This window comes from Fundulus heteroclitus, chromosome 3 (genome assembly GCF_011125445.2).
Source record: "Fundulus heteroclitus isolate FHET01 chromosome 3, MU-UCD_Fhet_4.1, whole genome shotgun sequence".
Classification (NCBI taxonomy): domain Eukaryota; kingdom Metazoa; phylum Chordata; class Actinopteri; order Cyprinodontiformes; family Fundulidae; genus Fundulus; species Fundulus heteroclitus.
Window position 1 is genome coordinate 8,769,024 of NC_046363.1, and position 71,933 is coordinate 8,840,956.

A 71,933-nucleotide genomic window follows, 5' to 3' on the forward strand; every position below is an offset into this window, starting at 1 on the left:
TTCCTGTTCAAGTAGAGCACCAGCAGGAAGATGACGCCGATCAGGGCCAGCACCAGTCCCAGGAACACGTACGACGTCTCCAGCACCCCCTCCATGTCGTCCGAGCACTTCAGCTGGGACGGCGGCACCTCCAGCAGGGGCCGGTTCCTCATGGCCTCGGGGTCGGCGCAGGTCAGGTTGTCCGAGTCCACCACCTGGGCGGAGCTCTTCAGCCACATCACCAGGTCGTCGATGAAGCAGCTGCAGCGCCAGGGGTTCCCCGTCAGCTGGACGCGGAGGCCGGGGTTGAGGCTGAACTCGGCGATGGTGGCGTGGGGCAGGTCCTTCAGGTCGTTGTCCCTCAGGTCGAGGTCACGCAGCGGTGGCAAGGTCCCGTTCTGGATGGTGATCAGGGAGCTGTTACCGAGGTTCAGGGTGGCCAGGCTGGAGAGGGCCGTGAAGACGCCGTCGGGGAGAATGAGCAGGTCGTTGTGGGACAGATCCAGGGTAGTGAGCTGGAGGAGGTTTTCCCGGAAAAAGAAACGAAGGACTTTGTCTGTGAGGGAATGGTTATGAAGAGAGCCGCTCAGGTTTAGGAGCTTCAGTTTGCTGTCGTCGGGCAAAGCTCTGTCACTAAAATCCAGGATCCTGTTGTCACTCAGGTCCAGCCGTGCCAGGTTCGGCAAGTTTCTAAAGGTCCCTGCCTCCACGCGCTCCATCTCGTTGCCGCTCAGGTAAAGATCCGTCAGCTTATCCAGGCGGGCCGGGAACGAGGCCTCGTCTATGTGGGAGATGCGGTTCCCCGTGACGAACAGAGACGTGGTGTTGGCCGGCAGGGAGCGCGGAACCGCGTCCAGGTCCAGGTCTTGGCACCTCACCGTTCCCGAGGAGCACAGGCATCTGTCCGGACAGCAGCGGCAGGACGAGGCGAGCGTCAGCAGGAGGAGAAGCAGGCGCGTCATAGCGGGCTTCCTGTGAGGTCTCCCCTGGTCCTGGAGCGGGCGCATTTTACGGAGAGGCGCACAAATCACTGCGCGCCAGGAGGGGAAGGAATCCAAGAAAGACTGCTTCTCAACAAGTCACCGCCCGGAACAAAGTTTGTTTCTCAGCAGAGACTCCCTCCTTAATCCGATTAAAAAAGCCTCCTGCAAAAACCTCCATGCAACTGGCAACTGGGGGGGAAAAAAACCTGGCACAAGAAGAGTCTACATTTTGAAGAGGCACGCAGAACTTCTGCTCTCCTCCGCGACTGTTCTCTGAAACATCTGCTTCTCTTGTTTAAAGCTGCGTGAGGCTCATCCAGGCCCAGGAGGAGGCAAATCAAGCGCAGAATGAACAACGGCCCCAGAACTCACCCTGGCAGCAGGTTTCCAGACAAAGCCACCCTTCTCCCAGACAGAGGTGCCACATATAACTCTCCCTCCCTCCTTCCCTCTCTCTGTTTCTCTCTCTCTTTCTCTGAAGCGTACTTGCAGCCTTCTGGCCGCCCAGCAGCAGGAGCGAGCGCTACATCACAAGGATGGAGCGTACCATTCCTCAGCAACAGGAGGGGGGGAGAGCCGCACTTCATCTCAACTCTGACAGCAAAATGAGATCTTCTTCATCCAGCCTGCACCTTTACGCGCTCCCTGCCTGTATAAACGCATCCAGGTTGAGAAGGGACGGAGACAGTTTGTGGAGCGCGACAGAAACCCCCTATAAATAAAACCCAAAGCTCCCCTTCCAAGGAACCAAAAAGCCGAAAGGCTATTAAGAAAACATTAATCATCTGATTCACTGATATTATCGCTTTTGAGTATTCATAGACGCTGCTATTTATTTGAATCGGTTCAGCTTGGATTTCCTCTCAGGCTCTGGGCTGTATACAAAGACAAAAAATAAAAATAAAAACGCTGTTAAGCTGCCTGGGTTAAAACAACTGAGTTTTGATCATTTTATCCACTCAGTCCTGACATGGATTGATTTAATGGGATGTGGGTTTGAATTGGCAACCTGAGTTCCGTTTTCAGCTTGACAACTGCATTAAAAAAAAAAAAAAAAAAAAAAACATCGTCTGATGATTTGTAGCCATCATTGTTAAATCCTTCACATACACAGCGCTGTGTACAGTCTAATTTAGTCAACGTATTGCTACAGTGCTGAAAGTAGAAACTGCAAATGAAAAATGTTTTAATTACTTTGTTTAACTAACAGTAATAAGCCTTATTGCTAACCATATCAACTTCCAAATCCCACTGGTTTTTAAACTTGCTCCAAGAATACAGTTAAATTAGAAATGAAGTTGTCCCAAATCCAAGCTCTGATGTCTGAGGTAAATTGATCACAGCATAAGCAGCCAGCAGCTCTTGTTCCTGGGTCACTGTGAGTGACTCTGTAGGGGGGGAAATTGCTCACCTGCCTTGACTCGCATATGGACTTAAGTGATATATGAATCTTAATCCATAGGGTTCAATGTAACATTGGTCCACCCTTTGATGCTAAAACAGCGTCAGCTCTTCAAGGATGGTGGCCCACAAGGTTCTGGAGTGTGTTTATGGGACTTTTTATTTTTTTTACCATTCTTCCACAAGCTCATTTGTGAGGTCAGACACTGATGTTGGACGAGAAGGGATGGGTTCTCTGTCTCTGCTCTAATTGATCCTAAAGGTGTCCAATCAGGTTGAGGCTAGGACTCGTTGCAGGTCCCTCAAGGTCATCCACACCAAACTCTCTCATCCATGTCTTTATGGACTTTGTGTTATTGTTTAAATATTTAGCAAGATATTCAGATATTAATTTGTTCCTTCTCCCTTTTACCACACTTGAAGGGACAGTGTGTAACTAATTTGGCTTTTTGTTAGCAAAATTCAAGTATTGCTTTCATAAATACATATTCTGCCAAAGTCTAATAACAATTGCATTAAAAATTAATTGATAGTTTACAAATATATAGATAGCAGTGTGCCCAATGGAACATGCCATGTTGTGTCACCATTTTTGATTACAGTAGCCGAAAAAGGGACAAACATATTAGCCTTTTGCGTTTTACCTATCTGTCTAGTATATGAAGACGTGTTGTCAGTGGTGGAGGAGAATAAAACAAGCAAAGACGATCGTAGATCATTCTATTTGCCGTTTTCTGTTGACGTGGACGACAATCCATACTCTTTGACCAGCATGAGGGAAGAGAAAGTGATCAAGAAAAGAAGAAGAAGTAATAGCCGAGAAAAACGAGATTCTATACCAACGTAGCTTTTACTAAGTAGAGTGGAGACAATTCATGAGGGAGGGATTCAGATTTTATTTTCTTAATATAGCCCAAAATTCGTGGAGGTGCCCCTGCTCACCATCATCCACTTCAGTCTGTGAGTACTTGGTTTTTCCAGTGTTTTGCTTTAAGGATATTCTACTTGAAGCAAAGATTACTGCATTTAAACTACTCAACTTTTAGCTGTTGGTGCTCATTAATCATACATGACAAATAATTCAATTCATTTACAAATAGTTGATGCCAAAAAAACTCTTTAGCACAATAATAAACACAGTTTAAGTGCCACCCCTTTGCAAAAACTAGTTTCTTCAAGTGTACCAGTATTCTTATTTCATACTTAAAATGAGGCAGTGTACTTGAAATGAACTTTTTATAAACAATATTTCATATACTTAACAACAGTATAGTGATGTATACTTGACTTATCGTGAAAAATATATACAGAGGTCTTAGACTAAGTACACTAATACTACGACTTAAGTTTATACTTATACTTAATTATACTTAATAAATTTAACTTCAAGACACATCACCCGAATTGCCTGCTGGAGGTGGTCAGAGGGCCCTGTGGTGCCAATGTATGGCAGTCTCGCCTCTCTCAGTCTGCCACAAGGCAGCTGTGGCTACTGCATGTGCATGTGGATGGGTGAATGACTGATTATGGTGTAAAGAGCTTTGGGGTTGGCGAACTAATTAAAGTACTATACAAGTACAAGCCATTTGCCATTTACCATATGTCATGGGTTTTTGTTTATTTTGCCTTTGGACATTTCTGGACTTTTCTTATTAGCCTGTCACTTCTCAGCCACCAGCCACTTTCCAATCTGCTCAATCTCCCTCCAGCCACCACCCTACTCCAGATCAGCTCCACCAGTTGCCACTATTTAGTCTACTCAGCTCACCTCTTCACCAGCCTACATACACCTGCCTCAGCCAACTCATCGCTGCCAGATCATCTCTCCTCTTAACGTCCCGTCTTGTCCGGTGTGATGTGCCCTGCCATTACCAGATCCTGTGTGTTCAGCCAGCTGGACTCTTCAGTTAAAGTTGCCTGTGTCTGCATGCTGCAGTTTTGCCTGTTTTCTCCATGAGTCCCAGCCGCATGCTCTGCCTGTTCTGATGATTCCTCGGTCTACATCGCCTGTTCTGGTTTTCACTACCTGCATCCTCTGGTCTCCTGCTCATCCCTGCCTGCCTGCACCTTCAGCCAAAATTAATTTGCCTAGTCTGGTTCTGTTTGCCAGCCTCACCTGCCATTATTCATCATCTTCACAATATACCTTTTAAACGTAACTCTGTCCAGCTTAATATCGGGTTCACCAGCAGCAATCATTGCACCATATACTATTTTTTGCTAAGGAACCAGTGCTATTTGTCTCAGGAGGGTGATTTGATTATGCTTTCTACTGTGTACTTTAGAAAAGTATCATGTTTTAAACTTAGGAATTCACCAGAAAATACCTGAATTTGTCATTTTAAGAGGAAAAGTCAAAGGTTTTTGTCACCAACTTGATGTCTCAATCCAACATGGCTCTCTTCTATATAAAACTCAGTGATTGCTGCAATTTGGTTTTGTTTTATTTTGCACTTCTAAAGATTTGGTTCTGATTAAATCTTTAACACAAACATAAGTCGTTGAAGGAGAAATACTTTGTTTTTAGTTTATTCTGCTTACTGTAGTTAGCCTGGTTAGCATACATACCAAATCCCACTGGTTTTCAAACTTGAAACTGGAACATGATTAGGTTGGATTTAATGCCAGCTCTAATTTCAAAGGTGAATGGAAAGTATGGAGCACTCGATCCTGGTTCACTGTCATCTGCTGCCGTTTGTACAGGAACTCCTCAGCTGCAATCAGCCAACAGAAAACAGTTTAATTAACTTGTTTATATTTGAAAAGGTAAAAAAGAGATGATAAAACACTAATATAATGCTGACAGGCAGTTTTTAATAATATAAAAACTGCCCTATTCTTTGCGGCGCTGGTTCAATAAGAATATTTCAGAAAACACTTTTTTTTGACACATCTCCTTTGCAAAAATGCCTGCATGCACTTTGGAACAATTGTTTATTACATTATGTAGGAGGATACCACTGAGAAGAAAAAAGGTTGCTGATGGATTTGTGCTTGTAAGTTGGAGAAGGGCCTGCTCCTCAATATGTCAAGTTTGGAAGCCCCTGATGGTGATCCATGCCGTGTAACCCTAGCTTTTTACCTCTGTCTGGCCCCTCTCATATTCTTAGCCCTGGGTCAATGGGACAACCATCTGAGTAATTCCATCACACCTGGATGGTGGCTGAAACTGATACCCTGGTCAAAGTCTGTCTGCCTGCAGAGCTGACATGATGTTTTCTAAAACGATGTATACACTTGTGTTGTGACACTCGCATTTCCTGTTTACACCAAGGCTGGCGTGCTCCAAAGATTTATAGAAGAATATATTCTGTAGTTTAAATGTAAATACTTTAACTGGGGGTTTGTATTGCACACACAAAAACAGATTCAGAATTAAAGAAAGTAAGGTATTGCTTTACAGATAACTAACAAAGTGTGATCTGCCAATTGCATCATTACTATATTTTAAATATACTAAACATTTTCTGATGGTGAATAATATTATTCTAATCAAATTATTTTCACAACACTTTATACAAGTGACAAAAAGACAAACATAACCATTATGAATAGGGAGAAGTGAGAAAAAGAAGCAAAGAAAAAGAAAAAGAGGAGTTAACATGCATTCAAGGACATTTTACAACACAATAATTGTTAGGAACGTTCTCTTTTTCTAACACACAGTACCTTGTTGAAGGTTTTACAGCCCTTAAGTTTTTTACAATATTTTTTTCCCATTTCTAGCAGAGAAAACCACGATGTTAGAAAGAGATAGAAAAATCTTATCCAGTGAACTTTGAAAGAGTCCTTTATTGTGGTGAAATTGGACCAAATATATCCACCTTTACAGTAAGCATGCATTATTCATAGCTGCCCTGTTCAGAAAACAAGCCTTAAAAGTCTAGATGAGTATTATCAATACATAAGATTTTTCCCCCCAACTTTATTTGACGTCAATCAATACATATGATTATGTATATTAAAAAAAATTAATATGACATCATCTGGCAACAGCGCCGCTGACTTGCCTGACGTGCCCCAAAAGTAGACCAATGGGAGATTAGCATGAACCCGTTTTGGCCAATCAGAAGTCTCGATGTTTAGTGGGCGTTGTTACCTAACCGGAGGGTTTTGAGTCCTGTCATCTAAACCTGACCACAAACCGTTAGCCATTAAAGTTTCTTATTTGTAATTATGGCACATTGGATGTACGTCACTAAAGTTACTTTCTCAGTGTCCTCTTGTTTCTTCATCTAACGGAAGGTAAGAGAGGAAACGAATTGTAATCAACGCTTTACCGCAGCAACATCTTCAGGCTAGCTAGCAATGTTCCATTAAAACAAGCAAACGCAGCAAGGTTGTGAGGTAGCAAACATCACCGAGAAGAGCAGTTCAGACACTTAGAGCTGCATTTCCCCCCTGAACGGCTGTCTGGTGTGCTTCTGCATTTCAAAGTGGGCAACATTATGAAACGATTTGAGCAAAAATAAGCTAACAGCTAATCGTTAGCTTGTGCAACGAGTGGATAGCTAGCTTGGAGTGCAGCAAAACGGCAATGATTTCTCATAAAATATTCAATAAACACTCCTCAAGTTGCGTTTCCTTCACATGTAACCCAGTGTAGGAGCATTTAGAAGTTTAGTCAACACGGAACACCTCAAAGTTATCGTTAGCCGGTTATTTTAGCCTGTTACATAATGCTGAAGTTGTGCTAACACTTGCAACTCCCCATCATACGTGTACGCTCAGCAGATTTGAGCTTATAAAGTTTATAAATAAGTCTAAGCTCTTATTACCCGGGTCTTTTTTGACTTCCCTAGCACCCATTATGTCCCAGCATCTCCTTCACCCTGTGCTGTTGTATTAAATGCCTTACTAGAAAGACTTAGTGGCGTTTAAAAAGCCAATAAAAGATGTTTAAGCAGTTACTGCACGTGTTTCCCGACACATACACTGTCTGTTTGTTGCTAATTCTATTTTTTTGTTTTAATGTAATAATTAAATTCTTCTCCTTAGGTGCATCCTACAATTATGGAGTTTTGAAAACGAAAGCCAGAGTTCTGGGGGGAAAGGTGGCCTTTCCCCTCAAGTTGGCTGGTTGGGCTGCTGGAGGTGAAGGTTAGGGTTTTCTTTTTTTCTTTTTTTTCTTTTTTTTTTAAATTGTTGCCTTTTGTAAATGGTTGGATAGAAAAAAAAATATTTTTGCAAATCTTGAGATGTACATTTTTGTATGAAACGTAAGTTAAGTTTTTTTTTGTATTTTTATTTTTTTTTGTGAATTCACGATGCCGTTACATGCTGCAAGCAGCTTAGTCTGTGTTTGATCCTCGGGCGACATGGTGGACTGAAGAAAGGGACGGAAAAGCTGTGGGGTCGCTAGGGTGCGGTGGAACCTCAACACAAGCACAATTCTAGCGCTCCAAACCACCTCGGCCATTTTTTGGATACTTTGCTTTCCTTGGAAAGCTTTTTTTTCTTCTGCAAAAAAAAAAACAAAACAAAAAAAAAAAAATAACAATTGAGCTGCAGTGTTATTAGCTTGTTACAAGGCATCGCATCCACAAGTTTTTCAGATTGTTTACATTTGTGGGTGGTGGGCTATCAGACTCTGACGGAAGTGCACGAGACTTCAGGGAAGACTTTTTGTTTTTAAAGAGGTCAGGATGAGTCTGGCAGCTCCAGACTGCACCCCAAAATGCAGGTCCCAGCAACACGCAGACCAGGTGGTCGCGGCATTAACTAGTGGCTCTGAAGGGAGGCTCCGGGCATTCCTGACTTCACACTGCCACAATGCAACCAGCTTGCGGGACGCCTTCGGTCGCACAGCGCTTCACCTGTCAGCCTCTCTTGGAAAGAAGGCTCTGCTGGAGTGGCTGCTGAGTAGCAAAGGCGCTGATCTGATGCTGAAGGATAAAGAATCTGGCTGGAATGCCCTGCACCGCAGTGCCTTCTACGGACAGATCCACTGTCTCATATCACTGGTCAAGGTAAGTACCAGTGGATTCTTTACAACGGGGCTTTTTCCACAAGTATGCACACAGTTCTGTGCAAACATGTTTATACATCAGACTTTTCCACATTTTGCATTGCTGTAACCACAGATTTCAGTGTATTTTATGTGTTGGTTGAACACAAAGTAGTGGATCATACTGAAGTGAAAGGAAAACGATGCATGGTTTTGGAGAGCTCTGTTCAGTCAGTCGTGTGAACACAGAGCGAGTATGTCTAGACTGAACGCCTACCGAGTCCTTGCTGTCCAACTAAAACGGCAGGTGGGGCAAGGAGGGGATTAACTAAAGAACAGCCACACTGAACACTACTCTAAACACACCATTCCCATGGTGAAACACGGCTGTGGCAGCGTCCTGCTGAGTCAGGAACGGTGAAGTTGGGGAAAAAAGTTAGAAGTGGACGTTGCTAGATATAAGGAAATCCTGAAAGAAACTCTGATAGAGGCCTGTGATCGACCTGATAAACAGGCTGAAGTTAACCTTACTGCAGAATAGCGATCCATAACCTATACATCAACCTACAATGGAAGCGCTTTGATCAAATTGCGTTCATGTGTTAGAATGCCGCAAAGTCCTAATCTGAATTCAATTTGGAATCTGTGGTAAGACTTAAATTGTAGTTCACAGACACCTCGTTCAGTCTGAAAGAGCTCGAGCTATTTTGCTGAAATTTAAGTCTCTAGATCTGCAGATCTGGCAGACATGCTTTAAAAGACTTGGTTCTGGATAGCATGGACTCAGGGCTGAAAGCAAAAAAAAAACATACCACACTCTTCAGAAATGTTGTCCTTTATTTCTGTGATATTTTGTGCTGGACAATCTCATAAAATCCCAATAAAATCGTTTTGGTAAGTTGCTGTTAAAATGACAAAATGGAAGAAGGTATAAAATAAACAAATATGATAAATCCACAGAACAATGCTACACAATTAGTTTGGGCTGGACTAATTTTTTTTCAAAAGGGAATAAGGTCGTTTGTTCACGTTTGTTTTGTTGGTCCTGTGCAGCATGGTGGACTCTTGTCCACCCAGGACAAGGAGGGCCTCTCTGTCCTGGACCTGACGATGAAAGACAGACCATCACATGTTGTCTTCAAAAACACAGGTAAGAACATCGAAAAGATGAAATCTTTGAGAGGAGGGTAGTCAGATCTCCTACATCATCCAGTTCTGCCTTTTTGGTCATTAGAATGGTCTTCCTGTCTAAATTAGCACGTTTTCAAACAACACTTGATGTATATCTGTAATAATGTGTGCATTTAATATGCACATTTGATTGCTTCCCCTCACAGAGACTATGTTGCTGCTGTTCCTGTAACAATCTTTCTATTAATGCAGACCCAACAGAAGTGTACATGTGGGGAAACAATACTAATTTTAGTCTGGGCCACGGCAACCAGGAGAGCCGTCAGCACCCTGAGCTCGTGGACGTGTTTGCCAGGACAGGAGTTTACATCAAGCAGGTAAGAAAATGGCACAGTCGTGTTGAGTCATCCCTCAGGAGAGATGGACTCATCATTTCCTGCAGACTGCGCTGAAAATGACTTCTATTGCGCCTCATTTATCAAGACATTGCCAGCATATGTTACATCAATGTAAAAAAAAAAAATATGTGCTTCGGAGATAAGTTGCAATTGAGGCAAAGCAGATAAGCACTCCCCTCCCGTGAGTCCTGGATTACACAACCTTCTCCTCTGGGCTCATCAGCATGTTTTTCCCTTATGGTTGACTCAAACTAGCTCTTGCCTTTTGGGATTATGACATGTCTTTTGGAAGTTTGCATGCTAGTTTTAGGTTGCTAGCAAACCACACACATTGCTCATAGTTAAATACGTTTTACATGTTATGTGGACTGTCTTCTCATGTCTGATGTTAGTTTATGACACAGTTGGACTGTAATCAGAAGCTGCGAGGCTGTGCTGTCCGGGCTGCACCAGTGCATTTCAAAGTATCTTTAATAGTCTGGAATAAGTTGGATGAGAAATGTTTGATATTCCAGAATCTATTCTCTTATTTTCAAAACACAAATATCTGAAGCTTGGCAATAAAAAATATTTCACATTTGCATTTTGCTTCTTTCCAACAATTTTATTAATTGTCAAATAAAAGTTGACCAGCAAATAAATAAAAGAACATTTCCTGTTAAGAAAATGTATTTTGGTGCATAATTTAGCTGCTTCAGGGGCAATAATTTATAGAGGTTGTAGGTATATGTAAAAATATCAACAAATTCTAAAATTATTAAAAATTAACCCCAAACATGCTGGAAAATCATTTCCTTTGGATTAAAGTGACTGTGTCTAATGCACTCCTGCACCCTCTGTGTGACATTGACGTTTTATTTATTTATCAATAAAACATAACAATAAGAAAACCAAAACAATGACGAGGATGTAAATAATGTACATTCAAACATTTTGATGTTGTGTGGCAATTATTTCATTGTTTGAATAAGTTTCACCGTCATATCACACATTTCATAATCCAGGCTAATCTGTTTGTTTCTCTCCATTGAGCGGAATTGTGTCTTTTTTTTTCTTTTCTTGTATTAACTAATCACAGTTCTTAGAAGACAGCGTCACACCTAGCAACGGGGTCAGCCACACCTAGCAACGGGGTCAGCCACCTACCTCCTCACTAAAATAAACATTTCTGTCGTCTCCTTCCTCAGAGTCGCTCTCGGCAGCGATCTGAATCACTCTTAAAATAAAACTCCTAGGCAGGAATATTTAGTTATTCCTGCCTAGGACAGCCACTGATCATCAATTACAACAGGAGCCAGTTTTGATGTGTAATTCATTGTGCTGTCTGTGCCCTTAATACTTATCCCTTAGCTGTGTTTTACTATAATATTTTCTTCAGTAAAGACACTTTTTGTGGACTTTTTGTTCCCCCTTCCTGACCTGCAGAGCAGTTTCATAATCTTGCCAAGGGTCGGGTAGATCCGATATCATGACCACACAATGACCTGGCGACACTGAGTGTAGGCTTTGTCCCTCCGACCTAATCCAGCAGGTGCTGGAGGTTAAATATTAATTCCACAGTGACATGCGTTTAATTAAATGAGCTACACTGGTGTGCATGCATGTGTGTGAATGTCCACGTCAATGAGATTCTTCAGGAAACATCACTGCGCTCCATTGGAGGCCTGAGGGCTCGATGTATTAATAATGATGTTTGCTTTTCCACTTGTGCCCTGGCCTTTTATTGGCGTAGTGTTTTTAATGTCGCTACAAGAGAGCTTGGCCGAATGTCATGGAAGATGCATCACAGCCTCAGTTATGAGGTCAAAGTGTTGACCCGTACAGCCTGGTCGTTCAGAGTATTGCCTTCTTTAAAACGAAAAGAAACAACGGGAGATCCTAATTGTGTGTTAACTGTCCGTCCCCCTGCAGGTGGTCCTGTGTAAGTTCCACTCTGTGTTCCTGTCACAGAAAGGCCAGGTATTTACCTGTGGACATGGACAAGGAGGGAGACTTGGTCATGGAGATGAACAGACCTATCTGGTGAGGTTGCTTTTTGTTTTGTTTAGCTAGGTCTTGTTTTTTTTTTTCATTACTCTCCATGACTCAGCACTAAGTCACATACTAGTGACATTAACTACCAAGAAAAGCCGACCTTTCTCAGTCACTACTTATCGTTAAGCTTCTAAGGAAGGTGTAGATGTCGATTTTTGTGAAATGTGTGTTTACATGTTTTTTTTAGCTTGTAGGCTTCCTTTGTGTTGAGGCACAATATAAAGGAAGTCTTAGCTGTGACTTATGCTCGGTAACACCAGGCCACCGTAGTAACTGAAGCAAAAAACTGCGTGTTGCTCTGAAGTTATTAAAAAAAGCCAAACAGTATCCACAAGTCACTTGACAAAAAGAGGCCAACAACACTGATGTGAAGCTGCAGTTATCAAGACAGCTCATCAGTTAAATTGATGATACTCCAATATATACAGTGTCTTGTAGAAGTATTCTTATCCATTGACTAAGTGGATCTTATTGGATTGTATGTTGTAGACAAAGATAAGGTACAGCTTATCTTTCAGTTGGAAGGAAAAGGCTACTTGTTTCTATGCCAAGTATTGGCACAGAAATAAGTTTGCCCCCCCCCCCCCCACACACACACACACACACACACACACACACACACATCTCCCATTCCCTCTGATCTTTCAAAATAAAAATCTGTTGCAACCAATTTACTGCAGATGTTTACTTATAGGTAAATGGAGTCCATCTATCTGTGATTAACCTTTGTATGATTACAGCTGTTCTGGGAAGGCCTCAGATGTTTGTTAGAATAGAAAATGAGAATAACCTTTTTTCTGTCCATCCATCCATCATCTTCCGCTTATCCAGAGTCGGGTCGTGGGGGTAGCAGCTTCAATAGAGAGGCCCAGGCGTCCCTTTCCACAGACACTTGGGCCAGCTCCTCCAGGGGAACCCCAAGGCGTTCCCAGGCCGTGTCCTGGGTCTTCTTCTGGGTCTCCACCTGGTGGGACGTGTCCGGAACACCTCACCAGGGAGGCATCCAGGAGGCGTCCTAACCAGATGAGGAAGCCACCTCAACTGGCTCCTCTCGGGGTGGAGGAGCAGGGGCTCTACCACAAGTCCTCCCCGGATGACTGAGCTCCTCACCCTATCTCTGAGAGCCCAGACACACTACGGAGAAAACTCATTTCAGCCGCTTGTATCCGGGATCTCGTTCTTTCGGTCACGACCCAAAGCTCATGACCATAGATGAGGGTAGGAACGTAGATCGACCGGTAAATCGAGAGCTTCGCCTTTTGGCTCAGCTCTCTCTTCACCACAACAGATCAGTACAGTGCCAGCTTCACAGCAGACGCTGCACTAATCCGCCTGTCGATCAACTGTTCCATCTTCCCCTCATTCGTGAACAAGACCCCAAGATACTTGAACTCCTCCACTTGTGGCAGGACATCCCCGACCCAGAGAAGGCACTCTACCCTTTGTTTTGAGAGGGGTTATGTTGAAATTGTAAAGCAGGGTTTGGTTTAAAAAACCTTTGAACAACTTAAGGCCATGGGTAACACAGGAGTGTTGACATTTTTGGTTTATAAAAGATTCATCATCTTCAACACTACCCCTACTGTGAAACATGTTGGTGGCAGCATCCTGCTGTGGGAATGTTTTATTTTTTTTTTCAGCACGGACAAGAGCTAGTCAGAGTTGTAAGATGACTGTTGGAGCTAAATGAATCCTGGAAGAAAAGCTGTTTGACTTGACACTGTAGCAAAGCTTCACTTTCCAAGAGAACAAAGACTTTACGCAGCAAGAGATGCTGTGGAATGGTTCATATGTTTGCGTGCTACCTTTGCCTGTTTAAAAACTTTAATCCAGCTGAGAATTTATAGAAAGATTAAGTAATTGCTTTTCAACAAGTCCCTCATCCAGTCTGAATGAGCTTAAGCCATTTTGAAAAGAACTGGCGTTGATAGTGGACTCTTCTAAGTACCCATGTGTTCACCTGAACAATAAACTGGACTGGAGTCACTACACCGATGCTCTTTACAGGTAGGGCCGGGGAAGACTCTACCTGCTGAGAAGGCTGAGGTCTTTTGGTGAATGATAGTGCCCGGCCTCATGTGGCAAGAGTGTGTAGGCAGTTCCTGGAGGATGAAGGAATTGATACCATTGACTGATCTCTACGCTCCCCTGACCTAAATCCAACAGAACGTCTCTGGGACGTCCATCTGATGCCACCAGGTTGCAGCTCATACTGTCCAGGAGCTCAGCGATGTCCTGGTCAGCCTACTGTATCAGTATTTCAGTTTCACTTTCTTGATGACTTTGGATTAAACCCTCTGTGGGGTGATCATTTTCAGCCAATGATGTGACATCTTGTTTCTGACACATTACCCATTCCATATCTGCAGTATGAAGATCCAGCAGGATTTTTTCCAGTTGAGATCTGATATGTTTCCAAAGTGATACTTAATTTTCTTTGGACATCCATCCATCCATCCATTTTCCAAACCGCTTAATCCATCATTGGGTCGCGGGGGGTGCTGGTGCCTATCTCCAGTGTTCACTGGGCGAGAGGCGGCGTACACCCTGGACAGGTCGCCAGTCTGTCGCAGGGCAACACAGAGACAAACAGGACAAACAACCATTCACACCTAAGGACAATTTGGAGAAGCCATTAACCTAACAGTCATGTTTTTGGACTGTGGGAGGAAGCCAGAGTGCCCGGAGAGAACCCACGCATGCACAGGGAGAACATGCAAACTCCATGCAGAAAGAATGGAGTTTGTACTCGAACCCAGGACCTTCTTGCTGCAAGGCAACAGTGCTACCCACTGCGCTTTCTTTGGACAACTGAACAAAAAAAAAATATTTGGAAATTCCTGTGTATTTTGTAAAATAACAAATAAAAGTTTCCCCCCTTCTCTTTCTAGGTCCCTCGCATGGTGGAGGGTCTGATGTCCCACCGCTGCTCCCAGGTGGCAGCAGCCAAAGACCACACAGTGGTGCTGACGGAGGAAGGCTATGTTTATACGTTTGGTCTCAACACCTTCCACCAGCTGGGCCTGACTCCTCCTCCTGCCTCGGCAAATGTTCCTAAACAGGTGGGAAAGTTACTGACCTTCTTTTAGAACAGAGAAATGCACCATGCTTTTATTTCATTTTATTTATTTTTTTATATCACTCATCTCCTGTTTTTATCAGGTGTTCTCCAAAATGCTGAAAGGCAGGGCAGTGGTCGGAGTGGCTGCAGGGAGGTTCCACACAGTGCTTTGGACCAGAGAGGCGGTGTATACGGTGGGACTGAACGGCGGGCAGCTGGGTAAGCCTCGGCAAAGGCCATTGAATCAGTTGGATTAAGATGAAAGCCTCAGCAGGTAGCACATAAAAAGCATACAAACTCATACAGCCTGAAATATGCTAATAAGCTTAGCATGGAGCCTCGAATAATGATCTTTTTTGGTTGAGTGTATCCATTTCAGCATATCACTGGCGAAGAACATGAAATATTAACTATAAAAGACAAAAATAAAAGGATTCTGTATGTAGCTGAATCAGTAAATTTGAGATGTAATTGTCCGGTCGTCTTATCCTTAGGTTACCTGCTTGACCCAAATGGGGAGAAGTGCGTGACGACACCCCGCCAGGTGTCTGCTCTGCACCACAAGGATGTTGGCATCGCTATGGCAGCAGCTAGTGATGGAGCAACAGTCGTCGTGACTGAGAAAGGGGATGTTTATCTGCTGACTGACTACCAGTGCAAGAAAATGGCTTCAAGGTGACAAAAACGACAGAGCACAAACAACCTCCCAACAGAGAGCGTTAAACTGTACACATCTCAGTTTTTTTTTTGTTTTGTTGTTTTTCCTTTCCAAATGGCAGCTAAAAAGGAAGGTAACCGGTGCATAAAAATAAAAATCTAAACTAGTTTTGATGGATTTCTCTTTTTCAGGCAGCTAAACATCAAAAAAGTCCTGGTCAGTGGTGGCAGTCTGGACCATCGAGTACATCCGCAGATCCTTAATGACAGTGGAGGGGAAAAGATCGCCATCTTGGCGTTGGATGAAGCAGGGAGAGTAAGTTAAGTTTGTTGTCTTTATGGACAAGTCAGCCAGTTACTATTCATATAACTACAGAACCCAGAAGCTGCAGATTTTAAATACTGGATGACATACGGCATCGGATCCTAATTATCATTTTCTATTATTTACAGTTAACAAAAACAGTCTTGTCTTATGGTATTGTCTTGATAAGTGGTTTTTAACTCTGTTCCGCGGGACCCGCTGTCCTGCATGCTTCAGGTGTTTCAATGCATCCCCACACCTGTCTTACACAAATTGGTGATAAAGAGTCCTCTGCTGCCCTTGATGGCTGCTGAGGAGGTCACGCAATCACAGCTGTGCTGGAGCAGAGACGCATTTAAAACATGTAGGACAGTGGGTCCCAAGGGCCGGAGTTGAGGACCGCTGAAGCGATGACTAAGAGTTGTGTAACGCTCCTTACGTTGTTCCTTTCTCCGCCAGGTGTTCTGCTGGCGCTCCTCTGGCAGCGCGGTGAGACAGTGCAGGTGGGCGTATCCGCGTCAGGTTTTTATGTCGGACATCGCCCTTAGCAAGGATGGCCTGATGTTTGTGACGCCTGACGGGGAAGGCTTTAGCGGCGTATGGGCCGGGGAATGTAAAAAGTTCGGAGAGAAAAAAGGTGAGAACTTAGTTTGCATTTTATAATCCACTAATGAGGTGTTAAGGATGTTATTAGAAATGAAGGCTGATCTGCTTAGGTTATCTGTTTATTTTTTTAATTGATGTTTTTGGTAGAGATGCACATTTTTGGAGAATTTTTTTGTGATTTTTGGTTTCTCTTCAAACACCAAAACAAAAACGGCACTAAAAGCGTCAAAGTGAAAGTAAAACTATTTTCTCTTTTTATGTCCCTCTTACTCTTTCAGTTTGTTTTTGTTGCACCCCTAAAAATGTAGGCGTGTATGTTATTAGAAGATATTGCCTTGTTTCCCTCATAAGATCCATTGAAAATATAGAAAATTGGTGTTCCCTTAATAAGAAGGGGAGCAGATGTTAAATATTGAGTTAAGGGAAGTGGGATAAATTAAACTAGATGTTTAGATGATCAGTGAAACAAAAAGCTAGTTTTCATTTATTTATTTTTTTATTTATTTTATTTTACAGAGGTCAGCGTGGAGGTTTCTGGTCCTTCGGACGCTGGCACCATGTATGAGCGAATCCGCCTAGAGAGGCTCCCTTTTGTCCACAGAGCTGTCAGCATCACGATGGACTCCAAAGGACGAAATTTTGGAGTGCTTCAAGCTGACCCCAAAACTAGGTATGAAGTCAGCCTGAAAGCATCGAAGTATTGCTCACACATCAGATTAGTTGTACAGATTAGGAGGAGTTCCTTTGGTTGTTTTTTGAGTGTTTTCAGGGAAATGCAGATTCAATTTTGGGAGATTAAAGGCTGTTTAGGTTTTGTTTTTTTTAATTTATTTTTTTAGATACAATGTAAAAAGGAGGTGGAGGGAGAAAATAGTGACATACATACATTTCTGATCTAAAATAAGTGATGAGGCAGGAGTCAAAATGTCTACTCCATGTTGGTTCCGTTCTTGGACTTGAACATTTCTCAGAATCACTGACAAACCATCAGGACTTGGTGTTAAAACCACCTTTTTATCGCTACACATAAGTTGACAACTTCAACTAATTTCTCTTTAAAACTACTTTTGATTAATGCTTTTTTCCCCCTCCCACAATCTGGCAAACTCTCCAGTTGTAAATTAATCTTCTTATTGGAAAATTGTCTTCATTGTGTCAACTGTGTGTGTTGTGCAAACATTTATCATTTTGTTCTTTTTATTACTGACTTTGTCTATTCTATGAATGCAATGAAGTTGCTCTAAGTTTTAGTTGAGCTAAATGTAATGAGGTAGAGAAAAGTGTAATTTATTCTTTGAGGAGCAGAGATGGTGTCAGTACCATTTGGTATGATCATATGTTCACTGGGAACTGGGCCGTCTAGGTGGGAACGTTTTAAACAGCAGTTAACAACAAGGGTCATCAACTGTATTACAGGCATGTTGATGCATGGCAATGAAATGATTACAGTAGTTAATACTGCAGGCTTGTCAAATAATTATGCTTCCTTAGCTCACAATCTTTCTAAAGACCTTTCTAAATTGCCTTTTCTATATCTTCCAGCTTGTACGAGGTTCCCAGCATCTCTCCGTCCTCCTTCACCCAGCACTTCCGCAGCCTTCTGGAGGAGGCAGACGAAACGGACAGCATCCACGATGTGACGCTTCAGGCTGGCGAGCGCAACTTTCCCGCCCACAAATACATCCTGTCCATGAGGTCCGACTTCTTCCGCAAGCAGTTCATGTCCGAGTGTTGTGAGGTCAACGAGGAGCTCGATAAGGAAGTGAGAAGGAGCGAAGATGCCGTCGGCTGCGACTTACTCATTCTGGAGAAAGTCCCAGCGGACATGCTGGAACACGCGCTGCGCTTCATCTACACGGACTCCTGCGAGCTGCTGGAGCACGGGGCTCGGCCGAGAGGCTCGGCCATGTCAACCGGCCAGAACCAGGTCGGTAGAAAGCATTTACTTCTGTCTGCTGAAGGCTCGTGCTATACCTCAGTCTGTTGTTACAGTTTGGTTATCTCTGTTAAAACCAATAGAAACATTTCACATAAACTCAACAACCCAAACTTAATTTTCTCTTTTCCGAGGATTCGCCTGGATAAGCAGTTTCCTCTGATTCAGCCGAGCTCATTTCATTCAGACCGTGTTCCTCTGTCTCTGTTGGCCAGGACTCGGAAAACGAGAGGCTTATCAGCAGTCTGCAGGACCTGGGTCTGAGAGGATGCTCAGCCCTTGAGGTGTATCATTCCCTCTCCCCTTCAACCAAAGGTGACAACGACAAGGCTAAGAACAAGGGCTCCAAGTCGAGCAAAAAGGGGAAGGGAGGCAAAGGGGACAAGGCCAGAGGCCACGAAGGAGGGGCCAACCCTGTGAAAACCCTGCAGGGCGTCGCTAAAAAGCTCGGCCTGGGGAGCCTGTCGGCACGGTGAGCAGCTGTTTGCTGCTTTAAATCAAGCACAGAGTTGATCTAATGTCATCTGGTACAATTATCCTTTCATTTGCATCCCTACAGACTGGACAGTGTGAAATACGAAAACGGGAAGATTAATGTGATCCAGAAGAAAACTGGCAGCAAGCTCAAATTTCTCCAGAAAAAATGGTATTAGTGTGGATTAAAAAAAACTAAGTACCAAAAAAAAACCTAAGTGCAAAAAAATGTAATCTTTCTGATGTATTTTGTGCACAGCTCCTATCTTTGTGATGTCACTCTGAAATCTGATGACGGGAAAGAGTTTCCATGTCACAAAAGTGTCCTCTGTGCAAGACTAGGTAAGAAACAGAAAGAATATAGCTGCAGATTGGTTGCTTCAGCTTATAGATTGTTACTTTTCTATATCATTTTCTAATATATATATATATATATATATATATATATATATATATATATATATATATATATATATATATATATATATAAACATAAACAAGTGTTTTAGTATAAATGATTCAGTGTGTAATACACGTTAAGCAACATCTGTATGGAGTGCCTTGCAAAGAATTCCCAGCTTTTAAACCTTTTCACTAGTTGCCACATTAGAGCCACAAACTTTAAATCGTTTTATTGGGATATTAAGTAACAGAACAACACAAAGCAGCGCAAGGCTATGAAGTTAAAGGATGGGAATACGTAGGTTTCCAAACTTATTTCCACATGCAAACCTGAAAAGTGTAGCTTGGGTTTGTGTTCAGCCTCCTTGACTCTGAGACCCCTAAATATAAAAGTGAAAAACCAGCAATATGAAGACCAAGGAACACCGCAGACGGGCCGGGGCCTGGTTATAAATGTGTGCCACACTTCACATCTGTGTTTTTAAATCATTTTCAAAGTGATGTATATTCCCTTTACTCCACAAATATGCTTTACTTTGTCTTTTCTATAAAATTACAATAACATAAAGTTAACTGTGTCATTGCAACAAGACATTGGAGATAACTTCAACAGGTTATGACTACTTTTAGGAGTTTCTGTAAACTTGATGATCCTCATGGAGATGTAACCATCACGTTTTATGCTTGTGTTTTTGTCTTTTGGTCAGAGTACTTTAACAGTATGCTTGGAAACCCCTGGATTGAGGTATAGAAGTTTGATCAAAACTAAAGAAGCGCTGCCTGTGGGCCGGTTGCTCTAGCTGATAACGGCGTTTTGTTGCGTCCTTCAGGCAACGTCATGTTCTGCACTGGAGATGCCCACCAGCTCAGAGATCCTCCAGGTCATTCTCGAGTATATTTACACAGACGAGTCTCCCACCATCAAAGGTAGCGACTCCGGTTTCCTGTGGGCTGACATCACATTTTGAGTGATTAATGATCAGCGGATTAGGCTTGGTCATGATGTCTTATTGTTACTTGTTCTCTTTCCATCTCAACAGAGTCTCCCAATGTTGAGTTTGTCTGCAACGTGCTGGTTGTGGCGGACCAGCTGCTCATCACGCGGCTGAAGGAGATGTGCGAGGTCGTCATCACTGAGAACCGTACGTTCTGCTCGCCTTGTTCCTTTCCCTACCCACAGGAAGTTCTCTGCCGCACTTCCTGTGAGCATGTCGCTGGGCTCGTTATGTGAAACGAACAGATCCATTTGCTTCCTGTAGAAACTTCAGGGTGTGGGAGTTCATGCTGACTGAGGACTTTAAAGGCCTAGATGTTGTTCTTGAGCTTTTTGTTTTGCATCTCCTGAAGCACTGCTCAGTGCGTGGTTGGGCTGAACCTGAAGAGATGTTGAGTTATCTGTTGACTCTCTAAATTGCTCACTGCTGAATGGTGACTGAAATTAGCCTCGAAGTGATCGTTTAACCCTTCTTGCCTCCCTTACGTTGACCTTCCTGCATTGCAAAAAGGAATCTTAAAAGTAAATAAAATTTCCTTGAATTGAGTATGTATCCTTGATTTCAGCAGGCGAGTTTAAATGATCTGCCAATGGAATAAGATTTCTGCACTTAAAATAGGACCAACTCATCTCCATCATCTTATCTCCAATGCAGTATATCTAATTATTCTGCACTGGGGATGAATATCTAATTATCTCATTTTATAGGGGTCAACATACTGATTCGATTGACTGATCATCTTATCAACATAATCAAATCAAGGAGAAATACACTAATCCTAAGAAAATTTGACTTACTCTTAGTTCCCTCTCTTTGCAGTGTGGGAAGCGGGTTACTTGCTAGCAGCAGCACTTTGAGAGATCAATGCTAGCATCTGTTTTCCCTGGCGTCATGTTAACGCGCGTAAATGCTTCAGATCAGCTAACTAACTTATTCTTTCTCATGTATGTTATAACAGTAGACGAGTTGTTTTTGAACTGCTTATACAAGTACACTTAGTTTACTACAGATATCAGAATCAGCTTATTTACCAGGTATACGTACACATAGGAGGAGTTTGACTCTGGACAAGGCTCACAATGTGCTTACTAAGACGATAACACAATAATGCAGCGCTACAGTATAGAGAACACACACACACACACATATATATATATATATATATATATATATATATATATATATATATATATATATATATATATATATATATATTCACAGACTATAAACAAGATGTAGTATGATAAATTTAGTGAGTGGAGGCTGTTGGAACAATACCCAAACACACTTGTTGAACTGATAAATCCGCTTGCCACCCCTCAGTGACCCTGAAGAACGCCGCAGAGCTGCTGGAGTTTGCTGCCATGTACAACGCGGAGCAGCTGAAACTCTCCTGCCTGCAGTTCATCGTCCTCAACATGGCGGCCTTGTTGGAGTCAAAGTGAGAATCCGAGTTTGTACGACTGACGTAACGGAGCTTAATTAATACAAACCTTTTCGTTTTGTGTCTTTTTGTGGTATTAAACCGGTATGTGTTGGTTGTCTTTAGGTCCTGTTTACAGCTAGTAAACCCGCCTGTCTTTAGATGCGATGCTAATGCTAGAAAATGAAGGTTTGTGTGCTAGCTGCTTTATTTGGATGTGTTGTCCTCAGGGCTCTGGATATTCTTAGTGACGAAGTCCTCGTGGAGCTTTCTGCGGCTTACAGAAGGATGGTGAGTCACGTACCAGCGATCCATACTGTTCCAGGTTTCCATCTTTGCTCATCAGGCCTGTTATGGTGCACAAGGCAGACAACGGTTTGGACCTGGTTCTGGGAAGCTTGAAGGCTGAATCACTGCCTGTACCGTTTTATTCTTTTCCTCAAGTCATTTATTAGCAATGTTCGCAGTTTGGCAGAGAACTTTTCTTCGCTGTGGTGTCTACAGAAAGGAAAGACATATTTAAATGTTAATCTGGAAGTGAAATGTTACTTTGAAGTGAAATCACTGTAACCCACTGGGTGTGTTTTGTCTGTTTTTAACTTATTTTCTTCAGATCCCAGCAATGCAAAAGCGGGTTATCACCCCGTATCCTGGTGCACCAGACCTCAGTGCATACGAGGAGGATTTGGACTCTGCATTCAGCCCCAAACCAGAGGGAGAACTGGATCAGTCCTGCAGGTATATAAAAGAGTGAATATGCAGGAAAATATACTGCGTCCCGATGTGTATGTCGATAACACCGCTTTTATTCAGAAAGAAAAGTGTGCCGCCTGCTCTGTAATGTATAACAATAATGTCCCAGTTCTGTTTGTGCCGTAAAACGCACAAAGAAAAGTTACAGTCAGAAGTTTACATACAGTCATCATGGGAATGAATGTTGAATTGATGTTGGGATTTAATGATGCATGTGAGCAGTTCATATTCAGGGTGTATTGATGCTACCACAAGGATGTTTTTTTTGTATATCAACACCAAGGTGCAGAAATTGAATTTATGGTAGATTATCTGTTCAGGTTAATTTCCAACATGCTCCAATGGAGAAACAGCGAAGAAGAGCTTAAACGCTGGTTAACATGTAGAGGCCTCAAAATGAGTGGAAAGAGAGCAGTATTAGTAGAAAGGTAGGAGGGGCTGTCCTCTCCTCTCGTACAAAGGATCAAACAGCTAATACAAATAAAAAGATATATCTATCACAGACTTATGTTTCAAATTATAATGGGGCTCATCGCAAAAAAAAGACTTAAAACAGCGTTCTTTCTAAAGCTGTAAAGTCAATCATCCCGCTGTAATCAGACACTCTCATCCCATCTCACCTTCTCACGTACACATAATCACCAATCTTGCGAGAGACGCAAGTGATTTGCTCTCTGAAAAGAAGCACAACAAGTAAACCACCACATTGTAATACAGGCGGCTCTTCCAATCATTGCGAATGGATGTATCTAGTACGGTATTTATACACACCGGGACTTTTACTGCTCATAAAATAGTTGTCAGGGAGGACGGGGGAGTTTATATTAGCCGGGCTTATGGCTCGTTGTGCGCCGCAATAACAAAAAAAAAGGGATTCTGTCGGAAAAACAAAGCCAAGCCCAAATAAAGTGTCTTCAAGTTCAAAAACAAACCCAAATTAATGAGACCGCAGACTCACGAAAGTAGAGACTTTAGAGAAGAAAAAGCTTAAAGTTGTTTATAACAAGCAGACTATGCAACACTGAAGCTCACCTAAACACCCCTGCTGACAACCTAATAGACCTCCAGCATTTTTCATGAAGTGTTTCAGCACAAGTGTGCAGTGTGTTTACGGTCACTATGATGAGGGATGTCACAGATTGCATGACGATGTTTTCATTCCACTGAGAAAAAGCTAAATAAACGTACCTGCACGGACGTTGCAGTCACTGGTAGTTGGTCTGCACATTCAAGTGTTGGCTCCTTACCACCGCTGAAATGTAGAGAGCACATGGGTGTCTTTGGTCACATCCCACAGCCCTATTAGAATTATTGATTTTTGTTTCGTTTTTTTGTTTTTGTGTGTACTTTTTGGACAAATTTTTCAATAACTTAATGCCGGCCTCCTTTGTTCTCTCAAAAAACACATTTAATGTGCCTTAGAGACATTGTTCTTTTCGGACATCCACTTGTTTCCAAGTTTTACCCAGATGTTGATTTAAGGGGGTAGTTGAATTTGGTTTTAGTCCTCTGGTCACTTTCCTCTGACCATAAACATTTTGTCCTGAAGGCATTTAGCTCATCGACAGAAGTTGTTTAAACATTTCACTTAATCTTGAAGTTGTTGATCTTTTGTCAGCACTTCTGTCCTGGTCAGCCCCCTCTGAGTTCATGTTATTGTTAGACGTTTAGACCGCATTACTATAGGCCCTCTCTGCTAGCAGCTGCACGACTCTAGAGCCTTTATAATCATCACTGCTCCCAACAGACTCCAAAAGTTGTTTACAACCCCGCTGTTATTTGCTAAATTTTCCATATTCTCGTAAATAGTTATATTTTTGCACAAATATACAGGGCACAGTTTGTACTGCTTTTTAAATGATCTTACTCTGTTGCACATTTATTTTTCATAACTGTCCAGGTCGCTTTGCTACGTTGTGCATTTCGCCTTACTGTGCATCGGTTTTTTAATATTAATGGGATATTTTTGTATCTTCATGCTGCCATTAACTGTCACATTACTGCTTATACACCTGATTTCCCCATTATGGGCAACAAAAGATATTTCTATTCAGATAGAATTATGCCATAAGATTGTTGATGGCTCTATTGGGTTTGGTCAACATGCTAAAGGACATTTGATCAAATATTAATGTTGGTGTTTATGTATGCAGCTAAAACGGATAATTAAAAACCAAAAACTAACAATATTGAAGCCAAATGAGTTTACCGAACTGCTTCTGACTTAGTCTGATATTATTGCAACAAAGGGACTTAATTAATTTTATTTATTTTTTTTAGAAAAAAGACATCAAGGCACAATTTGTAATCATACATGATGTGTAAAATGTCCCTTCCAGAATTTTTTTTTAATAATCTATGTAGGAGAAATTGTCCTTTTTGCTTTGAACAAAAAATTGCAATCTCATGCATCACATCATCCCTAAAGGATCGAGCAAGAAGAAAGGAGGAATTCAGTGTTGGTCAAAATGACTGAAATAAAATAAAGTGAGACGAGGAGTGGAAACATGCGTATGGCCTCCACCTGCAGAACCATTCCTGGTTTTGGGGTCATCTTAATGTTGCCCCTTTAGTGTCCCGCTGTTAATTTCAATAAAACCAAGCCCATTTCATTTGAGAAAGTCCCTCAAGGGATAAACTTTAAGTATTTTCAACTGCATCACATTTTCTTACTGGTGGACTAGAACTACGATCTGTCAGAGAATATCTTCTATCACCGCCACCTACTGGTGGTTGTTTACCCTTCAACCTGCAAGTTTTCCTCTTGTAGTCTATGGTCCCTCAGCAGATCCAGTTAGGTGTGGGAGCCTCACACCTCTTACTTTTCATTGTTCTTTAAGATGAACAGAAACATAAAAGCATCAACCTATATATGCAGAAGCATGTAAAACAGTCTAAATGTTTTTCATGGTCTGCTCATATTGATCCATCTTCCGTTCTCAGAGAAATCCTTTTAAAGAAGGCAAAGGTGAAGGCAAAAAAGAAACCCAGGAGACGGTCTGACAGCTCAGGAGGCTATACTCTCTCTGATGTCATTCAGAGCCCCCCTGTTGCAGGTACACACACACAAACACACACACACACACACACACACACACACACACACACACACACACACACACACACACACACACACACATAGACTTTCTAAACCCTGCATTGCCATATTTTGCATTAAACGCGGATTTATACATTTTGTTAACATCTTCATCCGTGCAGGTCTAAGTTAGCAGGTTGTTTTGGTAATCTGCCATTCTTACAGCAGTGCACCATCCTTTTTTCCAGTGGTGTCTCCTATTCTGGTTAAGTCGGGGAAGGCCAACTCAACAGAGTCTCTGCAGGAGGTCCTCACATCCGACTCAGAGGGAAGCTACATGGGAGTCAGCAGTCCCAGAGACGTGCAGTCTCCCGTCTTCCATGACAAAGCTGAGGTTACTTTACATCTTTATCGTGTAACGTATGCTCTTCATAAGACTTGAGGGGAAAAGAATGAATTAACCTTCGCACTTACTGGTTAATAACTTTCATTTCTGCTCATTGTGCACCTTGAGATTTTAGACTGACATAGTTACATTATGAGTTTAATGTATTCGATATAAATATTTTTAAACCTGCACAGCTATGACAGAAGTTGCTAAGGGTATTGTTAAATCAAAGACCTTTTCCTTTTTACTTCTTTAATATTTCTCCTGCAGGATGAACGCGCATTCAGTCAGACGCTAAAGACCCCACCCAGCACTCCAACTTCCCTGAGAACCAACCTTCCTATTCTCCTGCCAACTCCCCCCAGTTCCAACCCAAAGAACATCCTCAAGGTGATTTCATGGTAAGAAATATCTTCTCCGTCATTTTGCATTTTTATCATAGCCACACAGTTTAGATGCACAGGTGCCGACGTCACTCAAACAAATGGATGCAACCAGAAGAGTCAGACAACAGAAAGACAGGAGATAATGGTACAGTCAAAGACAATTCTGTCTTTCTCAAGGCTTTCACTAAAAAAATAAAGTGGATAAAGGAATTTAGACCGCAATGACCAGACTTAAAAACCCAGCAGCAGAAAAATGACAGTTGACATATTTATTTTTAAGTACAGTTATTACGGTTTTCCAGTAGATCCCTTACTCTTGTGCAACCCTCCCCATTTTTTTTTTTTTTTTAATACCACCCGCTACTGTTTTTTATAATGTGCAGTCCTGCTCATCCACCGCCAGTCTTGGATCTGAGAACCATCATGGATATGGAGGCCAGCTCTCTGCAGACTCTTGGTGCAACTCCTAAAAGCCCTGTGATGTAAGGAGCTGACTACTTTGTTTAATTTTACTGAGCAGATGCATCCGCACATGTCGGACAAATGCTTGTCCAGCTTGATGAACGCATTTGTGCTACATTATTTGTAAATTGCATTCTACTACTTCAGCTGTGTGGGTTTTCCTGTCTGCATGCAGGGTCACTTCCAACATCAAACACTCCCCTGTTTCCTCCAAACTGTCCCAGAAGCAGAGGAAGATGTTAGCCATGGCCAATAGGGAGGCCAGTGTGGATTCTCCATCATCCAAATCGGCCCCCATAGGGACTCCATCCAAAAGCAGCGAGAAGGCTTGGTGAGTTGGGTCATAACAGAAGAAACCAATAAAAATACCTTCCTTCATTGTTGCTGCTTTGATTATTTTTCTCATGTCAAAGCCTTCAAGCAGAGTATCAGAAGAATAGATGGGGTTATTTAGAAATGCACCAATTCAAAAATTTTGGGCAGTTTCTGATCTGTGTGTTTTTTTTTTTTTTGTTTTTTTTTGTAAAACTGAGCTGGCAATACCAATTTTGAGCAATTTCCTTTTCTCTTTAAAAACTATTATAAGAACAATTATTTTCTTGTCGTCTTGGTCATTAAGGATTTATCTGAGGTAGGAACAGAGTTGATATTTTGCCACTCTCTGAAAGAGCAGGCGCTGTCAAACACGTTTTTAATGTAGTTAAAAAGCACGAAACATGACGGATTGAACGCTGAAGGATAAAACAGGGCAACTTTGCTGTAGCCTGTCCTGCCTTCCTGTTATCTGCTGAAAGTATTGCTCTCACGCGTCCTGAATGAACTGCAGGCCGATTTCAACATGTTGTAAATATCGTTTCCTTTTTAAAATGGTTCTTTAATCTCAACTTCCTTTGACTTTAAACACCTTATTAATGCTAACAATGGCTGTTCTTCCCACCCTTACGACTTCCACACTGAAGAGGGTTGTCAGTACGACCTGGTGGTGCCTAGAATAGTGCTGTCACTGTTAATAAGATTGGATTTATACTAGTGTTGCACCGATACCGATACCAGTAAGGGATGGGGCCCAGATCCAGCACTAAAATGGTTGTATCGGTATCGGCGAGTACCAACAAATAGGGCACCAATACCATTTTGATGTTTGTATGTCACTTGAACGCAGCCTTCTTTCTCCCGACTAGTATTATACATGTTATATAAGTTCATGAAAGTTGCACTATTTTGGCATTTGAGAGCCAAAACTAAGGGTTTAAATGAGATTATTCAATTATTAATGTAACTTTACTGTCTTACTGTTGCACTACTATTATACATGTTATCATTTCACGAATGTTGCACTATTTTGGCCTTTGAGAGCCAAAAGTTTATTCAACTATTGTCACCCATTCCAGGTAGGCAATAAAAAGTTCTACTACCCTAAGTAGTATGCAGTTCTTCATCTATACACACACACACATCAATTACAAACAGATGGTATCGGTATAGTATCGGTATTGACCAACACTGCACAGCCAGGTATCGGGTATTGGTATCGGGGCCAAAAATGGCATCGGCGCAACACTAGTTTGAAAAGTTGAAAGTCAGCTGATTTAATGTTGTGTGTCCACAAGATTGTTAAATGAAGTAGTTCTGTAGTAAATGACCAAGTTAGTAGCAGATTGAAAATCAGACGAAATTTTTTCGAGGTTGATTTGAAATCTTATTTCACATTTAAACAAGTCATTTTATCTGCTCTGGAAAAAGTATGGAAGTCATTCATATTATTTGTAAGCAGTAGTCCAATATGTTCTTAATTTGTTTCCTTGGATGGCTTTTGCAGGGCAACAGCTGTCCAGTCCCCACCCTCTTCATGTTCGTTTCGGGCTCTCCTAGAGGAGGAAGAAAATCGCTTGACGAGAGCGGGGCAACCGGGACCGCAGAGGGTCCAGAGCGTCCCGGGACCTTCCGTCAGCGCCACGCCGGCCGCCAGGAGGGTCACTTTCAAAAGCTCCGAGAGCAGCGAGCCAGAGAAGCCCACTGGGTGAGCAGAGGGCTTTCACATCGACTCATTTACTGATGCTTCACTAAACATGAGGTTCAATGAGGCCTAATTTAAATGTTTTTATCGTGGAGGTCATAGATCAAATGAATAAAATGATCCCTTTGCTTTCTTGAGTTTTTCTTAAATAAAAGTTTAAAATGTCTGGTAGGTAATTCAGACTGAACCAGGAACCATTAACCAAGGATTTGATCTGAGCATTTTTTGTTGTTCTGTTCTGCTGATTTCCACTGGAAGGCGCTGTTGAGGTATTTATTGTGCTGTCATCATTGTTGGATTTTTTTTGGGGGGGTTCATTAACCGTATCATATTTCTAGTTTACATTCTTGCTATATGTAGAACAATGTTTTGATCTATTCTCCCCTGTAGATTAAAAGCAAAAGGATTATAGACATGTCTATGTACTTAATATTGGTGTCAAGGCAGAGAAACTGAAACATTTTTACTTCCCCTTTCGCCACATTTTTTACGAGAAGGGAAAGAGATTCTGAGATTGTTTTGGATCTTACTGGTTAGGTTGTTGACTCCAGGTGCTGGAGTACTTGGAGGTTATCTGCTTGGATGCATGGAGTGAGGCAGGATACTCCGATCTGGGTGAGCCGAGCAGCTCAGAGCGACCCGATACAGCTGCGTTGACCTGCCCGCAGAGACTCAGTCACCCTGACCTTTACCACCACCCTCTTGACAGCTGGATAAACACAGTATACACACACGGTATCCCGAGCTGTGGAAGTGGCGTTCTTTGCTGTTAATACGGTGTCAGCCCCGATGTGTGAGACCCAAAAGAAGTGCGCGAAGTACACGGCCAGACTTCATCCTGCTTTGTAAACAGATTTTTGGGTATTAAGCAGCTGTAGGATTCAGGGAAGTTAGGAAAAATCAGAAAGCATTAGAGTCGCGTAACAGAGCGGAGAACGGGTTTCCGGTTCTGCTTGGTGTTTGCCTGAGCAGAGAGAGAGATGTGTTTAGGCTCAGTCAGGGGGCAGGGGGAGAGGCCTTGTTTGTTCTTGCTCATGCTTTCCTCATCCCAAGTCAGATTTAATAGAGATGTCTTTCTAATATTTGATTTGACAGAGTCTCAAACATTCTTTCCATCTTATGTCTTCGGCAAGTACTTCCAGAGGACACTCCTGGCCATACCATTAAACCGGCCTGGCCCCAGTATCCATACGACCGCCACATTTATAGTGCTTTGCTAAAGCGCTTGGTGGACTTGAACTGTTTTTGTGTGCGACTGCGAGGTCACAGCCTTCTTTGGGGTGCGCTTGTTTCATTGTAGTGGGTGTGATGGCGTGTTAACATTGGATCGCTGCGTCTTTTCAACTGACCTTGTAATTATAAAAATGTACAATATAAAAATAATATAACTGTGCACTTATCCATTTTCGCTTCAGTAAAGATTTCTGAAAATAATAAAATAATCTAACAATAATGCTAATTCAAACCAAAAGCCAATAAGGAATAAATGAATAAATAAATAAAAACAGGAACATGTGGAAAAAGAAAAGAAATATCAGAAAAATGACAAGGGTTGATTAATAAACCAAAATTACCAAAGGCAAGTAGTTCTCTCAAGGATTAACATAGGCGGAAATAGCATTGGACTAGAATACTACCAAAAATAAAATAATAAAAATTAATTAGATCTATTAATTAGATCTATTAGTGGAATATTGTGTATCTAGAGATGCACAATATTACACTTTTGGCTGAAATCCAATGTGCTTATATTTGGCCGATGTCTGGTATTTAATTTAAAGGAGCAAGAAGTGAAATTTCACCACTAGGTGGGCTATATCTATTTACAGGACTGCATGATTAACATATAGGTACTGGGCTAAAACTTAGCAAATGTTCTTTGGCTCATCTTTCATGCTTTCATACTTAGAGGTAAATTCCTTACAGTTTCAGGAACATGAGGAACACCTCTTCTAGGTCAGTTTTCCAAAAATTTAGCGACGAAAAGTATGTGGATTAGTTGTTTCTTATGTGTAAATCAATGCAAAGGGAATGATTGCTGCTTGTTTGGTCAAAATCCAGCTAGAAAAGTCATACATTTACAAAAACAAACAGTTTGTCCTATAAAAAGGTGCCTCCATGACAATTGTAACACGGAGCAGAAAAGCTGAAGATGGGTTTTCCCATCATCCAATGGGCAACGCCTGGAGAGGAGACGTAAAGATCTATTGTTGCCACACAATCACACCCACTAGAAGGAAACAAGCACACCCCAAAGAAGGCCGTCATACTATTGGCTGGAGCGGTTCCTAGGCAAGGATATAACTTAGATCTTAGAAGGAGCATAAAGAATCTGTGAGCAGGGAAAGACATAGTGCCGTTTTGATCCGTGCAGACAGCAGGTTTGTGTGAGTGGAGGAGGAGGCAAGCAGGAGGAGGAAATCTGTGCAAGAAACAATAAATCTGAGTCTATTTGAAAGAAAACAGATGTTTTGAAGGCAAACATTACACGTTTTGATGGCAGAGATGCAAAATCCTGCCACGAAACCCGACCAAATCAAAAATGTGAACTCTTGGTTTTTGACAGGTAAATTCCCTAATAGAAAATGGCTAAGTCCTGGTCTAACCTCTGGTCTTCCAGCAGTAAAATCTTCCACACGGCAAAGTTCTCTGCAGGACCTGGTAGCACTTGGACATAGTATCTTCAAGGCTAGTCAAGCTGCAAAACGGACAAATTAGGACACCAGACAATTTTACAATGTTCATAGTTCAACATTTGAAATCTGAAGTACATTGACTTTCATCTTTATTTAAGAAGGTTTATTTTTTTAGATAAACTGATTAGAGTTGACTTTCAAAACAGTGATTTGGGAAAACTCGTTTTAGCCATTTGCTGGAGCATACAGGTGTGTTTTAAAGAGCAAATATGCTTTTAAATTTTTTCTTTTCATATTCATGTGGTCTGAATTCTTCGTCAGTGAAGCTTAAGAGACTCCTCTTGTAACCCATTATCAGCAACCTCTTAGACTGCTTATTTTTTTTATGCCGTTTTGATGCAGTCCTTCGCCTCAAGTCCCCACCATCTCTCACAGCGTTCCACTCCACCCCCTTCACCATTTTTTGTAGTTATGGCCGAGATATTATTATCTAGCAAAAGAGAAACCTTTTTTTTTTTTATTCCCAAATGTAATAAAAAAATTGTCAGGGGTAGACGTTTCTATTCAGCCTTCTATGTTTGAGTCAGCGTCTCACCCAGAGCAAGAAAAAAAACAGTGCTGCTTATATCACAATGCTACTTGAAATAGGGACTAAGAAACTGAGCGAGCACACAGTTTATAAGCGCTATATCTGAAACAAAGTCTGTTGAAATTTCAGCAGCGGTAAGCAGCAGAGTTATCAGCAGCTTACCGCTTTGCTGTATCCTTCATTTCCATACTCAGAAGGAACTGAGCCCTTAATTAGATAAAGTCTCTGGGCAGATCCCTCTTTGTTAGTGGCTAAAATTATTGAAGCATGGATCCTTGAAGCGCTTCATACAAACAAAGAGGCCTTTCCTCACTGATGTGGGTACATTGGCACGAAAACTAAAGTTGAACCAGGCACTTAGACAGCGTTCTGATAACGGGAGCCAGAAGAGTGACATGTGTGGGTTAATAGTCAATACACCCAACAACTGAACATTTAGAGTTGTCCACTGACAGCTTGACATCCTTGAGTTCGGGTGCTATTACCTTTTATTTAGACGATCTGCAAAAGGAGCTGTGACAAAACATCGAAGAAAACCTAACAGAAAACCGAAAAATCTGAACGGCTTGATAATACGACCCAAAAATAATCTAAATATATCTAAACAACACTTTGGAAAACTAAATTTAACTTTTCAGTACTTCCAAGAGGCCCCAAGCACACAACAAAAGTTATTTAAGGACTGAAAAAGATCAATTTTGTATGTTTTGTCCCCAGGAGGGCAGTTTGATATCCATCGCTCTTTATTAACACCATTTATTAACAAGAGCAAAACATTTAAGATGGCTGGCAATCTTTCTACAAGTAGAGCTCCATGTCAGACCGTACCGGCCTCTGTAGGCATGTTAAAGATCATGATGGTACTGATCAAGTTTGGCTTGTTTGGAAGGGAGAAAGCTACTACTCAGAGATTTTAGGTTTGCAAAGGTTCCTCTGAGCGAACCATGAGACTCCAGGAACAATGTATTCTGGACATGTGAGAACTAGGTAGAGATGCTTTGACCGTATTTACTACACCACATTTTGGGAAAACCAAAGTCTGCACAAACACCTCACACGGAGGCTGCAACAGACTCAAGACAGAAAAGAGTCGAGCTGTTGCTCAACCCATCAAAGTCCACACCTCAACCTGATTCACATGTTTTGGAGAGCTGTACATAAATGAATGCCTGTTATTCCAATCAAGCAACACAAGGTTGGAAAGAAGATTTGGGTCAAGAATGCGAGTCAGTAATTTAGAAATGACTGATCATAGGCGGTACCCCTCCACCTACATGACTAAAGGCAAACTGATCAAGTAAAATCGAGGTCACAGCATGTTTCTAAGGCTGCGTTCACACTGCAGGTCTTGATGCTCAATTTCGATGTTTTAGCTGAAATCAGATGTTTTAGAGGTGGCCGTTCATATTACAATTAAATGCGACCACCATCAGACTTCTTTCTCAACGGCTATGGCCGCGAAGAGACCCGCAGATAACAGAAGGAGACGTCACACAGCAGCACACTGTTTACGGCAGTGATGATGAACCTAACTGTTTCTATTAGTGTTCAATAAAGTATAGTTAAAAAAAATAAAAAATAAAATGTGGATACTGTCCGGCGTCTCTCCTTATTATCAGGAAGTTCTTGACCAACGGGAGCAACCACATCATAGCAAGATGAAGTGATGTAAGAAGAAAGCAGCACAGCTATTAACAACGCTCTTTTATGGAGCGCTGGCTGCTACTGCTGTGTGTGGACGTGTAGTGAGAGACAGGAAAGTGACGTGAAAGACGGATAAAATTAGGCACGACCCATCAGACTGTGCACGCTTTGAAAAATATCCAAATTAGCACTAACACATGGAAGTTGCATGAATCAGATTTTTGGGGGGTCCACGCTGCCATGAAAAAGTCGGATTTGAGTCGCGTTTCCCTGCAGTGTGAACGTAGCCCAAGTGAATGGAGTAAAAAGCAAAGTTAAAGCCAAGGAGGCAGGCATGCTCATCAGCATGTCCCCATAGCGTCGTGTCCTGCCACCTGGCATCCGACCCTAAACCCGTCCTGCGCGTCTCCCCTCAGGCCCTGGGTGCTGGGTGCCGTGGGCAGCCCTCCCCTCTCCTCCCTGGTGACCTTCGCTTCCATCGTGGAGGAGGAGGAGCAACAAGAGGCCGCGCTGATCCGCTGCCGAGAGAAGCCGCTGGCGCTCATCCAGGTAGACGGCGCATGCACACACTCGCTCCCATTGTGAAGCGGAGTACATAGCGGTGGAATGTCTGCTCCTTTTGTCTGCTATCTTTTTCCCCCGTCTGGCTGATTATCTGTTTAACATCGCCTTCTGTACAGCGCTGCGTCCTGTTTTTTGCTGTCGAGGCTCACCCTCCAGCTGTTGCCAGACTTCTGCCACTGCTTTCACTGAACACTTTTCCCTCCTTGTGGCTTTCTGGTTGGCATTATCGTAAAGACTCCCACCACCATTAGGCCTTCACTGTCGGCGTTTCCTGTTTTCACCCACAAGTGAAATGTGCTTTTGCTGAACACATTTTCCTATAATCTGTCGGATCTGTTTTTTTTTTTTTCCCCCTTTTTCTTCCCCCCTTCCTACAGATTGAAGAGAGAGCCATACAGGACCTGCTTCTCCACTATAAGGCACGAGACAACCCAGATGAGCTGATAGTGGTGGAGACAACAGCCAGAGGTCCCATGGCAGCCCCAACCTGGCACAAACACTAAGGATGACTGATGGTGTGACAGCACAGCGTCAGCGCACCATCAGAGTGAAGAATTTGAATCCAGATCCCACTTTTAAATTGTTCCACCTCTGCTGGGGTTCTGGTTAAACGGCGTAACTCATTCAGTCCATTTTGAGGCAGATTTCCCCTCTGTGTTGCTGCTGTATTTATGCTCTGTGTCGTGTTTATTCGAACGGGAGAGAACGACTGCTTTGTCACGAAATGCTCCTATTGGGACTTTTTTTTTTGGGAGGGTGGGCTTCATTCGCTGTTCTATTTCTCAGCAAAACAACAATACAGAGTAAACACATTTCCTTAATAAATCTTTTTTGTCATGTGAGGTTGCCAAAGAATTGAAATTAGGTGGAGAACTTCAGGCTGCAAAAGTGGGTCCAAACTAAATCAGAGCTTGCCAGTGTGTCTAATCGGTGGAGTTTCTCAGTTTGATTGTGACATTTAAGAGTGCCAACCATCAGCTGGGAGAGCGTCAGCTTTAAAAACTAGATTTTGTAGAGGTGCACCGATCAGGCTCGTCCTGGCTGATACCAGTTTTTGGTTTTGAGGTCTGATCTGCTGGATTTAGATTTTTTTGTCCATCTCCAAGAAACTATATGCTGCAGGTTCCTTGATAGATTCAGTAGTTCATAGAGTCTTACGGAAAATGAAGGAATTGCAAGGTTACTCTCTTGGTCACATCAAAGCACAAGTCCCATTTTACTCGACTCTAAACGTCGAGCATCAGCGTGCCATTTGATGGATTTATAGCGCAGAGATGGTGGGAGTTTTTTGGTTGTGATGCTGTTGATGAATCGGAGAGAAAATGTCTGATTTTTCAGCGTTAGACCTGATGATTTTAGGAGAAATCGGCCAATTCTGATCTCGTCTGACTGATCGGTGCATCTGTTATATTTCTTTTTGTTCACAGATGTTCTCAGCTTTAATATTACCAGTGAGCTAGTGATTACAGGATCAGTATCTTTTGAATGGTATGCAGTGAAAATGCATCATGCAATGCAGTTACAGTGAACGCTAAACCAAGGCTCTGGGGGGAAGGAGTTTTGTTGTGAAACTAGTGCTAACCATTGTGTAGAGACGGCGATCTACAGATTTAAATCTCCTTTAGCTCTGTGATGTTCCTTGGTTCCTCTCAGCTTTTTTGCCTCAAGCCAGTTGAAGTTTGGTACCTCCGCTTTAGACCTCATTTTCTCATCTTAATATACCACATTTTGCTTTTGTCTAAGACTTAAGGATGTGAAAACAAACCGGCATGCAATAATAAAATCTCTCATCTGTGCAATAAACTTGTCACCTATGTTTTATATTGGATTTCAGTGATTCAGATTAAAGAGGACTTCTGTTGTCTTAATTTGCCACCTTACTTACCCGACATTCATTGTCAACTTCTGATTAATCTTCTTTTCAGTATTGAATAAAAATGCCATTTATTCCCCACATCTCATCGTGCCACATCGGCCGCTGAATGAGAGAAGGGCAATTATGAAGTCTCAGTCTGTGATTAACTGTGATGACCCTGATCTCAGCAGAGAGGATGGCGATTGAGGGATTTTATTGGCCGTAATTGAACACGGAGCGTCACGTCGGAAGTCCGAGAGGGACGACTCATGGGGGAAAATGTTAATGACAGATTAGGATGTATTAGCTAGGGCAGAGATGACACATTAGTTGAAGGAAAAACGTTTTCCTTTTGACCTCGCGCTAATGCGATGTGGAAGATTTATAATTTTTCAAATGGACTGCTCATTGTGTTTGTGCTCAGAATGAAAATGTAGTCTGTGCACAAAATGTCTGACAAGTGGTTTATTGAGCACAACGACGAACCTTCCTTTTAATGTGGAGGTCTGTTTTCAGTCTTCATATATGATTTGTTTTTTGTCGTTGCAGCACATTTGGATTCGCTTACAAAACCTTGTGTTTAAAATATTGTGATATTTTGTTCATTAAAAGATTTCAACTTATATTGAGTTGTTAGTGCATTAAGCTAAAGTATAAGAAAATCTGAGAAAGGTCTGGGGCAAATGTACAAAAATAAAAAAAAAGTTTACTGAACCAATATGTTTATTCACGAAGCATTTTAAACTTAGATATATTGTATAATTTCTTTTTAGTGTCTATAGGTCTCTCGTTGTGAGAAAGCAGCTGTAACTGTTCAGTCTCACGATGGTTGCTCCTCTTACAGGTGCACTCTTATAATTTATATCTTCAAAGTCCAGAAATGCAATGGAAAATGCAAAACTCATGTTGAGTTGCACCTAAAAGTTTCATTCCCCACTGCAAATTATATCTGAGAATAAATGACCCGCAGCTTTTTGTAACAGAACCATTTAAACTGCTCAGCAGCTAATATGGATGTAAGGGTTCAATAAGTGTTGGTTGGTGGTCGCCTGACTTGATCAACCAATCGCTGGAGCTCTCAAAAGAACGTCGGCGTGTCCAATTGTAATCAATGAACCTAAATTATAAATCATTCTTTTTAACACGGGAACAAAGACAATTTCCACAGCTTACATTCCTCCCTCTCACGCTCGCAAAAAGAAACATTCTCATTTTAGACACAACAGAAACTATCAATAAACCCACAAACAACAAAAGTGATAACCATGACAAAAACAGTCCCATCAGCTGTGATGTGGAAAATTTTAAGATGAACGTCTGATAATGGGATCAAATTCCTCACCTCCGTCGCAGACTGGTGTTGTGGCACCATCAGTGCGAACATGCTTGATAATGCATAAAATGTACAGTCTGCTGCTGCCTCAGGATGGTGAGTTATTTTTTTAATGTGCTTCTTATTTCTCAGTTGTATTTGTTCGGGGGTGGGGGGGGGGGGGGTCACACTAAATGACCTGTGGATGAAAGTTCAGTGCTCTGCTCACAGTCAATGAGTGCCACTAAGCTGTTAAATAATTGTTAGCAAAATCAAACAGACTGGACTGGGTTGAAGAAAATTCAAGCACTAGCCATGTTTAGTTGAGCGCAACTTTCTCAGCGCACACAGAGTGTCTGCATAGCAGGACATTGATTAATGTTATTAGCATTCGCCATTTTAGCAAGGCGCTGGGCATTTATTATTTACTTTGGAGCATTTATCTAATATTCTAAGACAAGAGAGGCTTTAGTAGGACCAAAGTGCAGACAACAGGAACTCAAAAGCTGCAAGATGAAAACAAGGATTTATTGATAATAAAGGCAAAACTTACAATAAGGCAGAGATAATGAGTGAATTCAGGCTTGGAAGTTGAACAGAAAATACATGGTCACGATGAACCCAGCAACTGAACAATGACTACCGGACAGCTTATATACAGGGGGAAGAGTGGAGGAAGGTGTGGAAACACCGGTGAGATTGATCAGGTGGAAAATGACAAACTGCTGAGATCAATAAAGACAAGAACTGGGGGGAGGCAAAGAAGGAGCAGGATCTGAGAGACAGGGAAGAAGACTGAGATAAACTATACAAGGAAGTAAAAATGAACTAAGATGTGGAAACAAATAAATTAGAATGATAACCAGAGAACATTAAGAGCAAAGAAAAGCATCGACATAAAACACCCAGAAACTCAAAGACCTCAGAATCATGAAAGTTCTATAAATCGGCTTTTTTCCCAATCCAGTTTTTAAGCAAACTTTGTTTTCTAGCATTTTTTAAGCCCTGTAGCCATTACCGTCTGTCACTTTGCATACATTTAGCCGTTGCCCACGTTTAGAAATGTGCTAACAATGACTATTACTTTTAGCTAAAGAAGACAAACGTGGCAAAGACTTGCTGAGAATTTATGACAGAACACTTTGGGCTTTAGGTGTTAGATTGTTTTACCTTTCACTTTTCAAAGCGTCCCAGTTTTTATTGTATTTTTTTATTGCAACATATATTTGCGTAATTTTAAAATATTAAATCTAACTTGATAAAGATATTGTTACTATATCAAGATCTTTCCTTCTTTCCATCTTTTCAGAATACCTGTCCAATCCTAGTACTATCCATTATTTCCCCGTTGAGCCGTTATTACATTTGAGAACCCTGGTGGGAATCACTGCTGTAGATTTCATCAAGCAGAAACTCCCTGAGATCAATTGAGCATTATGCAGTATTTGAAAAAGACCAGCTCCTCCTTTTTAAAAGTAGAAGGAGGATAAGCCCTGGCCGTTCGGCTTTCCTTCCAGGCACATGGGAAAGTCATAGGGCTGTCCTCCAGATGGTGCGGATAACTCCAGGATTAATTTGTTTATGGAGAAAAAGAGACGTTCCAGACGCCCTGTGGAACAGCTGCCACATTTCCAACCTGCTCTGACTGGATAGTGCCAGGGTAAAGCAAACCAGGAAGGTTAAACCATTATTTATTCAGCCATCACTTATCAGGTAGTCCGTCACTATCAGACATTTAGTTTAATGATTAGAAACAGGCCTTAAGTGAATCTCCAACTTGTGCTCTGAGATGTTACATCCTGCTTTGGGGTTATTTGAACGAATCACACTCAACAATTTTGTCTATTACGTATGGTTTAACATTTGTTTCTAAAATATGGCACCATTATTTTCCCTTTGGTACAAATATGCTGTAATCTCCTAACAAACAACAAAATGACCGATCATCCTGTAATAAAACTGAAACTTGGGTCTATCTTGGAGACCTCTGTGATGAAATGAATGGAAGGTGGAAGGAGGTTCTCTAAATTGTTTTGCATCACAATGAGATCTAATGACATGTTCAGATTGTTCAGCATTAGGGAACCAGAGCAGATGTGTTTCTAATTCTATTAGGTCTTAATTAATTGAATGCTAGTTTTCATTAAATATGCACCTTGAATTCCTAATCTGTTGAAAACCTTGTTAAGCTGATAGGAAATAAATCAATTTCTTTAATACAGCTGATAGCAAATCTAGATAATTTCCCTTCATCATACTGTTATCAAATAAGCTGTAACTGTAATTTTTCAGCATTACTACATTTTCTATTCTTAATGGAGGAATCACTGTGACTGACAGTGAGGATTTTAACATTCCATTTTCATTTTTTACCATAATTTACATAACCGCACAAAACACATATAGCTAACAATGAGAGTAAAGAGGGAGAAGAAAAGGGAGGACCTGTGAAGATTTTTTGCAAGGGATCAGTGTGGCTTACCATATAGGTCTTGTTAGGAAAATTTCACACCTAACTGCGTGCTCATTTATTCTGGAGATTAAGAATGCATATTGGCATTAATAAATGTCAGAGACAGAATTCAAAATTAATCAAAATGTATTAAAAGACTTAAATAGTACAAAATATATCGATATATGGCTCTTCCTCACTTCCAGCAACAGCTGGGGCCTCAAGTGAAAGAAGATTCTGTCTTATCTCTTACACAATGTTATATAGTATTTCTGTGAAATGATCTAAGCCCTGAGAAGGTGGGATGTGTGCAGGACCGGAGCCTGCCCACATCCTGCTGTGTTGGTCTCCCCCTCATCTGGTCTCCAGTCAATGTAATCTAATCTGGTCTGGTCCTCTTCTTTCTTATTGTTTTATGTCTTAAATCTTTCCCTCTGCAGCTGGAGCTTATTTCATTTAATTTAAACATTTAAACTGAATGTCCCTGTAGTAAGCCACATTCCTTAATGCACTCCAATTCCACTGGTTTAACCTCCACTACTTATGAATAAACACTCTGTTCTTCTGCAAAATGTAACTTTCTCAACAGTCTGGATGCCTTTAGGTAATAACGAAAGTTTATGATTTAATGGAGGTGAAAGGAGAGATGGGTGCAAGGTGTGAGAATGCAGCACGTAGCTGTGCAGATATAAAGTCCTTACTTATTACTGGAGTAGTTTGGCCCAAAATTTTCTATTCTTTCCTAAATGTATTTCTCTCTTTGAAACTTTAGTCAGGTGTAGATTCCCATTGCAAATATTCAACCTATTCTGTTCTATTTAGGGGATGTGGTTCGGATCGCTGTCCTCCACCCAGATCTCGAGTGTTGACTTTTTTTGGCCTGTCAAGAGAACAGACCTGAGCTGCAATCTTTACAGGCTCTCTAGAGTTACTGGGGTTTCTTGGCTGCTTCTCTGTTTAATATTCATCTTTCCTGGTTTTTGTCAGGAAAGGTAGAAATGGTCAGTTTAAGGTGCTTTGGCAAAGTAATTTTTACCCCCCTTGGCTTTTTGCCTAATTTGTTATATTTTAGTCTTTAATTCAAATGTTTTTAATCTGATTTTATGTATTGGACCTGCCCAAAATAGTCTGAATTTGTGAGCTGAATAGTGCCATGTGCATATTACGTTGAAGCCACTAAAAAGTTCTGGTATTACCAATTACCTTCAAAAGTCACACAATTAGAGAAATGAGGTCCACTTGTGAGATTCACATGATCTTATGGTATAAACACGTCTTTTCTGAAAGGCCCCAGAGGCAGCAGCACACCATGAAGACCAAGGAGCTCTCCAGACAAGTCAGGAACAAAGTTGTTGAGAGTTCCCCAGCAGATGATGGATGATCCTTCCACAGGACCACAATAAGCTGTACTCTCCATAGAGCTAGGCTTAATGGAAGAGAGGCCAGAAAAGTCATTATTTAGTATTTAAAACAAGTAGATACCTTTTGAATTTACCAAAAGGCATTTCGGTAATTTTCCAAATGAATGGATCAGATGAGACTAAGATTGCACTTTTTGTCCACCAAATAAAACACTATGTCTGGTGCGAACCAAACACATCCCATTATCCCAAGAACACCATGCCCACAGTGAAACATGGCGGTGGCTGCATCACCCTGTGGGGATGTTTTTCAGAAGCAGGGAAGCTGATCTGATCTGAGAGAAAATGATGCTAAATACAGCGATAGTCTTGAGCAGAACCTGTCAGTCTGGCTGTGATTTGAGACTGGGACAGAGGTTCAGTTTCCAGCAACAACCCAAAGCCGATTGCTAAAGCAACACTCGAGTGGTTTAAGGGAAGAGAGTAAATGTGTTGGAATGGCTTAATTAAAGTCCAGACCTGGGATCTGGGGTTAGACATGAAGAACACAAGTAAACACCATCCAACATGAAGGTGCTGGAGCAGTTTAGCCTTGAGGAATGCACAAAAATCCCAGCGGCAAGACGCGGTGAGCTCATAGAGACTGATCCAAAACCACTTTCAACTGGAATTGCAACAAAAGGAGACTCAGCAAAGTACTGATTTGGGGGGTGAACAGTTACGCTCCCTGGGGTTTTCTGTTATTTTGTCCTATTTGTGTTTTACTTCACAATAAAAATAATACATTTTCAAAGTTGTAGGCATATTCTGTAAATAAAATGATGCAAACTCAAACCATTCATTGTTATTCCATGTTGTGGGAGGGAAAACAAACCCTTAACCCTTAAGTATTTTGTGGCCAACTCTTTCGGTATGTAATCATGTCGCCCAGCCCAAGATTTTGTAATGGAAATAGGAAAATCCATAACCACAAGAAGGTACATTTGACAACCAATGGTAATTCTCTATTGTCTTCTCAGTCTACTGTAAAGACATGAGGTTATATGACTCCTGTAAATAATATCTACCTGCAGTGGCGGATGGCCCATAGGGGGCGCTCGGGCGCTGCCCTCCCTAGATGTAGAGGGGAAATGTCAAAATATATATAGATTTTAAAAGTATTATTAATGTCAGTTTTTACTTAATAGTACGTGGCTACATGTAATAAGAATTATTAAAACACTTCTACTAATTGACTACCAATTGACTCTCATTTAACAATGCATTTCCACCAACAAAAGGTATCATATCTCTTCTTCTATACTTTTGGGGCTGTCACTCTAGGAGCCCCACAAATGTAGCGAAATAACCAATCGTATACTGTTGCTAGGGAAAATTTATAAATATTTGGCCAATCAGCATCGCCAAAATTAATGGCTTTGGGGCTCCTGGAGTCTTTGCCCTTGCTACACAATGATAGGACCAGTTCACGCTACATCTGCGCTACATCCGGGTCATGGTGGTGGGCAAAAGCAGTACTGTTTTCGCTTACCAGCGTGACAAAACGGGTGAATTAATGCGTACTTTTAGTTTATTTTTGGAATCTAAACAATGCCTACGACTTGTTGTGCTCCCGGTTGCACACATAGGCATTCCAAATCGTCGGATGTACGTTTCTTTCGTTTACCGAAGGACGACGAAAGAAGAAAGAAATGGATCATTTCAATGAAAAGGATGCAGGCAGACAATCCCAATCGACTGTGGGAGCCATCATACTACGACAGAATTTGCAGTCTACACTTCATCTCCGGTAAATACAACTTAATTTTGCACTAGTCATTGTTCTACTTAAATCATTATATAAATAAAAAAATTAGGATATATATTTAAGTCAAGACGTAAACGTTCGTTTCGTAATAATATACGTACATGTACAATGTATGCAAACCCTCTGGCATGAGTCTGAAAAGGATTAATAAGACAAAACCACCAAAACAATTCTTTGTGAACAATGTTTTTTATTAATTAAATGCTTATTGTGGAATCTTAGTAATTTTCCGACTTTTAATTTAAATGCATGGACTGGGTTAGGCAGGGAAATCTATTGGCCAGCCCCACCAAGATTTTTTTTCACCAGCCGCAACTGTCTACCTGCTAGAATGCATTTAAAGTTATTTTGCTTAGATCGGGGGTTATAATCTGTTATATTTTTATCAAAGTCAAGGGTTCCAAATGGGGATCAGAGCCAAAAGGAATAAAAATAAGTATAAAATGGTAAAAAGAATTGGCAATGTGTAAATCGTGACACAAAATGGCAAAGCGGGCAAACTGACCCAGGGCTTCTACTTAGTCGCTAATGTTCTCCAACAAACTTCTGAGGCCTTCACCGAACCCCTAATTTACTAATTAATTGACTTCTGAAGGCAGTTGGTTGCACTGGATTTTATTTAGGGGCGTCAGAGTGAAGAGGGCTGAAAACAAACTATTTCAGACTGTTATTTTCTCAAATATTTGAAAAACTGTGTTGATTGGATTAAAACACAAAGGTAGTTAAAGTGACAGGCCTACAGCCATGTGCTCACCCAGATTAGAAAAACAGACTTAAGAACCCAGTGATACAGGTGTGGCTGTTTGATGTGGACGCCTTCCAGCACGGCTTCATCTTGCTCCGCTTTCGGCTGGGAGAAACGCTGTCATGACCGTGAGGTAATTCAAGAGACAAGTAGTGCAGTACTGAAACCTTGAACGTCTGTAGCATCTATTAGTCGCTCAAGTGCTTTAGCAGCACCATTTAACTGCTTTACTGTCCCCGGTTCTGAAGCCTGTGGGATCACAAAGACCCTATAATGAGGAAGATTAGGTGAGATGGGCCTCACTATCTTCTTGTGAAACTTGGGCCTATTCTGTAACTTACAGCTTCAACCTGCCAACAGGGTTTGAAACCAGACACCACACACACACGCCATCCCTTTGGGACGAAAGCAGTGGGAGTAAAAGGCTGCCTCTCCACTTCGGAGAGCATAAATAACCTCTGCTATTTTACCTGGAACATCAATCAGGTGGAAAGAGCAGTATCAAAAGGAGTTCGACTGAAACGAGATGGAAATTTCATTTTTGTCATCGTCCTTTTATGATGCACAAGCAGAAGAACTAACTGCAGTCAGACGTGGGGGGATGTCTCTCCAAACAGCTTGGCCAAACCTCTGGGACCTTCCCGGGGTACCAGTTTGATAGAAAGGGGATAAATGGGGGAGAGAGAAATAAAGACATTACTAAATCCCAATAAATAAAAATTTATCTATGTATTTCAGAAGTTTCTCAGGCATTTGTTGGGGTGTTTTAATAGCAGCTGTGTCACATAAAGTCTAATGCCCAGTTTGTCCATCGCTGTATTGTTTTGTGGTTTCACCAGTACCAGAAAAGGGCATTTTTACATTTGCTGGCAAGTTGAAAATGAAAAATGTCTTCTGTGATATTTGATTTGTAAATCCCTCGATATTTTAAACTAAATTTATTAAGAATACAAGCTGTTGTTGTAAATCACATGTATTGTTATTTCTTCTACAATCCTGTCTGACTTCATTTGCTGGTTTGACACTACAATATATAACACACTTTTTGTTTTTACTCAGTCTGTGATTAAATTGGTAGACAGTGGTCACACTTAGATCTCAGCACATCTACAATCAAACATATCTAGTTTCAGTCTAAAATAGAAACACAATTTGGATATATGTAGTGAATAACCAAAGACATACAGTATATACAGAATATGAAAGATAGCTGAAATTATATTTTATCATTTTAAAATGTTTGTAAATAAACTAATAAATGAATCCTTCATAAAAAATAATTTCCCCCACAGAATTTTGTAGTCTTAGCATTTGTTTACTATTATAATCCTAGCATTTGTTTACTTATATAAGTACCCATTACATGGGTACTTATATCAGCCAACACCATGCACCCTTAACATTAGGATTCTTAGTTAGGGTAAAGCTCGCACACCTCCAAATTGCACATAGGCTGGTTTTTGTGAGACCGAGGGAAGCTGTGAGTTGTTTGGGCTGCTCTTATATTTAACAATTCAATAGTTTCAGCCTTATTCCTAAACAACCTCCAGGCCTTGGTGTTAGCAGCTTCTAGTGATCAGTGAAAAACACCAAAATTGTGACTGCTTCCTTCTGACTTGGCCAGATTTGCTCACTGGGCTTTGCAGCAGGTTAAAGGTGCATAGCCACTTTATTTGAGATTTTTCTTTAAATTTATACATCTTTAAATTTATACGTACACATTTTTTTCTGAAAGATTAGCCTGTCATGTTGGCGTATTAGTTGTTATTTTGGTGTTTGACGCTTTGTTTTTGCTCAGTTTGTTAGAAATTAAAGCCCTTTATGCATATTTATGAAAACAGTGGCAGTACGACACTGCAGCTGGGATTAAACAAGGAAGCAGCTAAGGGCTATTAGCATCTGCCAGTGAAGTAATGGAAACAATGAAGAATGTTCCAAGGTCAAGTGTAAAAAAACACAAAAAATATATGATTCCAAGAGGGAAAAGACTGGAACGTCACTGGGAATATAGTATGTATGTTGGTGTTGAATGAAGCAGAAGCTAAAGCTGCTGAGTCTCAGAGGTGACTGCAGAGTTGATTGAGATGAGCAAACGTCCTCATTGACACTGTGATAAAAGTAATAGCAATGCTCTTATTAGCCTCTTCAATCTTAAGTACAAACAGCATTATAAATAGATCGATTGATTGGTTCTTATCTTGATGCTGTGTCCCAGTTTCTCTTTATGAACAGGAATTTTCTTTATCCTTGATGTTCTGATATGAAGCTCTTAGAGTTGCTGTAGATTCCTGTAGGTTTATTTAATTAATAACGGTTGGTCTTTGATCACATCGAGCTGCCACTTTACCGTGAGGCATTGCAGAGGGGTCAGGCTCAGTATTATTTAGTGGAGATTTTGTAGTCGCCATCTGGCTTTCTGATAGTTCTGCGGTACTGCCAGTAGATGGCGCCACGTCTGTTTATATCTGCTCATCGTGCCCATTCCTGGGGTTTTATTCAGGCTCAAAAAGGACCGTCAAAACATTATCAGGATGGGCACTTTGTGTATATAACCTTATTTTTTCATGATCGAATGGTGTTTGGTCTGTTTTTTTTCATAAGCGTATAACATGGCTATGTACCTTTAAGGTTGTGCCAGTTAAACAAAGAGAACCCCTCACTGCCACCATCTCAAACTGCTGATAGGCTGAATTAAACTGCTGATGGTGTTTTCTACCTCAGCAAGGCTGAAACTGACTATGGTGGTCTAGAAACATCCCATGTTTACCGGGGAAATGTTGCAGATGCAATTGTCGTTGCGACTGATGAGCAACAAAACAGCAGGGGGAGAATTTGTTTGTCAAGAGGTAAAAGAGCTGTGTGTGTGTGTGTGTGTGTGGGGGGGGGGGAGGTATTTTTCTTCATACTAAAATGTGTCTTTCCAAATGTATTGGGATCTTATGATGTGAACAGTCTTGAAGATCCTGGACACTGTAGAGAGGTCCGTATCTGGTATAAAATGGCATTTAGGTTTTTCACTTATTAAAGTGAAATAAAAATGAATTAAACCTGTTAGCCTTTTAACCTTTAAATAATTTATTCTGTTGCTGAATAAATTGTTGTAAAGACAAATAAACACAGCATGATCAAACAAGAACAAATGCAGTAGCTTTTATAAAATGTCCTTTTGAAATATATTAGTACTGTAAGCCACTATACCTTTTTTGCACTTAAATGGATTAATTGGACTGTATAAAAGATTATTTCAAAATCATATAGCAAAAGGTTTTAATATGACCTGCTGATCTTTTCATCGCCTAAAAATTACTTTGGATTGGGCCCTTTTCTCTTTTTTTTATATGTTATTTTCTTTATCTTATTTCCATTTTTTCCTTCTGGTTAACTGGAGTTTTTAAAATGCCTTAATTGCACAAAAACGTTAGCGTTCCTCCGAAAAAGCATCAGCATAAATATATTTTATTACATAATTTGTTTAAAAAAACTAAAATACTAATGAAGATCTGCTTTTATAGACACGCCAGGAACAATAGGAAAAACATTGAAATGCTTATATGGTCAGTTAACAATTAGTAATTGTAACATTTCTGTTGATGTTATGGGATTCTCTTCAGAATCATATTGAAAAAATGGTTTTGGCACTTTTGGTTTTTTGATTCATTGACTTCTTACAGAAAAGGTCACATTTACCTAAAGCCAAACTGGCTGCAGATTTTTCCACATTATTCCTCAAACGATGTGTACAATCTTCAGTCGTTAAGACGTCCGATGGCCAAAGAATGATCATGTCTACCAGAAGCAGTCAAGGAGCACAATAACTTTACACTCCCGGATTGAGCATATGATTAAACACTTAAAACTGCATTTGATGCTACTGTGACTCCCTGTTTTATATAAACAGCTTTTGTAAAACAACTTTTGTAACTATTAAACACAAAAATTGTTCCCCATTCGCATTTTTTTTAAGTATAAGGGTAAGTTGTTTATACCCTGAGAGTACATATCAATGTAATGGAATGCTCTTTAGATGATTATCCTGAATGTCACCAAGATGAGCATTCTTGAGCTTTCAAGTCCAGGCTCATCTTTGCAAAAAAAAAAAAAAAAAAGTGTTCTTTATTTTGTCTGCAGGATTACATTTTCAAAAGACTTAGCGAAGGTTTAGCATTGCTCTTGTTTGCAAATGCATCTATGTATGAAATTCTGTCTCTGTGCATTTCCTACAACTTTGCAGTAATCATAAAGATAAACTGAGCTTCTGACACTAACCGTTAAGCGAAGAGAAGAGATGGACAGACTTAATGAGCTCTGGCTTATCTGTTTCGGTTTTTGATTCGAATAAATTACATTTTACTACCAGTTTGAGAGTGTTCACCTGTCAGAATGTAAATTTTTAAGCTGACACAAGCTGACCACGTAAATGACAGGAAGTAATTTTCTACATATTGGTTAAAAAAATAGGAGGTGGAATCTTGACCTCTTTAACTTCCGGTTTACATGAAATGATGGATGGATGATTTTAAATGTGCAAACTATTTCAGATTTTGTCATGTTAAACCACACATACACATGTGCACAAATGAAGTTTTATGTGGCTGATCAAGAACACTTAATTGTGGACTGGAAGGTTAGTGAAACATGATTTAGAACTTTTGACATAGAAAAGCCTAGAAATTATGTGAATTTTTTGAGCACCTGTCACTCTGATACCATCCATCTATTATCCATTATTCATGCACACTTATCCATGTAACATGGGGGGTACCCTGGTGCCTGTCTCCAGTGGTCAGTGGGCGAGAGGCGGGCCACACCCTGGATAGGTCGCCACCCCTTCACAGGGCCCAAAAAATAATCCAGTGCAGCTCATTGCCTACAGAAATCTCCTAATTATGACACACAGGGGGACTATAATCAGAAAATACAGCGGCCCACCAGTGTGGGATTTAATCTCAGTATAAATCCCGGATGTTCTGCCTCAGAGGTTTACTGGAAGACATTACTAAACAAGCTGCATCATATAGACTAGTGAACATGGTAAATACATACATACAGAAGAATAAAGCATGGTTAAGTTATAAAAAAATTGGACATCTTAATCTTAATGCATACATTTAAGGAATGTATGCATTAAGCACAGATCCCTAGGTAAGGTGGGAGAATCTGTGACAGGTCAGCTATTTTATCCTCCACGAATCTGCCCTTAATTGAAGGGTTGCATGAGAAAAGCTATAAAGATAGGAACCATGTTGGGAACGCAGAAAACACGTGAAACAGGGTGTTTTGCTCAGATGACACCAAAACAGATTATTTTTTCCCTAAACACAAAATACAATGATTAAAGCTGTCCCTCTCCATCCCAGCAGGGAAACACGGTGGTGGTGGAATCATGCTGTAGTATCACAGCCACGGCTGCGAATGAAGGGTTTACTTCAAATCAAACATGTGTTTGAATGATTTAGCTTGAGCTATTTTGCAAAGAACATTTTGGGGCTGGAAGAGACATACCACACAAAACCTTCACATTAATTGGAGCAAAAGGTGGTTCTAAAAGTTATTCGCTCACGGAGGCCAAATTCAACAACACACAACACTTCTCAGACTCTTAAAAAATCAAAAGAAAATGTTGAAAATCCTGTTTTCCATCAACTTCACAATTACCAGCAGTACTTTTCGTTGGTTTGTCACATCCAGGCACACTGAACTATGTGAAAGATGTAACATGACAAATATGAAAAGGATATAAGGGTGTGAATATTTTTTCCCAATGCTGTGTAAATATAATCAGGTAGTGTTTTGTGAAAATGTGAAGTATTTGATTGACAGCTTCAAATGAAAGGGCAACCTGGTCTTTAATCTTTTCATTCTTGTTAAAAACAACAACTAGTCAAGCTCAACTAACAGCGCAATGTTGAATCTAAATTAACTGTCAATGAATGAATGTTTAGGTCGATACGCTGAATTTGCTCTAGAAATACTTTCCATAGTGTCAGTCCTGAAGTCTGTTCATCAATAACAGGACGCTGATCCAATGAAGAAAACTTCAAAGGCGGCAGCAAACAGAAACTTTATGGTCAATAACTGTGACTCACACAAGAAGATAAATAACTGGAAAACAAAGCAGCTCTTTTCTCTTTTTCTTCTTACTGGGCTTAACTGTCCAGACAAAGTTTCAAAGACTCAAGGGACACAATTTACGACTGTAAAAGATTGCTTTACGACGAATAGAATAAGGCCCTCTACAAAGGGCAAAGCAAGCCGGGCTTTGGAAAGTTCTTTTCTTTTCTTTTTTTAAATCTTGCCTTTCCTTTTCTTGTAGAAAAACATAAACTCATTTGCTTGGGAAAGAAATTAGCAGGGAGAGAAAAAGTGAAGATTCCATTTAATTTCCAGACGACAGCGTCTCATTCCTGTCTATCAATGATCTGCAGGACATGAAGGACCCATTTCACGATGAGTAATGAGGTGCCAAGCTGTATTTACGCAAAACATCTCATCAGCGGGGCGCTGCCTGTGTACCTGCTGTTTGTCTCTGACTGGGGCTTTCATTTGGCTCGGAGTCCCGTTCAGAGCAGCCGTGCCTGCGCGCCTGGGAAACACATTGATGAGCCCGCTTCAGGTCCACTGTAACCGACTAATAGTTCCATGGACATTTCCAGATGTGGGATTCCGTTTCAGAGACCTGTTTTCAACCTGTCTGACACGAGCCAAGATAAAGTCAGAAAAATAAAACAAAGATTACAGATGCTACCGAACGGAGGAGACTGCGAAAGAATTTCGCCGTCAATCTCCTCAGCCACAGCCACTGAAGAATGTCTGACCTGTACGATCAAGAACTCGCCCAAATAAACTCTTTCTGACAACATGAAGCAGGCTAAAATATCTCAAGAAGCGAGCAACACACCATGCGGCAGTTGAAAGAAACTCAAGAAGAGATGGAAAAGTTATTGACGTTGATCAGTTGGGTTGCAGAGCCATTTCTGAGGCTTTGGGTCTTCAGTGAACCACAGTAAGAACCGTGATCCACCGGTAGAGGAAACATGGAACGGTAATGAACCTTCCCAGGTTAAACATTGCTTCAAGAGAGTATTGATGACTTATCCAGGAAGTCACAAAGAACCCAGAACAGCATCTAAAGTACTGCAGGCCTCATTGAACATGTGTGTTTATTACACAACGACAGGAAAAAGACTGGGCCAAAATAGCGCATAGTGGAAATTCAAAGGAAAAAACCATTGCTTACCGGGAAGAATGCAAAGACTTCTCTCACATTTCCCCTAAACCACTCTGATGATCAGAGTGTCGGGGCAATTATCTCAAGCACAACCGCAAGTCCACCTCTGAGTGGACCGTAAGACGGAAGGCCTTACAGTAGCCCAGTCCAAGGCTGGACTTAAAGGGGACGTGCCGTGCTTTTCAATGCCTTCCTTTTAAATCATCCAGCTGTGGTCTAAATAAAGTGCAACTGCATTGCTTTGGTCCGAATTCATCGTTATTGTTGCGAAACGGCCCCTCTTTTCCCTCTGTTGTGAGGTGCGTCTGAGAGCAACTCGTTTTGTTGGGTCACTGTAAATACAAACGACCAATTTTTCCCTCAGGCTGCCTCATTGAAACATGTTTATAGCTGCATGACAACTTATTATCTACTATAGGAAATTTGTTGTCATTATTAAAGCTACCGTTTTTCTAGATTTAGGTTTCAAAATAAATTCAGTTCAATTCAGTTGTACTTTTTAGACTAGGCTTAAAACTTTCCTTTTAACCAAGCTAATAGAGTGGCTTAGGTTACCCTGAGCTATCTCTGTAGTTATGCTGCTATAGGCTTAGGCTGCTGGAGGACATCAGGGTCTATTTCTCTCACTCTGCTAAGTTCTATCGCTGTTCTCCTGTTTTGCATTATTTGTTGTTATTTCAACTTTTAACTTTATATTTTCTCTGTCTTTATTCTCTTCATAGTAGGTACATCTGGTCTGGCGTTCTGTTAGCTGTGACACCATCCTGGGAGCAGATCATCTGCCATTACCCTCTCTAACATGGAAAAGATTTGTGGATCGGTGCTTTTGTGCTCTTTCGTGTCTCTGCTCTGTCTTTTCAAAGTCGGTCGAGGCAGATGACCGTTCACACTGAGCCTGGTTCTGCTCGAGGTTTCTTCTTATTAAAGGAGAGTTTTCCTCTCCACTGTCGCTTACATGCATGCTTGGTATGAGGGATTGCTGCAAAGCCGTCGACAATACAGATGACATTCCACTGTGGCTCCACACTCTTTCATGAGGAGTGAATGCTACAAGTCAATGACTTCATGCAATCTGTGGGATTTTCTTTGATAAACTTTTTTTTGATCTGTCTGGATTATTGGATTGAATTGACTTTGTAAAGTGCCTTTAGATGACATATCAATAAAATCGAATTGAAAAAAATGTAATCGGTAGAAGGCTCTGATGAAATGTGCAGACTTTGATTTAAGATCGAAGCTGGCTTAAAGTTGTAATGTAATATAAAGCTGTGCCTCAGCAGCGCAGGCATTTTTTAAATGCTTATAGTAAAGTCAATCTAGTCTGATATGGAGTCAAATTGAACATCTGAGAGGAACCATGATGCATTGTGGCTGCAGTTCACCACTTTACCATCTGTGTTGCCAATTTTCCATCCATCCATCCATCCATTTTCTAACACGTCTATACCTTGTGGGGTCGTGAGGGGTGCTGGTGCCCATCTCCAACTGTCAATGGTGGAGAGGCGGGGTACACCCTGGACAGGTCGCCAGTCTATCGCAGCGCTGCCTATTTTCCCTGCCTCCAAAATTAAGGTATGCAGGTGTCAGAGTATCCGTGAGGGACCCCCCATTCTGGGGTCAACTGTTTCTTTATAGATCACAGCCTTTGGGTGGAAAGTGACGTACACAGGATTCAGTCCCTGATTTGTGCGTATGCAAGCTTTATCAATGAGACCCCTGGTCTGTACCAGGTGCTAAAATTGTCATATAAAGAGTACAATAAAACACATTTATTTTAGCAAACAGTATAAATCGGAGGCAACCGAAACTTCATTCAGTTTTTCTAGAAACGTTTCAACACCTGTCCAGGAGTCTTATGGCAGCTTGCACTTGAGCCAAATTATTTCACAAAACCCAAACAAAATCTGCAAGGGAAAATCTAAATACAGTCTTGTTTCAATGCAATATCAAGCTCCATACATTTATCAGTCCTCCAACTTGTTTTCGACAAATTTCCATCCACTCCCTTTTGATTTCTTTATCAGCTTTGCAAAGCTCATTGCTTTCCATACTGGCATTATGATCACCAACACTTATTGGGGATCTTTTGATCAAATTTGCTTGATTAGCAGCTGCTATTCCTGTTCAAGTAGCAATGTTGTACTAAGTTTTTCGAGGTACAGCTTTATCATTTTGGCCTCAGCTTTGCTTAATGAATAATGGCTCCGTGGACTCTGTTTTATGTGGTTTGGTGCTCTTGGAGTTGGATTTATATAAGTATAGATCCTGGTAAAGAGCACACCGTATTTAATACGTCGTGACCCAGACATGAAAAGGGTGTACCTTCTTTTAATCTGGACTGTACATCTGTGTTTGTGGTTGTCACAGACTCTCCTGTATTATTACCTCATTACAAGACCAAAGCGAGCCCACAGGGGGCGACATAAGGACACGACATGAACTGTAGAAAAAAAAAAAGCAACAGGCGATTAGAACAGGTACTAACATTCAGAGTCGTAATTATCATTTTTGAGTGTTATCCAGTTGTTTGGTAGACTTGTTCTTAATTAGACAAACGCTAGAAATCAAAGGAAACATCTTGTTCCTTTGGAAATTAATTTCCCCGACTGACTCTGCAATGTCCCCTCTTTCTAAATAAGGGCTTCGTTGTGCTGATAAAAAGCATTAAAGCCTGCAGCTGCTTATCAGGTATTATAACGTGGAGCCGCAGGCTGACAGAGGGGCGGGCAGAGACGCAGCTGATATCCTCAGACTTCAGACCCTGCACCTCCAGAGCGCGCTGGCTGCTGCGCGTCAAACGGGACTGGTTACGGGCGGGAGGGGGGAAAACAACGTTAAGCTGAGCAGAGTCAGAGCACAGCAGTCTGCAGCAGACGAGGCGCACACGAGTTGTATTATAGGGATGATTTTCTGGCAGCGGGGGAGACATTAAAATGATGCATGAGCTGTGCGTAAAAATCCACAAGATTCCTCTGAGGGGTTGACCGTCGGAGGACTGGGCCAGAGCACAGCGCGAAGAGAAGCTTATTCATGCAAATTCGCCAAATCATAGGCGTGCCTTTGGGCGATGGAGTCACAGCCAGAAAGGCAAAGCCCCCCAGTTGGATCATCCCCGACCTTCAAAGACTGTGAAGCGCGGCACACGGACGCATTGACGGCCACACCGGGGCAAAGGTTTTGAAGCAAGGAGTCGGTTCTTCTCACATTTGCTGTTCAACTCTTCCTCAACTCTGCGCAGCGGTTCTCCTCTTCAACTGGATCACTACTAACTTACTGCAGCGGCCATCACTATCAACAGTTGTTTTTTTATAAATCTTTTTTCCCCCTCATATATTTTTTTTTTAGCTGTTTACACTCAATCCGGGACATTTCAAGTAGCCCTGATGCAGTTTATATCACCGACACCTTTACCTACACGTGTTTTTGCCTCATTTTTGTAACCATCGTTGAGAAAACTTTTTTTTTTTATCCCTCAAATCGTTGAAGGTTTTTTTTTTTTTTTTTTTTTGGTTCACCAGCTCCACACCACCATGTCCGAGGACGACAGCTGCTCCAACCCCGGCGGCGTGCGCGACGCGGAGGGCAGCAGCAGCAGCAGCAGCAGCAGCGTCAGCGTCCTCAGCTGGGAGCAAGTACAGCGTCTGGACGCCATCCTCACCGAGACCATCCCGATCCACGGCCGGGGGAACTTCCCCACGCTGGAGATGCAGCCGCGGCAGATCGTCAAGGTGGTGCGCAGCCGGATGGAGGAGAAGCAGATCCACGTGCGGGACGTCCGGTTGAACGGCTCGGCGGCCAGCCACGTCCTGCACGAGGACAGCGGCCTGGGCTACAAGGACCTGGACCTCATATTCTGCGCGGACATGAAGGGCGAGAGCGAATTCCAGACTGTAAAAGACATAGTGTTGGACTGCCTCCTGGATTTTTTACCCGACTGTGTGAACAAAGAGAAAATAACCCCGCTGACTTTGAAGGTACTTAAAGATCCCAAACAGTGCTGTTTGTTTTTTTTTCATTCACAAATTCACATTGATGATAAAAAAAAAAAACACAACTGGTTAAAGAAGTATGAATTTCCACTGCAGAATTTCACACGCACTAAGAAAAAAAACCACTCACATTTAAAAGAAAGCGCACAGTAAAATAAAGTAATTCTCTGTTGTTTCTATTTGCGTCAATCACGTCACAAAAGGCTTAGGGAGGAGTTGGCCGGCTGACTCAAACATTTTGCCTTCAAATTCACTTGTGCAGAATACATATTTGATATTAAGCAAACAAAGAGAAAAGAAAGTAAGCACAGAGATAAAACCCCAGGTCAGCCACCCTATGCCTTATGGGATGTCAATAGGGGCCCAGTGCGCAAGCTGGTTTTTTAGAAGGGTAGATTTTTGTCTTGTGTTGGTTTGAAAATAGCAAAACAAAGTTTAAAAAAATGTAGTTTAGAAAAACTGTCCAACAGGTTTATCTATAGGTCCATAAAATGTTAGTTGGATTGATTTCATAGTAACTTAGCAAAGTAGAGCTTTTGAGCGATAACCAATGGGTTGAGAGGGTAGAGATAAGCCAGAAAGAAGGGGTTTCCCACCCAGCCGTGGAAGTGCAGTGTATTGAAAGGCGTTTTGTATCGCCACTGATATATAGTAACTAAAAATAAATCTGCAATAATGATGTGTCCAATTATAAAGCATTAATTACAATAAAACACAGGACACAAACAAAAACATTTTTACATAATTAAAGTTTAGGCCTGAATGTGGTTGTCTCGTAGATTTTTGGTTGCTTGTCAGTGTTAATGTTGTCTTTTTTCGTCCCCTGCTGTTCTCCCCGGCACGAACACGCAGGAGGCCTACGTGCAAAAGATGGTGAAGGTGAACAACGACTCGGACCGCTGGAGCCTCATCTCGCTCTCCAACAACCGGGGGAAGAATGTGGAGCTGAAGTTTGTGGATTCCCTCCGGCGGCAGTTCGAGTTCAGCGTGGACTCCTTCCAGATCAAGCTGGACTCCTTGCTGCTGTTCTACGAGTGCTCCGAGAACCCCATGTCTGAGACCTTCCACCCCACCATCGTGGGCGAGAGCGTCTACGGCGACTTCGGACAGGCCTTGGACCACCTGTGCCACAAGATCATCTGCACCAGGAACCCCGAGGAGATCCGGGGCGGGGGCCTCCTGAAGTACTGTCACCTGCTGGTGAGGGGTTTCCGGCCGGCGTCGGAGTCCGAGATGAAGTCCCTGCAGCGCTACATGTGCTCCCGCTTTTTCATCGACTTCCCCGACATCGGAGAGCAGCAGCGCAAGCTGGAGTCCTATCTTCAGAACCACTTTGTAGGCCTGGAGGACCGCAAGTACGACTACCTGATGACCCTCCACGGAGTGGTCAACGAGAGCACCGTGTGCCTGATGGGACATGAGAGGCGGCAGACCCTTGGGCTCATAGCCATGCTGGCAGTGCGAGTCCTTGCGGAGCAGAACGTCATCCCAAACGTGGCGAATGTGACATGTTACTACCAGCCTGCTCCTTATGTGGCAGACGGTAACTTCAGTAACTACTACATAGCGCAGGTGCAGCCGGTGTTTGCCTGCCAGCAGCCTGCGTACTCCACATGGCTGCCCTGTAACTGAGTCAACCTTAAAGGAGAGGAGGAGGGCAGGAGTCTGATTTCTTTAAACAGGAGTGAGCGCCACTGTCGCGGCCTCAGATCTGTCCAGGGCGTTTACAGCTGACAGAAGAGAGTCCTCTTTTTAATGTTTTGCATCAAAGCTTCTGTTTTAGTTCATACATAAAGTATGAATGACACGTCCAGAACAGTTGCAGGTGTTTCCAGGTGCAAATAACACACTTTTTTTTTTTTTTTTTTTTTCTTCAAACGCCAAGCTCACCTCATCTTACCGAGGCCAAACAGGGGGAAGGTTTTCGAGCGGCTAATTTTGGGTCTATTTCAAGCGACGGCTGAATGCAAATTTGTGCCTGCTTCAAAGCGAGCAGCAGAACTGTCTCAGAGACTGATCGAATCTGTCACAAACTAATTAGGCGGCGGGCCGAAACGGCTGCATCGGTGTCCTGAGGCTGACGGCTCCTCCAGCAAAGCTTTATGGGTGGTCTGCTCAGTGCAAATTAACACACTCCTGCACACGTTCAGGATGAAATCGGAGGTGAGCGTGCAAAGCTCCAGGGAAAGAAAGCTTCTTTACGTTAGCTAAACCGAAGCCTGTTGCCTTTTTTGGCTGGTTGACTATGTCCGCCTTGCACCTTTGCAACCAAAGAATCTTTTTTTTTTTGGACCACTTCTGATATTACGACCCAACTTTCAACCTGGGAAGACTGAACACAAATATGAAGCTATTGTCATATTGGTTTGTATATGTGAACCTATATTAGTTTCTAAGTGCCTCTTGCCTCTGAGCGGACGAGGAAAGCTCGAGAGCAGGCCATGTGACCCCACTCTGGTAACACGCCCATGCTTCTGAATGTATATGTGATATCATACAGTCAGTGTTGAGATGAAAAAGAGCACCGTGCTTTTGGTGTGGATTTTTTTTTTTTTTCATTCAAGTAGTAGCCAAGTATGTGATTGAAAGGTATTTCGTAATGTTTACATTCTTCAAAATTCAAGATGTTATCCTCAGCGAGCGATATCCTGTCTGAATACTGTTGCAGCAGTATGGAGAAAGGTCAGATCATCAGCAACTAAACAACTCCAACTAGTATCTTATCTTCTGTGAATGTTGTCCAGTGGTGCTTCTCTTTCCCCCTAGTCCAAGAAAGAGCAGACCAGGAACACAGAGGGGGGGTCTGACAGAGACCCTGCTGTGTGTGGTCCCCAGGCTTTAATAACCCATAATGGATGGATATTTCCAGAGACACCTCAGATCAAGAGCTACTGTTTGCTGTAACACCCTCGCAGGGAATTCTTCAGCTGCTGCCGAAGGGTTGGGAAAAGTCAGCCGGGGTCGGGTCCTCAGGTTCAGGGTTCAGGAGTCGTGGTGCCAAAAACCGCTTCAACCGTACCCCTAAAGCATAACAATGTGCCGACGAGCGCGCCGAGTTGATTGAAGAAGGAGAGAAACGGCAGAGAAAGGAAGCCAGAGGGGGGGAGAGTGATCGGGCTGGAGAGATGGGTGCAGCTGGTGATGGGGTTTATCTCTTTAGGGCTTACTCGCTTAGCTGTAGAACGTGTTACCGTTGCACTCAGAATGCAACTCGTAGCAGCTCGCAACCTTTATGGTAAAACTAGAATGGTCTATTTTCAGCATTTGCTCTGCTTCAAAGAATGTTAATAAAAAGAAAAAAAACACAAGAAGTGTGGAAACTAAAGAGAATGCCACGAATCAGCTGCAAGACATTTTGAGTTACAATCTGTCTTTCTTCAGTTAGATAACTTTAATCGGTGTTCATTTCACTGTTCATTCCATGTCCAATTATATGTATATATATATATATATATATATATATATATATATATATATATATATATATATATATATATATATATATATATATATAATTCAAACTTTATTGAAAAGTTCATTTTGTTCTGTAACTCGGTTCACTAAGGGAGACACCTTATATAGATTAACATGGACAGATGATGTTTTAAAGCCTTTCTTTCTGTTAATTACGATTTTATTCCCACCTCCAGCTAATACAAACCATCACACTTAAGATTACAATGTTGCATCAGACCAATATAACAGCGACACATTTCAATGCGCAAATTCACTTCTGCTTAAAAACAAACCGCTTTGCAGCTTTCCAAAATGGCAAATAACGTGTGCAAACTTCAATTTTAGCCACAGAGTTGCAGGCTGTCTCCCGTGCATCAACGATGTTGTCTCTGAAAACACACTTCATCCTTTGCTTACGTTCCAGCTCTGATCCGTGGCTTCGGCTCGGCCGCTGCACACGTTGATAGATTGTAAAGGCGATGTTCGTCAGTCTGCACTTAATGAAGTTTTAACAGCTGATTAGCAAGCTATAGCTCCAGTCTGCCTGTCAACTAGTGGTTGCCACCTTGTGTTAGAGATTGTGGGTCTCAAGTTTCTATTTTTTGCAGACTTTTACAAACCACATGTTCAGAAAGATCCCTGTCTTGTATAAATATATTTTTATGATTGTACTTCTGATAAATGTTTCAGACATTGCAAATGTTGCAGTGCTTTTGAATCTGTGATTGGGCTTCTAAGGATATGTTCTCGATAGCTGTTTTTTTTGTTTTGTTTTGTTATGTAATGTGTTCAATTGGTCAAAAGGTTAAAGATGTTTTATTCAATAAAAAAAATCTTAAAACCACATTCATCATGTCTGTCATGACTCATTTGTGTGATTCTAAACCCTTGCGCCAAAACAACACAAGTTGTACGATCATTTTTTTTTTCCAGTGATTTAAATTGTGCAAGGATTTTCAGGTGGGTTCTCTGCCCTGGAAAACAAAACCACACAGTGGCTCTGGGTCCAGAAGGTCCTGCCAGAACGCAGTCCAGAACTGGCCCCACTGCAGCCAGAAAGAGCTGCTGTTGAATGTGGGGATTTGCACGCAGCCCCCAAAAAAAGTGTAGCGCTCATCAAATTCTCTTTTAACAGCCACCCAGGCAGCCTAGGCATACGGCAAATGGGTCGTCCGATGAGCGATCAGCACTGCGTACCCGGTCCGACTGCCTCCTGGATCTGTGGCTGAGATAAAACTGACTGTCACACAAGTCACATGATAACCTGTCCTCGGTTTAAATGGCTGTGGAGGGAAAAACACGAGTATAAGACTCCCTGTGTGACGCAGTCCTAAATATAGAAGGTGTGATAATGATATTACTCCTCATAAGCTGTATTTACAGCTTATTAATCTGAGCCGTCAGAGGAGTGACTTGCAGGTCCGTGCTCTGCGGCACTGTACAACAATGTGTGGGCTTTTCCTTCGGGCCCTTTCCCTTCCAAACAAAAATCCCAAAAGAACGCGTTGACATACTTTAAGTTTGCCTTTAACACACATCTCTAAATTAAAACAGAATGTTTTAACTTGACTCCTCTGAAGTCCCGTTATATTATGATCAAATGAAGCCTGGACACACTTTGGCCCAGAACAAAAGACTCGGTCTTTCATCTCTTCTCCCTGTTCTTGGGATTTCTCTTGGAGTAAATGTCTTTACCACCAGTGGAGACAGGTGGGATGGATTTGGCTACCAATAACTGTTGCCAGTTCCTGCTGGCTTGGGTGTATTCTTCTACAAAGGAAAACTTGGAGTCCATCATCCTCAAAGCCACACAGCCTTGAAAAGGGGAACACTGGATGTTTTGAGCAGACAAATGTAGCCTTTCAAGGACGAAAATGCCTTGTTGCTGATTATGTGCTCACCCTGTCCCATCTTTAATACAGTAACAATTATTCTTATTGCACTGTCATTATGGTATATTAAAACCAGAGAACAACCTAATGAAACTAGAATTTGATTAAAAAGTGTTACTGATTGGAATATTTTAATAACAATGGATCCCATAAAAACAACACAGAAGGTGCATAGAATCAAAAAGGGTCAGCGTTTTAAAAGCAAAATTCTCCTAAAAGTTTATATACAGTTAGTAGCTTACATTTAAACTAGTTAGAACGAAACACTAAAGGTAAAACGCTAAAACGTTTAAATCAATGAGATACAATGCTATGTTGGCAGATCCTAAATGAGCACAGCAGACAGTTTTATAAAAGTGTTGTTTTTCTCTGCCAAAAACCTCCAAATTACACGGCTAAAGGTATGAACTCTCTCCATCCACCCGATCAGCTGCCACTTGAACAATTCTTCTAAAGGTTTATTTCTAAATTCATTTCAACACATAACGCTGACTGTGCCATTTTTAAGACTGGAGATGTTTTAGAAGCTCACTTTGGGCTTCGCCCCTTGTGGACTTCAGCTTCCAAGTCCAACTAATCTGGATTTAAACTAACTGATCACCCAGAGACAATCAGTAGAACCTCACTTCAGAAATCAGAAACCTGAACTTTTCAGCCAGCAGGTGAGGTGAGTACTGTTGTTGACAGCAGATATGTTGTATTTTATAACCAACTCTATACTCACACACAAGAAAGGTGCATTGTGCAGCTACACATTAAGAGTCCTGACAGGATTTAGCTTGAAGGAACATTGATCGTGCCTCTAGAAACATCCCTCCAAATCATTGCTGAGATGGTTCTGCTTATATTACAAATGTAAAATAGCTGAGGATTAAACAACTAGCTGTCTTTACTGTGTTTCCACCATGTGGCCTTAACCTGGACTGGTGGGTGTGGATGGGATAATGGTGCCTATAAAGGCCCCTCATGCTTGTTTTATCACCAAACGCTTGGTATAATCCAAGCGCAGGATTCTCCAGAATAACATTAGCCTAATGAAAACCTTCAGCTAGTCAACAGCTGTAATATTTAACTCTCTATTGATAAATTCCCTTGCCTTTGAGTCCTAGTCTTAATGACAGCACTTAATCTTCTCTTAATATATTGTCCCATTTGTGGTTTTCTCTTAAGAAATGATGTGAAGGCGCCAATAAGCCTAAATCTCTGCTCCTTAATTTAAGATGCAGCATGAAAATGAAGAATCCCTCTTAATTTCAGCGGAGCATTTGATTTAAACTTGTGAAAGTGTCTCACCACAGCAGCTAGCTGGCACAGGGAGGGGGCTGCAGTAAATCACAGTGAGTCTGCCAAAGAAGGTCTTGGTAATTACCTGGTTACCCTCACATGAAAGCGCAGCCACTTTTCTGCCATTCATCCGTCAGTTCCCCATTCCCCCTGGTTGTCTGGGAGCTCATCTGTTCTCTAATAGCTTTTCCACGACAGAGATTGGAGAGCAGCCGGCTCCACGGGTCTTCTCTTCTGTTTTCCAGCCCGTTTTCCTGTGAAGGAATTTTTTCCAGATGAAATTTTTTTTTTTTTTGTGGAATAAAGAGGAGCTGTTAAGAGGGCGCCTTCACCGAAGTATGTCCCACTCAGACTTCAGCTCAGCTTGGGGGTGAGGAGTGATGACCATAGTCAGGCTAACTTGTTGCCTTGGTTCTCTGTGTGGCTGGGTCCGTGAAAACCCGGAACTACAAACTTTTCAACGCAATCATCTATTTTTTTTTTTAAGCTTTTTCAACGTTTTTGCATTTCCACTTGAGTCTGCATCAGGATACCTTCAACAAACATTTCAGTCTCCTTATCCCCCACAATACATTAGTAAAGAACAGAAATAAATACAAGCATATGGCAAAACATTCACACCCACATTTAACTCTCAGGACTCAACCTGGTCCTGAAACTTACTGAAAAGGTGACTACTAAAACAAGTGCACATGGCATTAATAAAAGCGGTCTAACATTAAACATTCAATAAAAGTTATTGTATCAAAAAAAAAAGTATCAAAAAACAGATTTGGACATAAAAATCTCAAAGTTGCATTAGTTTTGCTGTTCTGTATTTAACCACTTTTTGGGGAGAGAGAACTAAACTAAAATGTGGGAAAGTTGGACAACAATGAAGCCCAGCCGTGATCTGTTGCCGACGGCTCCTCCTTGCGTTGTTCAAAGATTTATTGACTCCTGTAAAATTAAACCTCAGATGAACAGTATCAGTGAGGAGGGTTGTGGATCCGAAACAGCTGACTGGAATCAGTCATGAAACCTTTAGAGGTTAGAAGTGTGCTGGTCAGACTCAGTAGAAACTGGGTGAAAGAGGATAAAAGGGGGGAATGAAACACAAAGATCATATGATCATTAAAAAGATATTAAGTATGTGTGTGTGCACCTATATTTTGTGGACTTATGAGGACCTTCGTTGGTGTATTCACTGACCACGTGAGACCATTTGTACTTATGAGGACCTATTTCTGTCTGTAGTAGTTAGGTCCTAATGTTGTTTAAATGCATCTATGGCTTTCGGCGCAGAATAAACTTGAGACCCAAGTTTAGGCTAGAATTGTGGCCATGCTTGGACTGGTAATGGTTAAAATTAGGGTTAGGGCTTGGTTTAGGCAAAACAATGAATGCAAGTCAATACAGTGCCCTAGAAAGGTTGATCAGTGTGTGTGTGTGTGTGTGTGTGTGTGTGTGTGTGTGTGTGTGTGTGTGTGTGTGTGTGTGTACTGACAGAGTGAGAAGGTGAGCCTTTCATCTCAGAGATTAGTGTCATCCAGGTTAGCAGGTTTATCTTATGTAAGTCCCAGGACAGAAGAGTGTCCTCCTCTATCTCAGGATACCAAGTCAGATAAATATGTTTTTGCACACCTGTCACAGGCATGGGAACCAGCGCATTCAGACCTGAGGACCTGTAGGGAGCTTTTCCATTCTCCGAAATCTACCTTCTGTCACTCAAACGATACGTTGGTGGTTTATCAACAGGTTGTTTATTCATATGAACAAAGCAGATGTCACCATGAGGTAGATTCAATCACAATCTGTTTGCACAAGATCAATAAATGTTCTACAATCATAGAAGTGTGGATCCTCCTGGATCATTGGATCCAGGAGGACGATGTGTCAACTAAGTGCCAGTCAGCAGCCTCTCAGTGGCTTAGGTTCGTTTATGTTTTCTTTGATTAAGAACAAGTCGCTATATTCAGTTTTCTTTAAAAAAAAAAAATAGTCCTAGAACTGAAATTTGTTGAGAGGCTCTCCAGAGTTTAATTCTCATGTAATTATTTCTAAATAAGCTTTGATGACCAGAATGGATGTATAGTCGATGAGATAAAGTGCAAAATTACAAATCAAAAAGGGATTTTTTTTCATCCTTTGTTCTCTGCAAAATAGTGCAATATACGCTTAGATGGACAGCAATTTTCAGCCATTGATTTTCAGACACTGATTTTGCCGTTCTAATGCTGAAGAAAATAATCCCCACAGTATGATCCTCCCACCACCGTATTTTGCAACTGGGAAGGTGTATTGAGGTCATGTGCTGAGATAGTGATGCTAAAAAGTAGAATTTTGGTCTTGTCTGACCAGTGCACCTTCTTCCATGTATTCCCCTACATGGCATGTGGCAAACTTTATATAATACTTCTTATGGCCTTTGTTCAACAGTGGCTTTCTTCTTTCTACTACTATAAAAGTCAGATTTCTGAAGCTGCAAGGTAAATGTAGTTGTCTGCCTCCTCTTGTTTATCTCCTGCCTTGGTAATTATGAGTGAATTAGTCTCTCCTGACATTAGGGCATCTACATGGTTCATACTTGTCCAGCAACTCTGCATTTAAAATAACGTGCAGATGTCTAGTTTTTTTTTTTTTTTTTTTTTACAGTGAAACATAAAGACACCATTAAAATAGTCTAACCTAAGAAAAAAAACAGTATCAGTTTTTATGTGCGGTGTTTTTATAGGAAACCCTGGTGATGTTTTAAAGGTGGTAGTGGACAGATTTATTATTAGAGTTTGTTTGGTTGTTAAAGCTCAGCTTGGATTCCATAATCACTCTAAGGTTTTTTCTTCCTCTGTATTAAGTCTATTAGAGCACTGATTTACAGATATTTTTTAGCTCAAATATAAGTCTCTTCTGCTTTAAACAGGAGGAAATCCTGACCAATCTACTCATTGATACTACAGACATACAGTAACTCAGTGGCTGTAGTGGACTATAGTCAAATGGTGATGCATAAATATGAAGTTGGAGGTTATTACAAGATATATTATAAAATGTAGTTGTAATCCATAATTTGAGCTAGTGGGATTATGTAGATAGATGTTAAATAAAAGCATCCTGATGATGGAACCTCTCGGTACCCAACACCTGGTCTGTGTTTGCTCAGATTTGTATTTAGCCTACCAAATGAGTACTCCCAGTCTGTTGAATAATATCTGAACCGGTTTAGCACAGTACCAGACAATCCTACCCTCTTTTCCAATCTGTCAACAAGGATGTTAAAATCAACTATCAAACTCAACTCTGAGATCTATTTTTTTTGGCCATCACTGTTAAAGCCATAGTTGGTAATCCTGTTCAGAAACACTTTTTATTATACTGGGTAAAATTGTCCTTCCAACCTAAAATTAGACAATACATTATGTATTCAGAAAAAGGAGGTAAAAAAAAATCAATCTCTGACCTCATATTCCGTGGGTATCACATTATTTCTTAATTGTCCTACATGTTAATCATTCTGACGCGCTCACATAACGCCAGTGTGCATGGACGTTACTTGTTAGTTTCCACTTGCTGGCTGCCTATGCACACTTCTAGTGTTTATGTATCCGGTTAGATTAGCGCTTAGCTTTGGTGTTAGCCGTTCATTGTAGCTCCGCTGCTCTCACTGTATACTTTAAACATGGCTGAGAATTCAAAGAAGCGAACTGCCTCAGCCGAAAGAAATAAGACCAGATTGTATTTGGGATATTTTTTTCATGCAATCCCCCTGAAGAGCAGAAGAGCGAGATAAAACAGTCTTGCCCATGCGCAGTTATTCAAAAAGGGACTTGGGCAAACTTTCGGAAAAATCGCCTACCAAACTTTAAGATGTGTCATTCAAAACCTATTACCTATTCAGTCTCAGTGCTGTGGTGCGGTGAATCAAACATTACTGACATTACAGTGATTGTTTATTCCCAAAAAGTTTGGTTATAAATTCCCTATGATATTTACCAAAAATGTCAAAAAGGTATCCAGGATTCTTTAGAATTTTTATCACTGCAGTTTTTTAGGACCAGGAAAAAATATCACCTCAGTGAAGAGAACTATTTATCATGTGCAATATATCAGGTGCAACACAGCTAAAGATATATTTAAAAAAAAACTAGGAACCATATCAACGCAACAAGTCGTTGATCTCAAATCATGAACAGTTTCTATAGACGTAATTCAATAGATTTAAAATCTAGCTGCGACCAGAGGTTGAACCACAAACTGCTTGTGTTATTTTCTTAAAATTTTGAAATGTAAAAGATATGTAAAGTCATTATTTGTCAGGACTTGTTTGATACAAGTTCAGAAGGGACCCATGGTGAGGAATTAATCACCCTGTAAGCAATGGTAAATAAGGTCTAGATTATTGTTTTGACTGATAGCCTCAGAGAAATATGGCTGCATCACTCTTTTTAAATCAGGATTATATGTGGAAATCTGCAGTTGTGATTTTTCTCCATCTCTGTTCAGCTCTTTTTGACTTTCTCTGGTGGATTTGTTTCAACTTGAATTTTGCATTCTACCAAGAATGTATGTCTTTATTGGGGAAATTGAATTACGTACTGTCCAAATATCCAGTACAGTCATACCACCAGAACTAAAACAATGCCTAAGGATTTCACAGAACAAATATAGATTCAATTTCACACGGGAGTATTTATTTACTGATTAGGTGACTTCTAAAAGAAGATGGTTACAGTTGATTTTATTGTGGGCTCTCAGAGTAAAGGAGTAGGGGGTTCCTAATGCAAAGCCATCAAACACTTTTCAGAACTTTATTTTTGTTTCAATTTTATTTTTGTAGTTAATGTGATCAAAGAGTGTATGACCGTTTTAGTAAGGCACCATTTAAGAGATGTATGGAAAGTGTCTTTGGAAGGTGTTGAGCAGCCTCTTGACTTGCTTAAAATCGTAATCTTAGTGTCTAAAAAATGTTTAGAAATACATTGTGAGAATACCTAGACCACATGAAAAAACAACAGATTTTAAACTGCATCACTCAATGCAAACTCTTGGTCTTATGCTTTCAGCAATGCAGCAGAATGAAGAAGAATTATCTCTAAAACCGCTGTTGATTTTCAGATGGCATGGCATCAGCGTGTTTTGTGTTGAGGCAGTTGCCGCCACACACATTTCTCAGAGATTGCCTGGATGTGTAGGTAGCCTCTAGAAACCACTTTTGACAAGTGATCATAAAAAGTGTGTCAGTGCCACACAGCACAAGCAAACAACGTTACATCCATACCAGCAGAATACATTGCTGTACTGCAAGGACAGTGGGGCATCAATGCCAGGTAAATGAGCACACGCTTGTTGAAAAGGCTACAATGAGTAATGGGTTAATAAACAGTGTTAACCTTTAAAGGAATTTTGTAAATAGGAATTATTTTCAAGTATTAGATGAAGCTTTTACATTTATTTTCTCAGTTATGAATGCCATTCCTATTTTATTATCTTGAAAAACAAAGCAAAATGGATGCCTGGCAGCTCTTTGATGATTGGTGACGTAAGCGGCTCCCATGTTGCCAGGCAACATACTATTTCGTTAGAGATAAGACCTGCAATTCGTGCATAGTTGTCAGGGCAAACCGGACTGAGATCCCGAAATTCAATCCAGACAGACTTGCCTTTAAAAGGTTAACTTAAACCAGAAAACATTGATACAGTCTGGGAACCTCTGCAGGGGCATGTTGGTTTCTTCCTGGCAGTGGCAATAGCAGGCTTTAGTCACAGTAGAAGCATCCGGCAGAATGAGGGTCCTTCGGAAAAGGGACAGAGTTTGTCACAGTGCAGGAGGAACTTTGGAGGCTGGTGGCTGGGAAGGCACAGCCCTGGAGGTCAGCTACAGCAGAGATGAAAGTCTAGGACTCAGCTGAGAGAGAGACTTGATTGCCGGTGAGGATGGAGACTCGTTATCAGAATCAGAATCAAGTTTAATCGGCAAGTAGGTTTGCACATACAAGGAATTTGACTTGGTGTTGATGGTGCAGACAAAATAAGAATACAATAAAATAAAATGAAATTGAATAAAATGGATATATATACAGCTGGCAGTGATGGAGAGTAGGTAGCTGGCTTAGAAGGAGACTTGCTAACCAGCTGCAATGGAGTTGCAGAAGCCCTGGGGGTAGATGTTGGCATGGGCGGCTTGAATGCCAGTGTCAGCATGGAAGTCTTGGAGGCAGGTTTTGGCGTGCAGGCCAGCTTTGGTGTGGGAGTCTTGAAGGCTGGAGTCAGCACTGGAGTCTTGGACACCAGCGGCAAAGCTGGGATTGTGGAGTCCAGCATTGGGCCAAGGGTCTTAGAGTTCAGCGTCAGTGCGGGAGTCTTGAAGGCTGATGTTGGCGCAGAGAGTCTTGTGGTCACTGGAAGCCAAAAGAGGAGCTCTGACGACTTGAACCCAGGGTGGAACTCTGGGGATTTGGACCCAGGGTCAAGCTCTGGAGACCTGATACCAGCAAAAGAGCTCTGGAGACTTCATCCGGAAAAGGAGCTTTAGAGACAGGAATCCATGAGGGAGCTCTGGAGGTTTGGGACAACAGTAGGGCCCTGGAGGCCTCCCTTTTCAGAATATAGCAAAAGGAACAAACAGAAACAAAAGGCGGGGCTGCTTGAGGCAAGCACTTTGGTCTGTTATACTTGCTCTCTCCCAATATTCTGTTTTACTAGAGAAGAACTCATAAACATCAGATAGTCCTCTCTAGGCGTTCTTTCTCAATTTCTCATTGACCCCAACTTCACTGAGCTATTGGTTGTTAACCACGTAGATGGACAGACATACTCGTGAACAGAGACTCCACACACACTCGCCTTCAATCCATCTGGCTAATGTCTGCTCCCTGGCTAATAAAACGGACAAAGACCTGCAACTCATCTCCAAAAACTTGGTATTCCGCCGATCTGCCACCCTTTGCTTCACCGAAACCTGACCCTGTGAGCTTTTACATTATGTACAAAGAGATGAAACAGCCATCGTATGCATTGTACATAGTCAAAGTGCATGGAGTGATTTCATGCAAAGCTTTGATTTAAACTCAAAGAGTTCATCTTTTTCATGCAATGAAATCAGAAGGGATCTCACGATCTTTCCTTTCATTGTTAGCTCATCACTTCTTCTTTAACAATTCCTGTGGCATTGTCCTTACTGACAGCCAGTCAATAGGATTTTTCTTACTGACTGGCTGTCATGTATCATCCTGTATGTTGCTGTGGCTCTTTGACCTCAGCTTGAAACTGCTTTTCCTTAAAAACAGATGACATCTTTGGCTCTGTAGCAGCCCGCTGCTGCTTTGAATGTACCAGCTGTTTTATATAAAAGCACATTCTTCTCACCACTAATAATAGTTTTAAAACTACATGCTTACACACTTGACTGCAAACTCCCAAATAGTAAGATAAAAGATACCCTACTCTCAGTGAACCATGTTTGAACGATATGTCTCAACATAAGCTCCGTGTTTATGTATAAAAGCAATGCCTTTATTGTAACTGGCCTCAACAATGCAACAGTGTACATCGCTTTTTCTTTGTACTACATCACAATTCAATGGTATCCCATCAGTTCTAAATGTCTTTAAACCAGTCTGACCGGAGAACAATATAAACTATATATCCTTTTCACAAAAGAAACCATTTTAGGCTTACTGGGGTAACAGGACCCAGATGGTACATCTGATATAAAAGGCAAGTAATTTAAAGAATTATACACTTCTCGTTTGAACTGAAGCTCCTTCTTAAAGACCCGTGACTCCCAAACCCGATGATCCTCATAAAACCTCCCTCAGAACAAAATTTATTATGTCCCAATCACATTCACTCGGTGGTAGAACAGTCTTATTGGGTGGGAAGAAATAACGAGAGAGCTCCAATGCAGGAGATTCTAATATTTTTTTTAAAGCTTTGCAGTGCAAGTCATTGAGGTTGCCTAAGACTGAGGGAAAGTTTGATTGTTTTGCTCTAAATGAAATTTCCAGGTTCAGACTGTAACAAATGTGATCGCTCACCAATGCACACAAAGACCAGTGCTATTCCCATACTGCCATATCGACAATTTAGCTACTCCATAAGACTCAAACACAATAAAACTCATCCAAATGTCACTGTTTTTATTCTGTAGCCAACTTAAGGCTATAGTTGGAAATCCTGTTCAGAAAGACTTTTTGTTATACTGGGTGATATGGTCCCTCCATCCTGACGGAAGTAAACACATTATGTATTCAGAAAAATTAGATCTATTAGAGAGAGAGAGTAAAATTTTAGTCAAGTAAAATTTTAATACCTGTGACTATAGGAGGTCATTCAACTTCTTTAATCAATTTTTTATACCTGCCAAGTTCATGAAGGGTCCAGGGTAGGAAAAGCAACTATGGGAGTGGCAAACATGCATGCACACACTAAAACCTAAGGGTAGTTTAATTAGGCAAATTAACATAAGACCCATGTCTTTGAAATGTAGAAGAAGGTAAAGCATTGAGAGGGAAACAACTAATGCACATTGAGAAAATGCAAACACCATTCAGACAGGCCTGCAGCAAGGATTTAAGTACAGAACCTTCTAGCTGCAAGGCAACATTAATAACTGCACCACTTGAAGCCGTCCATTTTTACCACACCCTACTGAGCCACAGAGAAGAAAATATGAGTAGACAGAGGAATATTATGATGTATATATTGTGTTTAAAGAGTGTGTTTTAGTTATTTACCAAGTCCTGAGTGTTTTATATGCAACCAGGTGTTTAACTAATGGGAAAGATTTTGTGAGCCGATCAAATTCAATGATATTTTAAAGGAGAGATACCGTTTTACATCAAGAAAACAATGTTGACGGTAGCAACCCAAAGATAAAATTGTCAAACCAGAGATGCAACCTTTGATACATTGTATCTCAGGTAAGAATGAGCCAATTTGAATTGCATCTCCTTCTCCTTTGACTGGAGTCCTTTATTTCTAATAAATAAATGTGATTACTCTGTGCTCAGATTTGTATTTACCAAATGAGTATTTTGGAACACAGGTACCCAAAATTTTTGACCCAATGTTTTGTTAAAACCGTCCATCATCAACTGTCCTACCAGCAAAACTCTTGCACTTGTCTTTTCTGGATGCCCCAACATCCACCCTATTGCCAAAACTATTTTTATGTCTTGCACAACAGATTTTTAATTCATAGAGTTTAGTAGAAGGATTTGTCTACCCTCTGCAGATATAAAAGCTTCAACTTTACTGAGAATGCTTTCCACAATGTTTAGGTGTGAGACTTTTTGACCATCCTCTCCAAAATGCCTTCATGAGGTCAGACACTGATGTTGAAATAGATGGCATGGTTCACAGTTTCCATTCTTATTCACCGCAAAGATGCTAGGGTGGAGGTCAGGACTCTGCGGGGCATTAAATGTCTTCCACACCAAACTCACTCACTGCACTAGGGCTCAGTCATGTGTTACCAAGAAAGGGCCGACCCCAAACTGTTTCCAAAATGTATTGGTATACTGAAACATCAAGAATTTAGTTTACTGGAACTATAGGGCAAATCAATGAAAAACAGCCCCATACTATAATCCCGTCTGCACCAAACATTGCACTTGGTACAATGCTCCTATAGGCAAGGTAGCCTAGCTACCAAACCCAGACTCGCTCATCAGATTGTAAGAAAACCGGTGTCAGTCACTACCAAAAACCCACCATTACTACCGTAGAGTCTAGTGGCAACTTGCTTTACACCACTGCATCCAGCAAGTTGTATTGCACATGATTATGTAAGGCTTTGTCTGCAGCTGCTTGCCCATAGAAACCTTTCCATGAGCCCATTCCAGCAATCCATACACGGCTTTTGAGCTAATCTGGTGGCCATATTAAAGTTTGGAAATCTGCAGCTATTGACTTTGCAGAAAGTTGATGAGTTTTGCGTGCTATACACCTCAGCAGCAGCTGACCCTGCTCTGTGATTTTATGTGGCGTACCACTTCAGGGCTCTGTTTAGGACATTCCAAATCTTGTTCACATTGTTGCAATACCACCGGCAGCTGACTGTGGTCATGGAAAGGATTGGCGGACCAAACTGAATGGTTTATGTGAATTAATACTTTTGACATATGGTAGATATTTTTCGTCTGTGTCAGTACATGTGTATTGGATGCCTTTAGGGAAGATCCAAATCTTAAAATGTGCTGCAAACAAGACCTAGTCTAATGTGCTACTTATTATAGTGGTGGTCTCAAAGAAAGCACTACATTTTTATTTATTGTTTTTTAAAAGACTGGTGTTGTTTGACTGATGTTCACGGTTAATGGAAGACAAAAGGATAGAAATTTCCTTTTTTACTGTGAAAAAGGTTAAA

At 41.3% G+C, this 71,933-nt stretch overlaps 3 protein-coding genes across 3 annotated transcripts in view; 2 read left to right on the forward strand and 1 right to left on the reverse strand.

Annotated features, from left to right (window-relative positions):
- Window positions 1-1,475, reverse strand: part of tpbgb (trophoblast glycoprotein b) — a 1,718-nt gene extending 243 nt beyond the window's left edge. The window contains exon 1 of the mRNA XM_012872871.3: window positions 1-1,475. This exon is cut by the window's left edge and continues 243 nt beyond it. Within this exon, the coding sequence (XP_012728325.2) occupies window positions 1-986 (986 nt within the window). The 5' untranslated portion in view covers window positions 987-1,475.
- Window positions 1,476-6,449: 4,974 nt separating this feature from the next.
- On the forward strand, window positions 6,450-36,685 carry ibtk (inhibitor of Bruton agammaglobulinemia tyrosine kinase). Its single transcript, XM_012872917.3, has 29 exons — window positions 6,450-6,608; window positions 7,362-8,332; window positions 9,364-9,460; window positions 9,694-9,818; window positions 11,751-11,861; window positions 14,765-14,935; window positions 15,036-15,153; window positions 15,429-15,609; window positions 15,784-15,907; window positions 16,355-16,532; window positions 17,018-17,171; window positions 18,044-18,428; window positions 18,653-18,909; window positions 18,997-19,083; window positions 19,171-19,253; window positions 20,021-20,058; window positions 20,144-20,240; window positions 20,354-20,455; window positions 21,632-21,749; window positions 21,962-22,022; window positions 22,345-22,469; window positions 25,428-25,540; window positions 25,770-25,915; window positions 26,180-26,310; window positions 26,679-26,777; window positions 26,933-27,088; window positions 28,577-28,777; window positions 34,060-34,192; window positions 34,585-36,685. Exons 2-29 carry the CDS (start codon window positions 8,009-8,011, stop codon window positions 34,708-34,710), a joined length of 4,041 nt encoding a protein of 1,346 aa, XP_012728371.2. The 5' UTR covers window positions 6,450-6,608; window positions 7,362-8,008; the 3' UTR covers window positions 34,711-36,685.
- A 16,988-nt stretch (window positions 36,686-53,673) lies between these two features.
- Window positions 53,674-58,254, forward strand: tent5aa (terminal nucleotidyltransferase 5Aa). Its single transcript, XM_012872979.3, has 2 exons — window positions 53,674-54,941; window positions 55,809-58,254. The coding sequence occupies exons 1-2, from the start codon at window positions 54,498-54,500 to the stop codon at window positions 56,586-56,588; spliced, it is 1,224 nt and encodes a 407-aa protein (XP_012728433.2). The 5' UTR covers window positions 53,674-54,497; the 3' UTR covers window positions 56,589-58,254.
- The last annotated feature ends 13,679 nt before the right edge of the window (window positions 58,255-71,933 follow it).

What these genes read in the sequence shown, in the direction of transcription:
- tent5aa (XM_012872979.3), top strand. Translation starts at nt 54,498, where the DNA reads ATGTCCGAGGACGACAGCTGCTCCAACCCCGGCGGCGTGCGCGACGCG. An exon ending in TAACCCCGCTGACTTTGAAG is followed by an intron (nt 54,942 to 55,808) that starts GTACTTAAAGAT and finishes ACGAACACGCAG; the next exon opens with GAGGCCTACGTGCAAAAGAT.
- ibtk (XM_012872917.3), top strand. Translation starts at nt 8,009, where the DNA reads ATGAGTCTGGCAGCTCCAGACTGCACCCCAAAATGCAGGTCCCAGCAA. An exon ending in AAAGTTCGGAGAGAAAAAAG is followed by an intron (nt 16,533 to 17,017) that starts GTGAGAACTTAG and finishes TTTATTTTACAG; the next exon opens with AGGTCAGCGTGGAGGTTTCT. An exon ending in AGCCGCTGGCGCTCATCCAG is followed by an intron (nt 34,193 to 34,584) that starts GTAGACGGCGCA and finishes CCCTTCCTACAG; the next exon opens with ATTGAAGAGAGAGCCATACA.